At 41.1% G+C, this 53,277-nt stretch overlaps 4 protein-coding genes and 1 pseudogene across 7 annotated transcripts; 1 reads left to right on the top strand and 4 right to left on the bottom strand.

Annotated features, from left to right (window-relative positions):
- Positions 1-5,013: 5,013 nt before the first annotated feature.
- LOC118106106 (hexokinase HKDC1) lies at positions 5,014-15,452 on the bottom strand. Of its 4 annotated transcripts, none has more exons than XM_035154371.2 (21): positions 15,172-15,452; positions 13,644-13,812; positions 13,368-13,525; positions 13,059-13,193; positions 12,861-12,956; positions 12,443-12,542; positions 11,402-11,585; positions 11,138-11,293; positions 10,816-11,049; positions 9,938-10,079; positions 9,696-9,852; positions 9,093-9,241; positions 8,690-8,809; positions 8,164-8,259; positions 7,761-7,860; positions 7,185-7,258; positions 6,896-7,062; positions 6,477-6,632; positions 6,299-6,386; positions 5,585-5,730; positions 5,014-5,497 (listed from the first exon to the last, which is right to left on the bottom strand). In XM_035154371.2, exons 1-21 carry the CDS (start codon positions 15,232-15,234, stop codon positions 5,362-5,364), a joined length of 2,826 nt encoding a protein of 941 aa, XP_035010262.2. In that variant the 5' UTR covers positions 15,235-15,452; the 3' UTR covers positions 5,014-5,361. The 4 variants fall into 4 exon arrangements, with proteins under 4 accessions (XP_035010262.2, XP_035010271.2, XP_035010280.2 ...); XM_035154380.2 differs by having other exon boundaries at positions 6,896-7,059; XM_035154389.2 differs by having other exon boundaries at positions 13,071-13,193.
- Positions 15,453-16,245: 793 nt separating this feature from the next.
- supv3l1 (SUV3-like helicase) lies at positions 16,246-23,764 on the bottom strand. Its single transcript, XM_035155343.2, has 16 exons — positions 23,359-23,764; positions 23,172-23,249; positions 22,658-22,765; positions 22,447-22,561; positions 22,100-22,268; positions 21,700-21,811; positions 21,286-21,363; positions 20,629-20,720; positions 20,362-20,542; positions 20,030-20,123; positions 19,376-19,495; positions 19,163-19,262; positions 18,999-19,079; positions 18,304-18,480; positions 17,950-18,098; positions 16,246-17,581 (listed from the first exon to the last, which is right to left on the bottom strand). The coding sequence occupies exons 1-16, from the start codon at positions 23,612-23,614 to the stop codon at positions 17,164-17,166; spliced, it is 2,328 nt and encodes a 775-aa protein (XP_035011234.1). The 5' UTR covers positions 23,615-23,764; the 3' UTR covers positions 16,246-17,163.
- Positions 23,765-27,341: 3,577 nt separating this feature from the next.
- Positions 27,342-34,847, bottom strand: vps26a (VPS26, retromer complex component A). Its single transcript, XM_035155355.2, has 9 exons — positions 34,726-34,847; positions 33,341-33,490; positions 31,819-31,894; positions 31,168-31,324; positions 30,437-30,601; positions 30,241-30,347; positions 29,989-30,090; positions 29,717-29,826; positions 27,342-29,615 (listed from the first exon to the last, which is right to left on the bottom strand). The coding sequence occupies exons 1-9, from the start codon at positions 34,726-34,728 to the stop codon at positions 29,499-29,501; spliced, it is 987 nt and encodes a 328-aa protein (XP_035011246.1). The 5' UTR covers positions 34,729-34,847; the 3' UTR covers positions 27,342-29,498.
- Positions 34,848-35,921: 1,074 nt separating this feature from the next.
- Positions 35,922-38,438, top strand: LOC118109115 (annotated as a pseudogene).
- A 6,657-nt stretch (positions 38,439-45,095) lies between these two features.
- srgn (serglycin) lies at positions 45,096-52,534 on the bottom strand. The gene is made up of 4 exons (XM_035161487.2): positions 52,300-52,534; positions 50,306-50,447; positions 45,945-46,129; positions 45,096-45,852 (listed from the first exon to the last, which is right to left on the bottom strand). Exons 1-4 carry the CDS (start codon positions 52,352-52,354, stop codon positions 45,746-45,748), a joined length of 489 nt encoding a protein of 162 aa, XP_035017378.1. The 5' UTR covers positions 52,355-52,534; the 3' UTR covers positions 45,096-45,745.
- Between the last annotated feature and the right edge of the window lie 743 nt (positions 52,535-53,277).

Below are 53,277 nucleotides of genomic sequence, written 5' to 3'. Positions count from 1 at the left end.
AAAACTAGGGCTGCGATCAGCACTGTGTGGGCCAGAGCACTTGTGATCTCGGGACCTGAGGCTCCACGTTGCGTGTGTTTTGTGCATCACTGGGTTTACTGCTCGTGTGGTGTCATCTAAGCCCCGACATTCATATTCGACTTGAAACGGCATCATTTACACCGTGTTTTAAGCCTAAAAGTCCACCAGAAGTGGCTAAGCCAGCTGACGGCCCCTGAATAAACCTCATCGGAAAATATCAGCGGAAATTTAGGCTTTAAAACACAGTGTAAATGACACTTTTCCGAGTCGAATATGAATGTTGGGGCTTGCGGATACTTCACTACGGAACACATCCATTTCACACAGCTGCTTTTGCACATCTGATGCATGAAAGTCTTATTTAACAATCAATTACTAGTGAGAAATAGAAATATGTGCAATACTAACTAGCTGTTAGCTAGCTAGCTTCTTTTCTGGTTAGCTAACCATAGCTATATTAACTCAATAAAACTTGAAATATAACAGTATATACTTAATAGACTGATTTATATGCATTTGAAAATATGCTTTTGATTTTCTTTATCCAGGGTGTTAGTATGGCTGGTCACAATCATTTCTGATTTACGGCTGATGAGAAAAATGAGGAAGCACTTCTTGGTCCTGAGTCTGAAATCTCTGATGCTGAGGACCTAGACTATGTTCTACAGGATCAAGCTGCATTGTGGGTGCGTCTGGGAATCCTGCCCTCCTTAATGAAGAAGGCTCGTTTGATGACATATAAGACTCATCTTCTGTCATCAGCCTTCTCCTAAATGAAGAAGGAAGAATAAGCCATGCATGAAATAAAACAGGACCCATGTTGTGCATTAAAACGCAGCAATTCTGTCTGGTTTAACCAATTTCCACGAAATTCGGTTAAACCAGTGTATCATCACTTGGCCGCAAAAAAAAGTCCCGCCACCAATTTGATTAACGCAACAGGAAGTCAGCCATTTTTTGCTTGACGATATCAGAGTGAAGTGCATAAATCAAAAATTGCAAAAATTGAGTCTGGATGAGTTAAAAGCATCGATGACCATTTTCTTGGGTCCTTGCAGCCTGTTTGGAGTTTTTGTGCAAACTGTGTCCAAATGTCAGAAAGGGTTTATCCACACCTAAACCTATGCACAAAGGCAAACAAAAGGTTCCCCCCTGCAAATTGGCTATGTAAGCCACCCAGAACTTGACACATCTCATCTTGTGATAAATTGCTTTGGTGGATGAGAGCCCAAACAACTGCTTTACTTGACTTAAAAGTACAGATGAGTGCGGATGGTTGGACTTTGTCTTATTTTCCTGTATTCCAACAGAGAAGAATGCACCTGCCTCTCCTAAAATTCCTTCCGCCTTCTTTTCCATAACTGAAGTGGGCAAAAAGCCTCTCACTCTGTCCAGGGTCAGCCTATCCGACGGCTGCTTCTGTCTGCGCTGTCCTGTCAGCCAGGCATTACATCATCATCACAACAACAACAGCTGTCTGTTGTCTGGACTCTCTAAAGAACAACTGCATACACAGAGGAACTGTTGTCCTCCATATACCACTTAAAGAATAACTAACTGTGGAGTTAGGCCTATACAGTGAAAACATCATCATGTCCTGCTGTACAATGTCTGATTACTCACTAGAGCACACACATTTTCTAGGGCAGCAATTTCCTTTGTTCCCTGGATGCCACTTGGCATCCTCCCTGCCAACCTGCCTGGACATGTATGTTGGAAGTAAACAGTAGTGAGAGTGGAATGGAAGAAAGTCTATAGAGGCTGAAGTCAGTAGAGCCTCCTCTACAATTCATTTGTCTATATGAGAAAAAAATACTGTATTTTGACGTGTATCAATGGTAATTTGACAAATATAAGTCCATGAAGTGTACTTTTAATAATTGTATACTTAATCTATTCGTAATTCTTAAATACTACTCTGCAGGCCAGTTCTCTTCATAACATTAATTATACTAGTCACAGGGTTTTCGGCTGTTTGTATATACACAATTTACATATTGACTTACAAATACCATCAAGATAACTTGCAAACTTGTGTTGGCATCAAATGTTAGCATGTTTCTCACTGTAAAGATCACATTAATTTGTTAGCCACTTGGCTAAATGCTGACAGCAGGCATCATTTTATGTTCTTCCATACTTACACTTGGCTACAGAGTGGAAGGGGAGGGACCACCATCAAACTAATGACGAAGAAGAAGAATCAATACTTGTTTTTGTTAAAGTAAAAAACATGCCAGAGCATCCAGTTTGCAGGGATTTACTCACAGTGATGAAAAAGGTCAAGCAGTGTAACAGCTGGAAAACATGCAGCTGAACTGGAGTTGCATGGAAATGCTCCTGGATAAATTGAACGCTCTGTGTCGGAGGGTGTGTTTTCAACCTGCAGCTTTCACAAGATCGCACTCTGGCAGAGATAATGTAACACAGGTAAGTTCTGTAGTGAGTGAGCTAATAGCAAAACTGAAACCTCATTCAGAGGGATAAGTAATATGAAACACTATGCATTTTCCTACCATGCAAGAACAAAAGCCTTGCTAAGGTGTCAGCACATGAAAAGTAAATAAATGGAGCAGATCATATTTGCTGTGTAGTATATTGTGGAACCAGCTGATGTGTCAGGAAACGTACAACAAAGCAAAGCAACAACGAGCTCAAAGCATCGTACAACAACCTCCCTTTCTTCAATCTCTATGAACTCCATGCAATCCTGAGGATTCTCTAATTCTGAGGAGACTCTCACTCAAGTTTGCGTCTGATAAGTACAACTCACCTGCTGTAACAAATTTTGAGTGTGTTCAGTGTATTATCAGTGTTGACTCAAGCCTGTCCGACTCAAACCCAGAGAACAAGCTAGTAACATCGTCATCAACACCATCAGCTACCAGATGTTCAGAAGAGGAGAAGCAGAACCATCGCATTAGAGAGATTAGTGATATATGTGTTCAATAATTAATGAAGGCCCAAAAAATTCAAATGGTCCTCGGTAGGAAAAGGGTTCTCCACCCTCTGAATAATTCAGTTACCTGCATTGATAGAAGTTTCGCATGATCCACAGGACACGGCTCGCAACAGTCGTCACCGCAGGGATGTTTTGAGGCTTCGCGTTGCTTCATTCTCCGACGGTCCACTCCACACACACGTTCAAATTCCAGCTTCAAACTTTCATTCATTGTTTCTACGAAGAGTAGTTACCGTGTATATAAAATTGAAAGCCTGTGCTCTCTGGACAGTGTATTTAAAAAACATAGAACACAATCTTAAAAGAGCCAGAGCTGAAGAACCAGCGTCTCAACTGGTGACCATTTATGTGTTTGTGTGTCAAGGCTCTTATTGTTGTCACAGGGGAGACAAAGACACACACACACACACAAAGAGAGTGAATATACAGTGCAACACACACACCTTGCTCCCTGAAGAATGACCTTTCAGGGAAAATCGTGAGAGGTATTTCCAACAAGTTTATTCCAACTAAAATGAAAGAAAAACGTGTAAGGTTGGGAAGAGGAAGTTGATACAGGATGAACGAATGGACCAAACAAGAGGAAATGGGAAGTGCCCTGTTAGAGAAAGTGAGAGGAAAAGACCGGCTCTGTATCAGTCACTTCACTGAGTTCGCAGACCAGCTGTGTTTGTGTCGCTGCATCGAAGCTGCAGCGATAGTGCATGTGTAGTTCAACTGTGAAGCTACTGTAGGTCACCACTAGGACAGGGTGGGATTATTGCTCTGTGTGTGTGTGTGAGAGAGAGAGAGAGAGAGAGAGAGAGACTTGGCCCTCATCTGGTAGCAGTCTAATTTGTTAATACCTGACAGATTAGCTTCTGTTTCACTCCTGTTAGCACGCACCCTTTCTCCATACACCTCCTTCCTTTCTTTAATCCTTTCTAATTTGTTTCCTAATTCCTTCAGTCAGTTTGCATTTCATTCGTCATTATTTCTTTCATTCCTTGCACTCTGCTGCTTTCTGCCAACCTGCCTTCATCTTCTACACATCATGTAATCTCTCATGAATAGATTATCAGATTAACGGACCATTGCACCGCAATAGTGTCAGATCAGTAGTTGGCAATTGTAATGTACATTTTAAACAAAAAATGTTGTACCAAAAACATTTTAAAAATCATCGAAACATCATATTCACAAAGACATATTAAATTAAATTGAACACTCTTCACAGAAAATGTGTTAAAGTTAGGTAACAGTTTCTGTCTGTAAATTTCTCCATGTTTCTGCCTGTACTCTTATTTCAGCGTGTGCCGTGCAGACTGACAGATAAAGACACCGGCAGGCGGGCAGGGATCCAGCCAGACAGATCAACCACATGGGCAGAATGACCAGAATGGCACTGACAGAAAGACTGAGAGCGAAGAGATAGACAGAGAGACTGATAGAGAGACAGACAGCGAGACTGATAGAGAGACTGATAGAGAGACAGACAGAGAGACTGATAGAGAGACTGATAGAGAGACAGACAGAGAGACTGATAGAGAGACTGATAGAGAGACAGACAGCGAGACAGACAGAAGGACAGACAGGCGATCACAAGGACATAGAGTCCGTCCAGAAGCACTGAACAGAGCAACAGTTGTTTTGTCTTTTTGGGAACTATGGTCAGCAGCATTCTTATCCTCCCTCTGCCCTTCATCAATACTGAATTACTGCTGACTAACACACACACACACACACACACAATCAAATCGCTCATAGATATTACTGCATTGTAGTTGAACATAAAGACAAACTGTTATTTTATGGACACAAAAAGACGGACAATAAAATTATCCAGTGAATGGAAACACAGTGCAGTGAGTGAAAAGTACAAGAGAAATAATTCTAATCTTCATCATATCATAGCTACAGTATATAGATATCAGAGGGCAGGAGTGTAATCAGTGCAGGGCTAACATTAACATCTGACATTCTCCCACGGCTGACTTGTTAATGATTGGAAAGTGAAAGGGTTTGATTTAAAGCCTCAAGAACTAGAGAAATAAAAGGAAGTGTCATGTTTATTTGTTATGTCAGTCACACATTGTGTGTGGCGCATCTTAAATACAGAGCCAATAACAAGGGGAGGACTTTCTAAAGGGACAAATCTTGTCTTTAAACATATAGAAGCAGGTTTACAAGCTTTATTGTGATTTTGTTGAAATCCATCAATTGGAATCTGGTTCACTAAACATTAGCAGAGACAATGATTTAATCCCTGGCTGTCGGGTCTAAAGTGGTGGCTGGTGAATCCAACATATGACATTCTGAAGTTCTCCCACATTCACATTCACACAATTCAAATAGCAAGAGACAAAAGAGCAAAACAAAAAGGAGCAAGTCATGTCAAGTCACATCTCCTCCTTCTGTCTGGTCACAGCGGTGATGAGGGCCGCACCCTTCCCTCGGCCTTCCTCAGATTGGACAAAAGTCACGTGACACTGTGGAGCCAAAACTCTGGCCGTCTCCTGGAGGACTTCAGAGAAACTAGAAACAACAGCGGCAATTCATCAGAACCAGATAAGGTGGTTGTTGAGATTGATTACAACAAGGATAAACAAAAGACTAACTTACTGTGGGTGTAGTTTGTAGAGTGTCCCAGCCACCCCTACGGTGATGTTGAGATGGTCCAGTCCTCGGTTCTCCCTGATCTTCTCCACAAGGGCCGCCATTCCTGCCCCGCACAGCTGAGCTGCTCGACGAGACACTGCTCCACACACCTAACAATGACAAACCATGAGCATTATTACGCACACCCACAGTTTACTGCACCAGACAGTTTCACAGCTGATTAATGGGGGACATGGTTTTGTCGTCCGCATTAGTAATGGCCTCATTTGTTGTTTTAAGGATTCTCCAATGTGCATGTGGGCTCACAAGTCTTAGCGAGGGAGTTAAAAGCTAGCGTTGGTAATCCAGGAAAAAGTCAGCAAGAACAGGCTACATTTTAAAAAATAGCGACCGATACATCCCACCCCCCCATCGGCCCTCTTGTCAGAGCTACGCCACCAAAAGACATGAGCATGCACTGCCTGACAACCGCTAGAGGCCGACTATAGCCTCTGCCTTAGCGGCATACGTCGCTCCGACTTGGGAAGACGTGAATTCGGTCCAAATGAAATGATCAGTTGTGTTTATTACAGTCCTGCGAGGGCCACAGACATTTCTGACATCTGATTGTGTGAGGGTGATAGAGAGGAAAGATTGACCACTTTTAACAGGATGACTTTAAAAAAGTCCATGAACTCTGAGAACTGGTCCAAAGGCCCATCATTTCCTGTCTCCTACCTCTTTTATGATGATGCTGTCGTCACAGGTGCTGTCGAGCCTGATGCCCTGGAGAATAGATCTGACCTGCAGTAGAGCCATACGATCACTAGGGGGAGAAAAGACACATCGCACCGACATATAAATTCAAGTGTGCTTGCAGTTTGAATATCGAATTAGGTGACAGGCGTTTCCCTACCTCTCTATTTGTGACAGGTATTTGGTTTGGAATATTCCAGGTGTTTTTAAAGCGTCGGTGACGTTTCCTCTGAACAACAAACCTCGGCTGGTTAAATCCAGTAATGTCTGACGGACAACTTCACCCAGATACATCCCACCGGCCAGTTTTTCAAACCTGAACCGAAACACACACAAAGAATTTGTTAAAACAGTGACATCTGCACGACCACCCCCATGTTACAGGTTTTTATAAAATATGAAGCCTTAACACAACCGAGTGATTAATGCAAAAAGTGAGAGAAAGTCCACATACACACATGTAAAAATCTTGTCACACTCACAAACATGAAGCTGAATCACTATGTGCTAAATGAACATATATAATATGTGGATTCTGGTCAGGCACGGAGCATTGAAGGTCAGCATAGAGTTTCTAACCTTTGATTTCCAGGGTTAAGCGAGTTCAGGTCGACCTCAGCGTCGTAAGGTGTGATGAGCTCATCCAGAGAGCCGTGATCACCCAGACCTCCCCACTCTGTGTTTATACACATCGTCTGTATCCTTGCATCCCCCGCCTTTCTCTCTCCATCCGACCCATCGTCCTGCTGAATGCGAGCACCAGTGAGGAGGTGAGGTACAACGTTATCCTCCAATCAACCTCAGCACAAAACCTGAACACTGTCAGCTGTTAATGAGAGTTATCCCCCTCTGCTTCAGGCCTCCTCACCATTTGTCTTTTCTTTTGTTCAGTCGTCTTGATGTTCTTCAGTTCCTCCATGTAACAAACATTAGTGCCATTCCCTGTGAGAAAGAATCATACGGTTCATTTATTATAGCAGACAGAGTATTAGGGCCACTCATTAGATTAGATTAGAAAATATTTAAGATTATGAGAATAAAGTTGTAATATAACAAGAATAAATTCATTTTAGGCTACGTTTCATCTTACAGGGGGAATATCAGAAGATCATCGGCCGTTATAATCCATCGTAAATGTAAAATATTAGATTTACACACATGTTACAAAAGGAATTCAAAACCAGTATTTTCTCTCTAACTCACTGAGTTGTGCATGGAAACAAAACAAAAAGCAAGCATTATTAGTGTGAGGACTCTTATTGCTGAATGCTCAAATGGCTACAATCACAAAAATCACCATCATACATACCATCATGACCTTAAGTGCTACCTTAAACATACCCTTAAACTCAGTCTAAGCCTTATTCTGAGAGCAAAGAATGTGTCAAGCAGCAGGCTGCACAAGAAGGACCAGAAAAAAAGGTCCTCAATTCAGACCACATACCAGCAATCAGTCCAATTTCACACTGAGGCTCTTCATAGGCGCAGCTCATCATGGTCGCGACGGTGTCGTTGGCTACAGCTGCTATGTCCAACTCAAACTCCTGAACAAGCACATACATGTTATTTGTAAGCCACATCACATACATGTTATACATGTTATAAGCCACATCACATACATGTTATCTACATTAGTTTTAAAGCACAAGCACGTGGCACATCACTCATGCAAGAGTGTGTTAAAGACACATCTCATTATTTGTCCTCATAATTAATTAAACAGAAAAACTGTTCAGTGCACCCACAGGTTCACTGTAACTGTTAAAAATATGTAACAATAAGACGGAGCACTGCACTGTTCTGTCACCTCATCTGACAAACCCTGATTGTGATGACAAAAAACTCACGTTGCGTCTCTTGATGGCGTCCCGCAGCATGTCCACAACATCGTGTCCTTCACAGTCTGTGGCCTTGAAGCCTTTGGTCCAGCTCACCAGTGTGCCCTGCAGAAAGGTTGGGAAAGGACACAAATGCAAAAAGTGACTTTTCTCAATTTGGTAATTGTTATATATCTGCTTTAAGAGTTTTATCGACTCACTCAAAGCTCTTTACAGTACAAGTCACATTCACCCACTCACACAAACATATATGCTGCACATAGAGTATATGTTCACACACTGCGTCACTGCCTCAGGTGCAATTCGGGGTTCAGTATCTTGCCCAAGGACACTTCAGAAAGCAGAATGGAGGAGCTAGGGATCGAGCCCCCAACACTGTGGTTAGAGGGCGATCTGCTCTATGTGTTTCGCTGTAGCCTATATTTAAGATGCATTTGAAAAGCTTCTAATTTAATAATTGATAGCTACTTCAACCTCTAACAAATGAACCAAACATGAGCAAACTCAAGCCCAAGATCCAGACTTTAACACTCACCGCGTCAATGGCCGTCTGCTCGCAGGGGAAAGAGAAGGTGAAGCCCGCAGGAAGACGAGCGTTTTTTATCCCCATGTAGTCCAGGAAGTCACTGACACACTCCGCAAGATGATCAAACAACTGGGGGCAGACAGAGAAGAAGAGAGAAGGAAAACGTATGGATGAAAACTGTGTATTTGACTTTCAGTACTGTTCTTTTAGGCAAATTAAATCCACCCGCAATTTCTCTCAGGGTTATTTCAACAACCCTGCATGGAATCTGCTTGTTTGATCAGTAATGATAATACTCAATAACTGCTCATCAGTTATTCACTAAAACAAGTTTCATGTAGTCTCTATGTTGGCTGCCTCTGCTGATCTTTCAGTCTGTCTCACTCCAACATGTCGACAGTCTGTGTCTTACCTCCTCTCCAGTTCCCTGCATCTTCTCCAGTGGTATGGTATAAATCTTGTGGTAGACCTGAGAGCTCGGTTGCAGACCTTTTTTAAAGTTCACCAGCATCACTTTGAAGTTGGTGCCTCCCAGATCCAGGGCGAGATATTTCCCATGCTCTTCAGGAGAAAACACAGAGAGTTAGTCTGCTGATTTTAGAGTCTGTGACATTTGGCCTGAAACTCTGCTACTTCCTACCTTTGTTTTCCCACCATTTCTGTGTCACCTGTATATACTTAGTAGATACATTTTCAGAGTATAAATAGCCTTATTTCCCTCTTTTAGTTTGCAGATTGTTGAGTTGAGTTGGTTACGTGCGTCTTATTTGGATTACTTGGTTTTTTTGCACCTGTTGTCTGTTTGTTTAGTATGTTGGATTTCTGTCTGCTCCAGATTCACCTTTCTGGACTCATCCGTCCTTCCATCCTTGCATGTGTCCCTTTCGCTGTGTTTCTGCCGTTGCAACCAATTAAGCTAAATATACAGTATATTCACCTTAACATGGGCAATTAAAAAAAGCAATAGGCCACTTGTTACTGCTCTTGTTGAAGATTAAAGAGACATCATCCTGACCTGTGCCATCGGGTGGGCGGGACACAAAGGAAGGCAGCATCTTGATTTCAGAGGGGCCTTCTCCCCTGAGCCCTGCCTCCAGCCCCGCCCTCATCCTGGCCTTCACCAGCTGGAGCTGCTCGGAGCTCAGCCTGAAGAGAGACAGTGTCTCATCCACCTGGAACACAAGTAGAGACGCTGTGTGTCAGATGTCTTTTTATGCATGGCGATTAGACAGGTGAAGAAACACCCAGGACCCTGACCTTTCTCTTCTGCGACGCCAGGCGTTGAGCGACTGCTGTTACCAGAGCAGCTCCTTTACTGCTGCCACTGTCTGACAGGACAAATCTGACCTGGTACTCAGGAAGCAGCCGCTGCACCACTTTATGAAGACGTTTGGGATACCTGGAACACAAGGAGTCAAACTCTCAGGACCTCTATTGGTAACCTGCTGCAACTACATATTGTGATTTGCCAATGTAGAGGTCTGGCACACAATAGTAAGTGGATTTAAAAGATAATAATATATATGTATAATGGTTTAAATATCATCATATAACAATGTGACCCGTTTAAGATTTTTACAATGAGACTAGCAAATGGAGAATAAAGCTGATATCTATGAGTTTGTGAAATGTCATACAGCTAGATTGGATTTAAGGGGCCTGTTGGGGCTTTGCAGAGGGACTGATGTCAAATGTAAAATATCTCTTATATTAGGATTAATAAAAATATCTTCCAGAGCGCTGGTCAATCTAAATTTAGTCTGGATGTCCTGTCACCTCTGTCGAACAGTAACAGATTTATACTCTGATCTCGATCTGTGTGGGTGGCACAGGAATTTGGTCTAAACTTGTTATTTGGGATTTTAAAAAATGAGCTTTCTAAGGGATAAAGGCCTTATCTACAGCAGAACCTTTAACTTGTACCAGTTTTATATGATAATATGAACAATGGCCCAGTGAACCAACATGTACACTTCCAGGACCTTGAAAGTGAGTTAAATGGAAGTCAGTGATTTCATTATCATTTCATTATTCATACACACGTCTTTCCTACTGCGACATGGATAAATGTCTTTCATCAGACATTTGATGTGCACCATTGAGCCATGAGTATGACTTTCAATGTTATAACCTACTGTGGGTGGGTCTTGTACAATGTTCCGTCCACACCCACAGTGATCCTGAACGTCCTCAATTTCCGGTTTTGCTTGATTCGAGTCAAGATGGCAGCCAGTCCTGCAGCCACCAGGTTTGAGGACCTGAAGGACACGATGGTGCTGACATGTTGAACAGCGATGCAGTCGTCGAGTGAAGGGGTCAAGTCCAGGTCCGTGAGGATGAGTCTGGTGTTCTCCACACCATGTTTATACCTGAGAAAGATGAGAGAGAGATGGAGCTTTATAACATCTCACTGTTCTCAGGCAGACGCAGCGTGACACTAAGTTAGAAGAGACTTACTCCTCCATGGCTGCCACGTGTGCAATAGTCACTTTTCCTTTGGTCCTCAGAGTGTTGGACACATGTCCAGCAAACAGCAGTCCCAGTGTAGCCATCTTTAACACAACCAGCCTCACCAACTCACCCAGATACATCCCACTCACCATCTTCTCAAAGCTGCAATCAGGATTTACAGTCGTGTGTTAACAGAGAAATAAAGGGCTTGGAAAATCATATTGTGTCACTCATGCTCTGCAGGTACAATTATTGCATCACTTTCCTTACATCTGTTTCCCAGGGTTGTTGGAGGCTGCGTCCACCTCTCTGTCAAACTCAGTGACGTAATCGCTCAGAGCCCCGTCGTCCCCGAACGCCCCCCACTCAGTGTTCACACACATCCTGCCCTCGTCTCCCTCCACCAGGTCAATGTGACGCAGCTCCTCCATGTAGCACGCATTGGTGCCTGTACCTAAACACACAATCACACAGCAAATGCACACAATTATGATTATTAGTTTAATTTGAATCATTAAAATGAACTCGCAGTGGCTACAATAATTCACTTCTATCTTAAATAGAGTGGATGTCTACCCTGAAACTAAAAAGTCCATAACTAACCTAATGCAAGTTTAGTTTAGCCCTATCCTAATTCTAAACCTAAGTCTAGATCACTTCGTAAAAATGTTTGCAAAGAAGTATAGTCAAAATGCACACAACACGTGCACACACACAGCACACATGCAATATAACAGTGAACCACTAGAGGGAGGAGTATATTAACCAAAAGTGGAACATTATCTTTCATTTCATCATGTGATGCCAGAATATGTTGATTTTCCAATAAAAGTGAATTAAAACATATAACATAAGGAAGGTGTCAGATCATTTTATTTCAGATTTTCAGTATTAAATCTGTGGCAAGTTCTAACCAGCACACAATTTGTTTTGCGTGTATGGTAAAATACTGGAGATTTCACCTCTTTTGGACCATTTGAGAAATTTAGAGGAGAAAAAATATTTGGTGGAGCTGCAAACTTGGACATCGTCATCCATATTTAGATTATTGTAGTCGTATGAAATGGAAGCTGTATATTTTAACTATACAGTGTGATAATTTGCAAAAGCTACTAACTCTTTGTTCAGCTCAACTTCTTCATGGTTTGTTTTGGAACTAAATTAAACCGCATCATCCCTTTCAAATTAAGATTTGAAGTTGTGTAAAAGTATAAATTTGAAATATTCGAGGAAAGTACATCATGTTCCTGAAAACTGTAATCAACTACAGGAGAGTGAATCCACATAACCAATCAGTACTAATGTACTCACCAATGATGAGTCCTACTTCACAGTACTTGTCTTCAAAACCACAGGTCATCATGGTGGCTACGGTGTCGTTCACCATAGCTAACACCTCTGTATTCATCCCCTGCAGAGTGAGTTACAGAGTGATGCACCTTCACAGTACAGATTGTTTTCACAGGATTCATGTCGTCGAATCACAACAGTGCATATGCGCATATAATGAGGTGAGTATAACACTTAACTCTCAGTAAACAAAAGCCCATACAGTCCTGGACTCAGTCTCTCATTGGTGGCTTTAGTTTAGATGATGTCAGCAACGAGTCGCATCCCAAATACAGCAGAATCACTACAAGTTTCTTTGAATAGAAGTATCGGCTAAAATAAGCTAAAATAAGTCATGTCTCTGTCTGCCTGTCTCATGATAATGAAGAATAGCTCATACCCCAGTCCTGCCAATGGCGTCTCTGAGGGCCTGGACCACGTCCTTCCCCTGAAGGCCCCGAGCCCGGAAGTTCTTACTCCAGCTTAACAAAGATCCCTAGGGGGGTTTTCAGAATATAAATCAAAAAAAGTCAGTGCCATGTTTACACACAGAGAGGTTTATACTGCAGGTACAGGTTGTGAATAACAAATGAGTGACCTGATCGGTCACCTGATCGAGGCTGGACAGTTCGCAGGGGAAAGAGAAAGTGAAGGCCAGAGGATGTTTCATCTCCAAACTGATGTTCTTCTCATGTAGGAAGTCTTTTAGAGACTCTGACACATGATCCAGTAACTGAACACAGAGTCAGAGAGAACACAGAGAAACAAAGTCAAGCAAAAGATGGAAAGTTTCAAACACCCCCTTACCTATCTCTACCAAAATTGCCCTTTGTCTTTTCAGTTCCCTGTTGAATTCCTCATTCCCCTGCTTTCTTAATGTTCATGTTTCCTGTCTTCACCTACTCACCTCTGCTCCTCTCCCCACAAGCAGCTCCTGTGGTATTGGGTAACTCCTCTCCTCCATCTCCACTCCTCCTCTCCTGATCCCCATTCCCTCTCTCACATTAACTCGGAGCACTTTAAACTCGGAGCCTCCGAGATCCAGCACCAGAAACTGTCCTCTTTCTGCACGAGTGAAGGAGAGAGACCAAAACATTTCACATTTATACTGTAGGTGTGCATTGTGTGTACATTGTTCAACGCAGGGGCCTGAAAAAGTGTGAAGATCCCTAATGTGAGTCACCTGATCCATCAGGAGTGGAGCGGACATGTGTCGGCAGCATCTTTATGGCGGCAGCTGCGTTGCTCTCTGCTGAAAGCCCCTTCTTCATCTCAGCCTGGAAACGGGCCGAGATGTCTCTTAGCTGGTCGTCATGGAGACACATTGTGTGCAGGAAGCTGTCCACCTTAAACTTTTTTTTAAGGAGAGACAGAGCAAACAGAAACAAGGATGAATCTGACTGATGTATTCTGACTTAACTTGAATGAGACGGAGGGAGAAGGAGAGAGATCTCATCCATCTCTTCTTTTAATCTCCTCTTCTCACATCTCCTCCTTCCTTGTTACTCTGCCCTTCTCGTAGTTCAAGAACCTTGAGCTTAGTTATGCTGCTTTTCTAATTGTGATTTATTGTATTTTTTTATCATTTCAGATTTTTGGTCTTTTATTATTTTATATTTTGTATATTTTATCGTTCTTGTTAATTCTTGTAGGAACCTTTCCTCGTTATTTCTTATTTCATGTGCCTCTACATGCTTTTATTTAATTTATTCATTATATATATAATTTTAAAAAACTTTCATTTGTGAAGCACTTTGAGCTGAATTTTAAGGTGCTATATGAATACATAAATTATTATTATTATTATTATTATTATTATTATTATTATTAGTAGTAGTAGTAGTGGTTTAAAATGCTTTTAAATGTGTAGTAGGATTCTGCGTAACTTTTTATTATAACTACAAAATAATAAGTTATAAGGCAAATCCGACTGCTATTCTTCATAAATTCAAAAAATAATAATAATACAGGCACAATTTCTTCCCACACTCAGTCCGTGCTGTGTGCTCAGCCAAACCATCACCATGGCAACGCGTTCACGGGACAAGGTCCTTCTGGCACCATGGCTTCCTGTCACTATGTGTTTGTGTGTGCGTCAGTGAGTCAATATTTTGCCCCTGTGAGTGTGAGTTGATCTCATTTGCACTAACAGAGGAGTTAAGTGTGTTAATCATTCATCAGGAAAACACAGGCGGACACAGTAACTACGTTACAGCACCTTGATCATCTCAGCACTGCCTTATCTTTCTGATTTTGTGAACGTGTTTGTGCACATTAACAAACAATACAGTTGAAGAAAACTTTGGAATTGAATTTGCATGCTCAGGATTTGCATTTAAAACGTCTTTAAGTTATTTTTGTCAGCTGGAAAAGAGCAACAATTGAAATCAGAGAGGGAGTTCATACTTTTACACGTAACAGGGAAACAGCTGCTCGGATCAGGATATTACAAGGTAGTCATTTTGTAAATGACATGAACAGAAGAAGTAAAATAAACAAGAAATTATCCGAACATGACCAGATCTGACTGATCCAGTAAATTATTACCAGCTCTTTAATGTGCAACAAGTTATTTTTAACCGAACGTCTGGAGGCTGGAGTTCTCTCTGCATGTTTCCTCTGTGGCCCTCACTCTCTTATTTAAATATCACAACAATCAGCCTCATGAAACCTCATCTGTTGCAAACGACATACTGAAAGACGTCTCTTACCTTCTTTGTGGGTTCCTCCTGGGTTTTGGAGAAGAGGAAGGAAAAAAGCTGAAGAGTAAACATGTTGTAAAGACACAGCACCACAAAAACACCTTCCACCTGGTTTGTCTATCAGTGTGTGTCTCTGTGTCAGTGCATGATGCAGAGCGTAAACAGATCCATATAAGTTATGAAAAGCGTGTTCAGATATTAAGATGCAGAAAGTCTTTGTTCCCTCGGGTCTCTCACTCTGATTGTTTCATTTTGTCCTGAGTGAAAACAGAGAGCAGCCTCCGCACTATCTCAATGATTAACAAGCCAAACCCCTTTCTCCCACCACCTCCTCCTCTCTCTAAGACTTCAGCCCTGTCTTCTTTATGGTGTCTCTGGCGACCTGATAGGCTTTTGCTGAATCATAACATCTCCAAAATATGAGCAAATCTCTGATGCATGGGTTTCACAACAAGTTGTGGAAATGAGGGAGTGACATGTTTAACCTCTTGTGATTTTCTGTATCTGTAGCTCGGCCTCATGACTCTTTGAAAGACAAAATCTATTAACTTATTCACACTGAATTAAAGCAAAGTAACATGTCTGTGAATTACCTCAGACAGGAAGGTGGTGTTTTCACCCCCTTTGTTTGTCAGCAAGATAATACAAAAAAATACTTGACTGCTTTCTATGAAGCTTGGTAGAGGGATGTCATACGGCTCAGGAAAGAACCCATTCAATTTTGGTGTGTATCCGGATCAGTGGGCAGATCCAGGATTGTATTTAAGAGGACTTAGCGGAGGTATGCTCTCTACTCTCTTCTATAGCTTCAACCTGGATCTCTTCTTCTTTTGGTTTACAGTCCGTCCAGACTGGATTTTATTCCCACACTAAATGAACTTATCTTTCCTCTTTTGTTTACTCCTGTTTATGATGGGTTAGTGCAGATATGTATCTTTCAAGCTTGTAGGTGCTTCATGTTCAGTTGAAGTCACAATAGTTTTGATTGAATTATATTAACTGCCATTCATTAAGGCGACCTAAGCAGAGATTACACATTACTTCAGTTAGATTTTCAACTGTGGCTCATAAAATCAAGAAACATTAAAAAACTTTTTTTTTTATTGGCTAATGTCATCACCTTAAATTTACAAACAAGAAAAATATGGCATCTCATCTGTAAATAGACAGTTACAGGGTTGCGCTCACTCTTACCTACTGCAACTGTTGACTGGACGCTCAGAGGAAATGTGATTTCATTAGAGTAGCAGAAAGTGAATTCTTCAGGTGAACCCACAACAAGTTGGTTATACTGCATTTGTTGAGTTGACAGCATGAACAGTAAACTAACTCCAGAACTGCATAACACAAAGTGCATTTTAAAAATGCTCCCAAAATAGCATTTATGACAGTGTGAGTTTTACTGAATCCTTACTGTGATAAACAATGTTCCTTGCCAGTTTGAAGTGTGGCCCAGTTGTAACTGACATTGAACTTGGTATCTCCAACAATGACCCAAGACAATGGGTGGATTTATAAACCCGAACCAAGTCAGTTCAGTACATTTTGATGTTGGTCCTGTTTGACACTTAAATTTGTTTCCAAGGTGATTCTGTGAGTTATCTTCTGCTTCTACAGACAAACAGAGAATCTCCCACCTGGTACCTGAACCTTCACAAGAACCAGGAACAAAGCAGGTTGTTCACAGGATCCTGAACTAGAGACGTTCACTATCACTAGTTAGAGTTTGGACATTGGTAAAAAAAAATAGAGAGTGAGCTTTTAGAGCAGTGAAAATGAGATTTCATGTCTACCTTGATGTCAAAGTACTATGGTGTAAATGTCAGACTATAAAACACCACTGTTGTGTTACAGCTCAGGCTAAAAGCTTTTTATAATCCCTCACAGATTCACATTAACTGTCATGATTCATTTCAAACCACCACATACGATTCAAGGTTTGCATCAGTGGGATCTGTGGCAACAGGAGAGACTCTGTGCAGCCATCAAGACGAAACCTCTTCATTTCTTCCGCCGTTTTTTCCCTTTGTTGTTATTGTCTGTATCGAGGACCTGCTGGTTGGTGGAATCCTCCTTCTGATCTTTGGAAAACTCTCTCTGCAGCTGCCGCAGTAAATCAGGCGTCAGCAGCCCGTCTCTCACCAGGCGATTAGCCAGAGAACTGTCTGTCATCTGTCCTGAGTCTCTCTGTCCCCTCGGACCTCTGCTGTTGGTCAAATACTGACCGTCTGCAGCTCCACTGCTCCCACTCCATTGTCCACTCCTGCTGCTCTGTGTCCGCACTGGGTTAGTGACGGTTGTGTCAGTGGCTCTGATGAGACGAGTGATATTTTGGACGCCCTGTTGGATGATGTCGTCAAGCTCCCGCTGGATTTCTCGAATCAAGGCAGTGTCAGGAAACATGTCCATGAAACGGTAGCTGCAGACAGAGAGAGACATCAACAGCCACAAGGATTAGAGCGGCAAGCAGTCTTTAATAGAGCTCGATCGATATTGATTAGCATTTTTGTTTTAAATAAATTATTCCCAAGATGTCATTATGAACGCCTTATGACAAAGAAATGCAATTGATATTTTAAAGTTTAAACATTAACTTTATCATAAATAACTATATATAAAAAGAAAACACAAATGCAATCAAATATGTAGAACTGGAAATAAGAAAATAACATTTACATAAAATGTAAACATATATACATCCAGGAATCTTTGCATAACGATGGTAACTAACGGACAAACAAAGAGGAGAAAACAAAACCTCCTTGGCAGAGGTACAGATAACGTTACCTCAACCAGAGGTAAAGATCCAGCACATCATGAACAGCTTCCAAGTGAACCAGGTCTTTAATGTTTTTGGGTTGAGCCAGAGGCCAGCTGACATGTCGACAGACCCAGTCAAAGGTCAGAGGCTCATCTCGACTGAACTGACGAGCAAACTGAAAGAAGAGGAAGAGAACAAGCCTGTGAGTGCTGGGCAGCACGCAAAGCTCAACATGCTGACCCCAATAAACCCAGTAACTGCATTATTTATTGTTAATTCCACCTCAGCATTGAGACTTCTCATCAGCCACGCCTTCCTTTCTGCTCTCTTTTCAATGACCTTATTAATCTCACCCCTTGTTCACTCCCACTCCTCCTTACCTTTAGGAAGGAGGTGCATACGAAAGTTTGTTTCTTGTTGATGGGAGCAGTACAGAAGACGTAGCGTGACCTCAGGTTGAGTGGGATATGCTGAATCATATCAGCCAGAAACTTGAAGTCGTCAATGTTGCAGACAAAATACAGACCATCCACCTGAGAGAGGCTGACAAATATGTCCTGGGGAAGAGACACGGAGAGAGGAGTCACTCAGTTTGTCAGGAGTTAGGTCGAACGAGTGAGATCGGCCTCAATTACAGTGCTAAATCAGCGAAGGACTATTTTAAAGCCCAGAAATTAAGCTAAAAGGAAGAAAGCTACTTTAAGGGAACTTGAGTTGTATTGTATTCCCAACATCAAAAATGAACCTTCTAAGTCAATATATACACTAATAAAAACACAAGTGAACCCTTCACTGGTAAAGTTACATGGTTATTTCTCAATGATAATATCTGTCTCTGCGCAGGCAGCCGGTGTTGAGACAGGCGGGGCTAAGGAGCTTGGTGGTCCTGAGGCGCTCGAATCGCTCTGTGTGTGAGACAACTGGGGCTGAAGCAGCCGTGTCTCAGAACATGGAGGGGCAGGACTTTTCTGAATGGTAGGCGTCATCTACCATTTTTGAAAAGAGGGTGTTAACCTTTTGAAATACATATAAATGTCAAGATGTAGAAATGTGAACATGAAAAGACTGTACTCACCACAAGGTTGGATAATGTAGCATCAGGTAGATGATAAGCAAACATCTCTATCTGCTCTGCTGTGGGATGTAGACCTGCAGTCTGAGACAAGAGAGGAGAGATTAACATCCAGTGCTGCTGCTGCGCAGCGCGTGAGGAGAGTGAGAGTGAGAGTGTGTATTCACCTCTATGGGTTCCACTGCGTGACTGAGTATTTCCTTCAGCACAGGCAGATCATCCCTGTGCATGGTGGTAACTTCTCCCTCTTTAAACTTGGAGGAGAACCTGTGAGAGGACACGGAGGAGACGGGTTTAAAAACGTGTTCTTGAGTGTTGTACCTTCACTCTCGCCTCTAATCCTCCATGATGAGGATACCCTGAGCAGAAATGAGACCGACCTCCCTGCACGGCCGGCGATCTGCAGAGCCTGTGATGTGCTGATGGTCTCCATGTGTTTCTCCCCCTTCTCATTGACATTGGGCTTCACCAGACTGTTGAAGATGATGCGTTTGATACTCCTGGAGAAAAAAGAACATGCAGAGAAATGATGTGAGCTTCTACATAAAAATCTGACCATTACACTGTCCTGTATCTTATTACCTCCCCCATGAGGTTACGTTTTCACACCTGTGCGTTGGATTGACAACTGACCAATTTATACTGAATTCAACATGGAGGCAGCTATAACGTCGCCATAGGATGGAACTTACAGAATTAAGCTTGATTTCACAAGACACTGATAAGAAAATTCAGAATCACACAAAAAATAAATCTGTGAGGTCATGTAAAGGCTTTTATGTCAGTACTTCCCCCCCAAGGAGGTTATGTTTTCTCCCCTGTCTGTTGGTTTGTTTGATTAAAAGCAAGGTTACGCAAACTCTTCTGGAAGGATTACCACACATCTTGGACATGGCAAGATAGAGCGTTTTTCAACATTTTCCAAGATTTTCCAGGAAATTACTCATGGATCTTGATTAAAAAATATATATATATATATCAGGCAGATGTAGGGAGCTGATATCTGTGAGTGTTGGTGCAGCTTCTGTACTTACAGGTTGAGGCCCATTCCAATGGCATCTGTGGCGACCATGATCTTGCAGCGATCATCCGGATCATTGAACTTCTTGGCCTGTGACAGCTTGGTGGCTGTTAATCACAGAAACAACTAGGTTTGATTTTTTTTAAGAACTGATGCTCTGTTGTAGTAAACAAGTTGAACCCAGGAAGATACTGGTGGTTTTTCTGGTGGACACTGCTCCCACATTCACAAAAGGTGGGGATGAACATATCTTCTCATATTTCTAGCCCACTTTTAATCAGGAAGAGAACTGAGCACCAAGATGTGACAAGTTTCCTTCTTATCAAAAACCATTGGCTCACTCACTTGGAGGTAAACTCCCATAAATGACAGCACACTCCAGTCCTCTGATCTCGATCTGCCTGCTGATGGAGTAGATGTCATTTTTACTGAAGCAGACGATACAATCTCCTTCTCTCAAGTTGTCCAAGGACTCCACAGCCTGATCCAGGATTGAGAATGGAGTCAAACGCTTGTAGGTGTGCACCTTAAGAGGAATGAAGGGACAGAAAAAGTGATGAGGAAAGTGAATCAACCACAACCTTCCTGATGCGCTTCATGCGGCAGCCTCACCTCCACCTCCTCTCCAGTGGTGTACATCAGTTCTCTAATAAATTCAATAGCTGCAGGTTCTCCACACACATGGATCTCCTCTGCACAGAGGCCTGCATAAACACACAGAAAACGATAACTGTGGAGGTTGGAAACATCATCATTTGAAAGAAAAGATTTAACTAAAACAAAGCAAAAGATAATAAACTTTCATATTTATTGTTTGACTATTGCAGCACATGTTTTTTAGAAAATGCTTATTAGTTTAGCTTTGGGACAAATTAATCAGGAGGGCAAAGACAATGCCACAGATCTTCACGTGAGAAGTTGAGCCTTCAACGTATGTGTGAGGACAGATGAGCTTTTCTGGTTAAACATGTATCGATGCATAATTTTAGACACATGATGTAACGGATGGCGTGTCATTTTGCATTTTTTGTGCGAGTAGCTTGATTTTCACCCGTTTGTTGGTAGATTTTGTTTGTTTGTTTGTAAACAAGATTACACAAAAACAACTGAACAGATTACCACAAAACTCGGGGGAAGAATGTAGTGTACGTCAGAGTAGAACCTATTTAACATTTTTATTTTGTATTCAAAATACTTTCTATAACATTGCATGGGCGTTTTTCTACATTTTCACAGTTTGTATGTCTAATTTGAGTGTGTGTTACAAACCCATTAGTGCTCTGGTCCAGGCCCATCCTCTGGAAAGATCTCTGATCATCTGAATCTCATCAATTACAGCCACTTCATCTACAAAGGAAAAAACAAAAACAATCCTGTGGTAAATATTACAGATGATGTTATTCAACCAAACTGTAGAAGAACTGTGTTAGTGACTTGATGTATAACTTAAAAAACAAACATATGAATCATTGTATTTCTTCAATCACAAAAATGGCCACATCACAGTAACTTTAGATTTCTAGAACTAAATTTAAATAATAATCAAGGTTTAAACATGATTACACACGGTTTTGATTAGAGGCAACACAATCTAATGAAATACAATTCAATGTCCTACAGAGCAGTTTAGTTTACTTTTTGTATTGACGCTACTTATTGATGCTATGTGTTGTGTTTACTCACAAGGTGTATTGACATTGCACATCTCAATGGTGCAGGCCACGTGACCAGAAGCTCGACCCTCCAAGTCCATGAACGTCCGCTCCTCTCCTGTAACCAAGTCACATGGTACACCCTGGTACACACACACACACACACACACACACACACACACACACACACACACACACACACACACACACACACACACACACACACACACACACACACACACACACACACACACACACACACACACACACACACACACACACACACACACACACACACACACACACACACACACACAGAAGATATAAAAGATGGCACCATTAGAATACGCACAGAGATGGACGATAGCAAAGACACAACAGACGAAGTGAGACATTACAACAGGAATATTAAGTGAACAGAGTATACGAACAGCGTTATTGGTCTTCTCAAAGATCTCGTGGGCCAGTAGTTTCAGGGGGCCACAGTAGACTCCAGACTTAGCAGCCAGGTAGCGCTGGATGGCGTGATAGGTTTTACCACTGTTAGTGGGACCAGCATGGAAAATCACTTTCCTCTGGATGGCACGAGCCTCAGGGTACCTGACAAACAAGCCAACAGAAAGATACTATGACCACTAGAGCAAGTTATAACACATGCATACAGATAGTGAAACCTAGAAGCTTTTTGATGGAGGTAAAAGCGTGGTAGCTGAGGGTTAAATCCGATATGATATGAGATGCATTAACAGCAGCTACACTCCTGGTCTATAGTACACACCAGTTAGCAGGGACCCGGAGGTCAGAGATCTTTCTCAGGTCCTCCATACAGTCCAGCATGGGGAAGATTTGCTTGGAGTGACGCATGAAGTAGGGGTAGATGTCATCTATGTGACCTTGAGAGCAGCAGAAATGAAAAATGAATGGCATCATAACTTGAATTAATTACCACTCATGCCAACAACTGGAGGCTTTAGCAGAATTTAACAAACCTGCTCCACAGCAGATGTCACTGAGGATGATGTGCAGATCAGCGGGGAGAGCTGATCCTTCCAGGACATGCTTCCTGAAGCTGATGAAGGCCTGGTGGAACAGACGAGCTACACACACAAAATACGTAAGTGTGTGTGAACATCACACAATGCATGCTTGTTCTATTTGAACAATCCGGTGTACCCTGCTAATAAATAGTAATGTCTGGTTGATGACAACCATTATCTTTTAATCCGCCCAACGAGGCTGAATTCACTTATTCCTTGTTCTCAGCCCGTGTGTAGATGTGAGAATATTTTACCTTGTGAATTATATCATGAATTCTTAATATGTGCTAAGCATGGTAGCATTAGTTACATTTCTTTGAGTTAGACATTTAATGCTGTCATGACTGTGGCAATATATAATGATGCAGCACTTTTAAACCCTGTGGTCTGACACACACACACACACACACACTGTAATGAAAAAAGTGGCATGATCAACAGCTGAGACGAGATGTGATTTCCTCACCATCCAGGCCATGATCTGCTGCCAGCTTCTGCATCTCCTTCCTCTTATAAAACCGGTTCATAACTTTCAGCAGTTCTTCTGAATCACAGACACAAAGATTGATACGTCAATAGAGACACAACACAAGCAGGTCTGGTTTTGTGTCGCAGACCTGGCGACCCGGAGGTCCAGATCTGAAGGTACTGACCTTTAGCGAGCGGCTGGGTGAGCTCTGCCCCAACACTCCCGTCCACCGAGAAGTCCGTCTTCAGGGAGACGGGGACGAACAGAGAGGTGTCCGGGGCTTTGGGCGGAGAGCTGCTGGATGAGACGTTTCTGGCCCGCTGATGTTTGTGTAACCACCCAGACACATGACAGCTGCCTCCAGCGGTGAAACGGGCAGCCCGGCTGTTAGCGTGGAGCTGCAGCCGAGAAAACAACCACACACACCGGTTTACTGACATGGTTCCGCCCCCGGTGTCGACACAGTCTGTGGGCAACCTCCAGACTCTTCTTACTGTCGCTCCATACTGTTCAGCCGGTCTCAATATGAGCGATAATAAACCAGAGGACGGTCAACACATTTCTTCTTCCGGATAACACAACGTGGGACAGGACCACTCGCTGCGTAGCTGGCCGCAAATCTGCCTGAAATAAAACAAAGCAGAAAGTAATTGGAATTGTGAAATTATAATAATTATTTAAACTTTAAGGAAAGCTGCTCATTTGAACTAGCAAATTTATATTATATTAATTGATGTGACATATAATGAATATGTTTGTAACATATTACAAACAGGCAAATACAATGACATCTCTATGGTTGAGCCCGAAGATCGTATGTAGTAAAATTATGATTGCCTCTAAAATATGTTGCTCTATGTGTAGTGGCCAAAAGTTTGGGGTGACAGCTAAAAGCCAATCAGGTTCACCACATATATCCAGAATAAACAAATAGACCATTTATTCAATTCTGACACATGATTTAAAAATACTGATCAAACAGCACAGGATCGTGCGCAAAGTATGGAGTACTGGCAGGTACTTGATATAAATAACAGATTAAAAAGAGAGAAGTTAAAAGCTCAAGACCCAATTTAACAAAGTTAAATTATCATGCGTAAAACGAGCCCAGGAGACTTTAAGAATCCTGATTATCACTGCAAGCAATATTATACCATGAAGTAACAAAAGAGGGTCTCTAGCCCATAACTCATCAATATTCAAGCCATTACACCAGGATTGCACAGTACCCATCGACCATATTGCACGTTACCCATAGAACCAAGAACAAAATAAAATAAAACAAAGAAACCGGAAATCAAACAAATTTATCAGAAAGAAAACTAATTCTAAATGAGATTTTATTATTTTGGTAGAAGAGCACTGCCGATAGAGATATACACTTTATTTTTCTTTATTTTTATTAATCAATCAATCAATCACATTTTATCCTCAGGATATCTTCATAACCATTCATGTATATTCCCATTCATAGGCATTGATTCAGCAGCAGGTCACCACTGTTGAAAGGCAGACCTGCATTAATGAGAGGCAGGTCACTGTCATGAGAGGCGGTGGACTAGTGGCAGAAAATAACAGACATCAGACTGGAAGGTCGCTGGTTTGAGGCCACGGACTGACAAAAACATACCTGGATATGGACAACACCTGGATCTGTTCAAGTCCAAAAAAGGACTCTCCCTACCCCACTGTATAAGTGCCCCTGAGCAAGGCACCTTACTCCCCCAACATCTGCTCCCTGCTCCCTGGACGCTGTCCATGGCTGCCTACTGCTCTGTGTGTTCATTGTGTGTGTTCACACGGATGGGTCAAAAGCAGAGGACAAATTTCCCCCATTTGCATGTAGTGTGTGCATGTGTGTGGGACCAATAAAGGAATCTTGAATCCGGGAGCAGCAGCTGAATGTGCAGGTCACTGGCGCAGGGAGCTGATATTTTACAACCTAGAAACGAGTGAAGTGATGTGATAACACAAAATGCTCAGGCTCTCGAGGTACGGGAAGGATACGTGGATGTTGTTTATATACATTATCCTCAGGATATCTTCATAACCATTCCATTCTTGTTTAGATGACACTCATCTCAATTTGAAGTTGATCTGATGAAAGCCCTGGGACAAGTTTGTCAAAGTAAAAATGTGAAAAATGGCCACTAAATGCAAAATGGCGGGCTTCCTGTTGCTTTTTTCAAAGTGCACCTCTAGACTTTTTTGTTTGTCTGGTCATGATACACCTGTGTATCGAATTTTGTGAAGATCAGCCAATCGGGGCGCGGGGGGCGCTGTTGAGCCATTTTGCCACGCCCATTTAAAATTACTCCAGAATACGTAAATTTTCACCACTTTCTAATTTTCTAAACTTTGGTAAGAATTTGAGCATGTTAAAGCCCTCAAAAAGCCAATTCATTTGCCTGAAAAAAAAAAAAATCCTTACAATTTCAATAGGGCCTCCCACTGTCTCCTACTGTTCGGTGCTCGGGCCCTAACAAGGCCAAATAATCTAAATGAAATCCTAATGTGGGAAAAAACAGTGACCGTGAATATCCTGCCTGAAGGCAGCCCTATGAAACAGACATGTCTTATTGGGTCACACAATTATTAAACAAGGTTATCAAAATGTTTCTAAACATTAAAAAAGATAAAACACATCATTATGCCATACCTTTAATTCATTACAATACAGCAGAGACCCACGCCGTCCTTATTGTCTTGACGACAAGTACTAAAGCAGGAAAAGAGAATAACACTCAATGTCACAGACATACAATAGTATAGACTCTGGATATGTCCGGCGCATTACTTACAATTATCGTTCCACCTAGTTTGTGTATACACGCTGACTGGAGGAGATTACAGCGTGCAGGTATGGCGACGCTGATAGTCTCACACCCACACACACCCCCATTTGATACAGATGTATATCATGAAATGTCAGTGTGGATACCAAAGTGATATCGTGGTCAGAAGAATGGGACGAATGGACATATGGACAAACCCAAAAACATGATGCTTATGACAGCATTACATAGACTTTTTCTGAGCACCTCCACCTCTGAGTGACTTCCAGTGTCCCTCGTCTGCACTGAAGAATCACAGAATCACACCAAGAAGAAGACCAGACAGTGAGGGGGAGGAGAGCAAGCAGAGCGGATATGAACTCTCGAACATTAAAAGCTAGACTCAGCCAAAGATAAGAGAATGAGGTGGTTTCTCCCACAACTGAAACCATCCCCTCCCTTCCCTTGCCTATAACCTTTATCCACCTCCCAGTCCCAACCCTCACCCCTAAACAAACCCTTCACCCACACCTCCAGCCCCTACTCCTCCTTGTGCATGTTACACAATTATATATACAATGTAAATAATGTATATTATTTGAATTCTACTACTAATAATAATCATCCACATAATAATAGATATAATTCTGCATAACTTTGTCCTGTCTGTGTCGGTCTGAATATAGGGATTCATGGCTCTGATTGATTTATTACAGTCAAGAGCAAGTTATTGTTTTCACCCCTTTGTGTGTGTATGTCAATGAGTGTCCTCACTAAGATAGAAGTACAAACATGTGTGTGTGTATGTGTGTATATATATACACATATATACATATATATACACACACACACATACACACATACATATATATATATATATATATATATATACATACATATATATATACACATAAATATAAGGCTTTAAAGTTAGTTACACACATGGATAAAAAAAGCTGTGGAGCAGTGGGGCAGCAACGCAAAAGGCTAAAAAAGAAACTGCAAACTGCAGAGATATTGATCTTTGGGAAAACCAAACCATTAATCTTACATTTTTTCCAAAAGTCATCCCACGAGCAAAGAACACGGCGAGGGTGACGATGCTAGCCTTGAATGCGATGAGGACAGTAACCCAGCAGTAGCCTATTACTCCACAATATGTGAAGTCATCTTCTCTGCAGTGTACTCTGATCATCAATACTGACTGAACAGCTGTGCTGCAGTGCAGCCTTTAGGAGAATTCCACAAATGAATTTTATAATATAAAATATAAAGGATCCGGTCACTGTGAGGAAAACTGATATCCAACAACATACAATGAGATATACTCGTTAACAATAAAGATTGAACACAAAAATATTTCTTCTTTAAAAAAAATGTGGTGCACAAGATAATCAGTATAAATTTGCTTTATTCACTGTTTTTTTAAAGCTATATATTTGGGTTCGGTGTATACACACACACACACACACACACACACACACACACAGTCTCTCTCTCACTCCCACACACACATTGACAGCATGATTCGACATCGTGTAAAGATACATGCAGTAGATAAGACAGGGCCAGAGAGTTTTGGCTTTTAAAGAACACCAAACAAACCCTACCTGCACCGTGTTCAGAAAGACAGAAAACATATCTGATAAATCTGACAGGCAGAGATACAAAGCAATAACTGAAAATAAATTACAGTGTTCCCAGACAAAGGAACATCAAACTACAAAGGTCAACACTCGCGTGAAGGAACCGAAGAAAAACTGAGTTGTAGCTCTGAGTGTTTATGGGAGCATGAGTTGCACGTCAAAAAAAAATAAAAGCAACAACATATTGTACTAGTAAATTCAGTTTAAATAAGTAGTGATATATAAATGACAGTATATTTTCCATTACAGACAGGAGAGCTCTGTGGTGAAGTTTTCCTTGAGTGATGTTTCATTTCAGCTTCCATGCCCCTTTATACAGAGTTAAGCATCCAAAGGGAAACATGCAAAACTGGCCACAGATCAGAGCGTACGGGCAAATAGACCCCACACCCTGGACTGGTTACACCACCAAACCATGTGCGTGTAGGAGTGTGTCTTTAAAGCTGGACCTAAACTGCCGGTCTGAGCATCACAGTGGAACATAATTGGATTTTACAGTATATTGATGCTGCACGCCTTCCAGTGCTTACAACAGCAGGCATGAGTCATATATTACATTAGTTTTCTAGGTCTACCAAACCAGCTTAAAAAAAGAAAGTACACCTTGTAAAAAATAAGGTGAAAGTGACAAGAGTGGAACTTCCGTCTGCTGATCGTGGCGAGCATCATTTCATCGCTCCATTGAAAATGTGAATCGTTAATCGTGCGGTGAAGACAGAATTTCAGTTTTCAGGCAACTTCATCACCTTTCAAATTTTTTTAAGCTTTACATTTCAGAAATGGAAGACAATGCATTTCTTTCATCTATTAATGTGAACTGACACCACCAAGTAACAAATAAATATATTTTCTGTTCAGTCATATGGACACAATGAGAACACACATCTCTCTCTCTCTCCCCGATTAGTTGCAGCTCGATATAATAGTAATTTACTCTCATAATTTTATGAAATGAATGACACTGAATTCATAATGTCCGCATTGAGTCAAAACCTTTTCTGTATGAAACCAAAGTGGATTTGAAAATTGAAAATTAAGTTGAGATTTGAATTGAAACGAGCAGTTTGCAGACTGTTGCATCATACTTAAATAAAACTTAGCAGCAACGTAAGGATGAGCGAGAGAGCACAGTGGTGTCATTATTTAAACTCATGTATTGTGTATAAATATAGAGCTCATGTGCCGACTCAGGCCGTCATGTTGTGTATTCAAGCTGATCCCCATGACTTGTGCACTTAATCACTTGGTAGCCCATATAGATAAAAAAAAAAAACACATCATTTTGTTGAGGGTTGGGAGGGAGGATACCGGAGAACCTCCTGGATAAGTGCCGTCCAAACATGCAGCCGAAAGAAGCTCCTGTTGCAGAAGAAAGCCATAAATGGTGTGGTGGTCGTGTGTAGATATCACATCTCTTCTGTCTTTTCTCCAGTTTCATTCAGCAAACGGAAACTCTATGGCTTCACCTGTGTGTGTGTGTGTGTGTGTGTGTGTGTGTGTGTGTGTGTGTGTGGTGTGTGTGTGTTTGTGTGTGTTGTGTGTGTGTGTGTTTGAGCATGTGCGTTTTCAGTCCGAGACGCCTGGATCAAACAGGCTGCCTCACTGTTCCTTTTCATGGGTTGGTTAGATTTGCACTCTTGCCTTGATATTGAGCATTCAGCAGACTTGTGCATCTGTATGCGAGTGTTTTCAGTCCTGGGGGAGACAGTGGTGGTGGCAGGACAGCTCACATCAGAAGCTGTGAGGTGGTTTAAGGGGGGATATCTGAAAGTATGTTATGTGTATTCATGGATACAGACATTTCTCAGTCCCAGGAGATATTGGGGCAGCTCTCACACCTCTGGCTGTTCAGCAGTGAAGAGTTGGGGTGCGTCGGTGTGTATTCTTAGTTCATGATATCGCGCTCACATCTCTGGCTGCTCTGCATTAACCGGCTGGGTTCGGGGCTCGGGCGACTCATAGCGCTGATGGAAGTTTCTTTTCCTCATCTTCTCTGGGGCTTTTCTCCACAAAACGATCTCCTGCACAAGAAGGCACAGGAATAAATGCAGGGAAAAGTACAGTTAATAAGATAATAGCTCACTGATGAAGAGCACCACAGCTGTGTGAACGAGTGGGTTACCTGTTGTTTAAAGTATCTTCTATCCTCTTCGTCCACCAGCACCAGATTAAGGAAGTAGCGCACAGAGAACTTCTTGTTGACGTCCCTCATGGTGGCTGTCAAGTCATAACCTGTAAGGAAGCAGAAGATGTGATAGGCTGTCACTCAAACAAAAATTTGAATTGTAATATGCCGTTTTAAATGTTTTAAAAAGGGAGACGCTATGAGGGAAACGGACACCCTGAGGACATGAGGTTGCATTATGTCAGCGGCTGTGAGTGAAGAGCTCTTACCTGCCAGGAACAGTCTGATGGGGATTGATTCCCCTTTAACTGGAGCTCCATCCATGATTTCATACTTTGCAACAGTCTCCGTCTCGGTCGTAGTACTGGGACCTAAAAAGAATATGACCAACACAATTCATTAAACCCACCACAGCATTTAAGAAACAGAAAAGGCTCAAATGTGATGAACTTTGAAGTAAGCACAGAGTGATGCTACTCAAGTTTAGCTTATCTTTACAAAAGGCTATCGTGGACTCTTACCAATGCCTGTCATCTCCTTCTTGATGAGCTGCAGCTCCATGTGTTGGATCTTGATCCTGACCAGCAGGAAGTAGATCTTCCCAACAATCACGTCCTTGAGGTGGTATCTTGTAAAGAGACACATGAAAGAAGCTGCTCAAACTGATGACTTGAGGTTTTCACTTCAATAGAGAAGTTAAAGCAAAATGAATCTCACTTGGATTTATTGTACTCGAACTCGATGTGAAGACAGTCTTCAATGCCGACCTCCATCTTGATTGAGTTGTTGACATCTGGGTACGTGGCTAACTGGTGGACAATTAACTCGTATTCCTTCACTAAGTCAGACAGACGACGAACTATTGTCACCCTGAGGAAATACCTGCGAGAAGAGCACACAGACACCGCGAGCTTTAAGACCAACACAGTGATGATCATGGTGTCCTGCTACGATAATAATCCATTGCATCAACAACATCAAAAAAAGACATGATATTGAGCGGTGTACCCTTTTAGGTATTTCTTCTCCCTCATACATACACACCTGACTCACAGAATCCAGAATATTAGATTGTTTATTTGTTATGGCTGCATTTCCTGTAATTGAAATGAAAGTAATGCTGTATTGTTATAATAATTATATTCCCAGCACTTCTGATATATTTATCAATACCAGCAATATGTTTATTGATCCCTGCTGTAAAGTTCCCTCATTGTCGCCCCCTGGAGGGATAGCAGTACAAGATGAGCCAGAGAAAGGCAGCCCTGCAGACTGTTTACTTCTATAAGATTGAACATTGATACTCAACAACAAAGTTCATTGCCTGTCCAGAAAAATTGGTCAGAATGAAACACGTGTTCACAGTCACAGATATAATAATACATCCATGTGATTGATAATATATCAGAAGCTGCAGCTTTCCTCATGTCAAACTGTTATGATTGTACCTTAGCCGGACATTCGCTCCCGTGTAGGACTCGTAGGGCTTCTCCACCTGCATGAACTCAAAGTCGTAGCTTCTGTTCTGAGCGAGTTCTCCGGGCAGCGCTAACTCTTTCACCAGGTCCACAAATTCATGGGTGTTGCTCTTATCAGAGAAGAGCTCTGAAATACAGCAGAGTGGAGTTTGAGTCTTTGGGTTGTTTCAAAGCAAAACAGTATAAACATGTCTGCAACTGACACTTCAAAAGTTTTCATAGCTTTAAAAGCACACAGCTCTCGTCCCACAACAGCTAATGGGGGAGGGATTGAGGAGAGTTCAGCTCTGCTATAGAAAGGCTGCACATGATGACCACATGCTCTGGTAAACCTTTTAGCCACGTGAGTAAATCCTAATGTTGAAAAGCAGTTTTACAACTACAAAGCATAAGCATTTGAAAATGTTTAAGAAGCAAACTGATTAAGAAATTAAGGGGTTTTAATGTTAATCAGAATATATCTATCTGACTGCCCTACAAAGATTAAAGCAAGAAAAAAGGTGAGGTTAGTTTGTCATAATTATAAATAGCAGCTGTCTCTTCAACACCTCTTAGAAGAGACATGAAAGTAAAGTGACAACAGAGAGATAATGATGAATGCATCACTTTTATCATGCTCACCTATCTGTCCGACAAACTCGATGCGGATGCCCTGGTGCTCGAGTCGCTTTCCTCCCTGCCTCACATTTAGATTCACCTGTCAAGGAATCATTTCATGAGCTCAAGTATGAACCAAAAAGAATGTTGTCATCTTGAAATTTGACAATATTACCAATTTAAAAACACATTTTAAAATGAAATAGAAAAGACAGTACATCCCCTCTTTATAGAACACAAATCCCCCCCCCCATAAAAGAAAGAGCTATCCATTGTTATGACATAACATACTGCTGGTGCTGTATTTACACACATTTTTGAGAATAAAGTGTTTGGAGTGCTGGTCCAAACAGGTTGAGAAAAGGAAATATTCAATGACAGAGGGCAAACAGCCAATCAGGGAGAAGTGACAAGCAATATTGAATAGACTCCAATATTACATCTGTGGAACTTAAAGGTAATTGCTTCTCCTGAATTCAGAGCAGGTCTTGCAAACACATCCGAACAACCTAAATTTCCCATAGGACTCATTCAAAAGCTGCTTTCAGACATGCACTAGACTCAGCAGTTCCTTCGTATGTTCTCTGGAGGAGGTGCAGGTGTGAACGCAAATGTCGGAGTGAGACACGCCGCAGTTTCTGTTGACTTTATCCGCCTGACCTGCTGCACTCGCTGCTCCAGGTCTCGCCTGAATAACGCGGAGGATTTGATGCCGTTGTGAGCGCTTCTGTGCAGAAAACTTTCCGCTGGGTTGTGCATGTGTGAAAGACAAACTGCAGGTAAACTCTGTAGCCAATTCTCCGGATTTTACCCGAGGTCATGTCTGAAAATGGCTGAAGAGAGGATCCCACCACAGACAGAGAAGCTCAGTATCTGTTGACTGAGGCTACGTTGACAGATACGTTTTCATTTTGAAATATGATCTCTGACGATCATTTTAGCTCTGTATCAGAAATAATCTTTATCCAAGGTCAGGTACACGCAGTCATTTGTTATTCATGTTGCCTTCCCCACTGTTATTTGATACTGATGCAATTCTGAAAAAGGTCCCTTGATAGTTTGTGAGTGTGATGAACCAAGGAAAGATGTTGCAGCTGTAAGACCCAGTCAGGGAGTGAACGCAAGTATTTGCATCATCCTCCAGTTTCTGCCAGATTAAAAGGCAGCCTGAGAGTTCTCAAAATAAAACAAGACCAGCACCGCTTTCAAAATGCTACTTTTTAGTGCGACTCAGGCCACAACTTTCTGTGCGAACCTGATGAAGCCCAGGGAGAAAACAAACTGACCCCGACAGACATTCTATTTTATGTGTCTGAACCAAACCCGAGCCAGACGATGTAACTGGTTACAGGCACACGCAGTGTAAAAAAAGAAGTTGATAGACCAGCCAACAAAACCGAACCTGACCTGAGCCAGGCTTTGTTTAAAGCCTCCAATGGGTCCTGACGGGATGAGTTCTGTTAACTAATACATAAGACAGCATATTTGTAGGATCCCTTTCTTAACATCTGTAGTCTGCTTTGTAAATCATGTAAACTCAGTTTACCTTCCCAGACACAGACTCTCCATCGTAGAACAGGTAGTGTTTCTCCACTTTCCCATCTTCTGTCTTCAACTCAGCAGTCTTTCTGTTCTCAGCATCGTTCAGCAGCACATCTATCTCACACACCGGCCCAAACAAACCTCCCAGGAAACTCTGGAAAAAGAAAATGCATCACAGACAACAAAGTTAACTTGTTATGTGGCTGTTTGAATAATAAGTTGACCAAGCCTAAAATCACAGTTAATACAAAAAACACATTAACCCCGCCCCCAAAGAAAACAGAAAAGCACATTTTTAAGCAGAGTGATAGATGCCAATGACCACCTTTAAGGTTTATAACATTTATACTTGTTGGAGATGCTTTACATTTCATATCATAAGGGATCTAGGACAACTGAAACGTAATCAAACAAAATAAATATAAACATATCAAATTCAAAGACATGTCTGGATAATCAAGGATCACAATGGCATGTGGCTATCTTGATCCAAGAGGCTGCCACATCACACGTATCTATTATTATCTGAAGGAGTTTGTTGACACACTTGTCTGAGGACAGTGATGACTTGAATGCCACTGAAGGGTGTGGCCACCACAGCCTGAGGTTGAAACTGACCTCGCTCCCTGCCAGGAGTCAGAAAGAGAACATCAACTATTAACCACACTAACTCAATAACCCACCACAGCTGCACAGCCACACCATGTTCCTCTGAGCTGGCACAGAGTCGCAAACACTTCAACATGCTGCAGCAGCTAATGAGGAGGAAGTGGCCCTGATCACCCAGACGTCAGGAGAGACCAGCACCCGGGTGGACACGTGGGAAATGTTTGAATTCATCACATCCCATGACAGGAAATTAATAGAATAGACTCTGGGTAGGACGCTACAAAAGAAAACAACTTACAGAGCTACACAATGACACTGCATACAAGTCAGCGTATTTTGAATTATTAACTAAGTAAATCAATCGACTTGCACATCCTTCAGACATATGTCATAAAGCTCGAAACAACTTCTCCACACGGAGACAACCAGAAACGTTGGCTAACAGCCTCATTGACTGGAGCTCTGGAGCATCTCTAAAAACACACACGTTTGTATCATAAACACACACAAGCTGCATTGACCTCCGTTATCCGTCCCTTTTAACCAGCACAGTGTTGTTATGAACCAGCTGCTCACCAGTCACAACACCACAGAGACACACAGGGAGCAGGGGCCTCCTGACTCCCCCGAGCCAGCTAGCTTCGCTGTTAGCTTGAAATAAACCAGTTAGCTGCCGGTCAGTAGAAACCGGGAGCTCAGCTCAATGTCGGTCTTTAACAAACAAACCCCCGGGTTCAGTCCTGCGGTGTCCGAGCAGCTGCTGTCCGGGTTTACACTCACCATGTCGGCCGTCTGGACAGTGGAAGCTAACAGCTAACAGCTAATAGCCTCGCTCCGTGCTGTGAGTGAACATGAACCAGGAGGTGGAACCGAGGCTCCGCGTCATGTGACCCGGGTCATGTGCGTGATGGAGAGGTGGGGACCATATGACAATACTCCTTATCTATACTCCTTATCTATACTCATTGTTAATAATCCTGATTAATACTCCTTATTAACACCCCCGATTAATACTCCTTATTATTCCCCGTATTAATACTCCTTGTTGACACTCCTTATCAATACTCACTGTTGATAATCCTGATTAATACTCCTTATTATTACTCGTTATTAACACTTCTTATCAATGCTTATCGTTAATAATCCAGATTAATACTCCTTATCATTCCCCTTATTAATACTTCTTATTAACACTCCTTATCAATACTCTTTGTTTATACTCCTGATTAATACTCCTTATTAACATTCCTTATTAATACTCCTTATTAACACTCCATATCAATAGTCATTGTTAATAATCCTTTACCCCTTATAAATATTAATAATACCTTTGTATATATAGACATAAGGACATATTGTGATGAGCAGATGACACAAATGTGCAAAAAATTATGATGACTTTGATGTTTATAAATTGTCTCTTTCTCACATTTCTTGTATGGGGGCAGATTGTAAAGCTGGAAATAAGAATAATATTTAATCTTGTTTAGCTCCAAAAGATTTTTTAAAAGTTACCTCATGTCTGATAAATGTTATTCAATATTAATAATAACTAGGGCTACGTTGTAGCACTAACGGGCCCGAGCACAGGCATTTTGAAGCCTGTTGCGGTTAGTGGAGAGAGCGATCAATAGGGCCTCCCACCGTTCGGTGCTCGGGCCCTAATTAGTTGCTTTTAATTGATAAGTGGTTTTATATCATTATAGACGGTAAGATAGATGAAATATTGCTGCCAATTCAGATGTAAATTAAACCCTCTATAATTACGATAATTGCTCCTATATATATGTTGATATGTATGTATATATGTGCTTTTTTCAAAGTTATAGATCGTGTGTGTGTGTTTTTGTGTTATAGATTCTGTCAGTACATTTCCATAGATATGTTCCCTGCACTAATAGTTTGTTTTAATGGTGTAGTTCATTTGTGCATCGCTCCAGAGAACGAAGTTGCCCTGTGAACTTCAGGAAGCCATAATGAAATGGGAGAAGTTAAAGCCTCCGGAGCCAGATGATCCCATGTGCTGCTGCGAGTGTGATATCTACCAGTACGGATGCTGCTGTGACTGTGAAGATCTGGACGAGGCCTTTAACAGGTTAGAAGAAGTATGACCTTTAATGAGACACAAAAGGGTCACAAGGTGATTTACAGACATCAAATACAATTTAGATGCAATTCTCAATATCATATTTTAGCCATAATTGTTCCAAAAGCTAAAAAAAGTACTTGTTCGAATAAAACCATGGAAATAACCATGCATGGTGATTATGACAGATGAGTGACAGCATCAGTTGCAGCAGGTCAGTTTACAGCACCACAGGAAACATTGCACATGGGAGATTTTTTGTGAACAAGCTCAGCTAAAATATCCTTTGGGATAATGGGGGTCACATATCTCTGACTCGGTTATTTTGGGCATCAAGGACTCAAAGGTTTTGGAATCCCTGCTTTAGTACAATAAACTTCAGGCCGAGTGAAGAAATGTCCCAGGGCCCCAGATCCTTCTGAGACTTCATGACTTCATGTTGCAATGTATTTAATCATAAATTCATTTTATTTTATCCATTTATTTATCTTTTTACAGTTTATTTAAAACCAAACACGTGTGACATCACACCAAAGCACAATATTAAAATTACAGGGTCTGACCCTTCTAATAAGAAAACAACACGTGATTTTTCCTCATATCATCTTATTAGTTTGATCAATGAAAGTGTATTAGCATCATTCCTAATTAAGTTTTTTTATTTTCAAGTGTTTGTAACTCTGCCTGAATGTGTGCGCTGCAGGTGGCTGAGACACACAAACCCCCTCACAGCGGATGTCACTCTCCTGTTCTCGGGGCCCTGATTGACAACCTGGAGATCTCCATGGTCCCGGCCCTGGTGCTGCTGCCTCTGCTGCTCCGGGCCGCAGCGCTGCACTACCTGCTGGGCATCATCATCCTGACAGCTCTGCCCAGCCTGGTCCTCTGGTACTACTACGTCACGCACCGCAAGAGGAGACGCACCCTCTTCTTCCTCACTCTGGCGCTGTTCTCTCTGGCCTACATGTATTACCTCTTCATCACAGAGATTCTACCGCGTGGGGACGTCAGCCATCTGCAGCTGTGCACTGTGACTGCTGGGATGATCCTCATCATCGGATCGCTCATTCACACCAAGAGAGGCCCAGGGTTTCACACCACCTCCTATCACAGCCAGAGTGAGGAGGTTAACAAGGACTCTACACATCTTAATGGATCCATCCAATCAGCGGCCTCCTCCTCCTCTCCTCCTGCCCTGACAGAAAAGTGGAGCAGATGCTCTGTGTGCAAAACAATGCCACCCCCGCGGGCCGGACACTGTCGAACCTGTGGATCCTGTGTCAAGCGTCTGGACCACCACTGTGTCTGGTGGGTTGGATTTGATATTATAACATCTTTATACTTCTTTGAATTGTACATTCACACCACATCATGAAAGTGAATATTGAATTATGACAGATTAGATAACTGCCCTGTAATTACACAACAACGTTCATGTCTTAAGCAAAGACTCCTACTGTACCCACTGGTTTCCTCAGGGCCGTGCACAGACATTTTGGGGAGCGGGGGCTCAAGTGAAAAACTCTTTGCATCCAAAAATTGATTTTTAAATGGAAACTGCTCCCAGCAAAAATGTCTTGAAATGTAAACTTGAACTAGAAAACTGGTAAACTGGGATCTGTCTCAGGCCAACCAGGAAGACAGGGTGTCTATTTGTTTGTGAGCTTTATCAGACACTTTCCTGAACTGCACACTGCCAAGAACATTAAAGATGATGATGTCAGTTTTATAAATGTCTTTATACCTCATGCACAGTTTCTGAATTGTTTCATTGTCTGCAATAGACTTACAACCTCAAAGACAAAAGAATAAAATGTATATATGATGTTAATCTTCCTGTTTATTATTCACATTTACTATATAGATAGAAACTCCAGAACCAACCATGATATACTGTGAGTATACTGAATTTATTACCACCAAACTAGAATAACCCACATGATAGTCTGACCAGGAAACATTCAATAGTCTTTCAAATGTAAACTTCAAATACTACATCTACTGAGTTATTTTAAATACAGCAGGTATATGGAGCCAACATATCCAGGTCAGCTTGGGTCTCACAGATCTTTGTCTTGTGGGTCTGTGTTGTGTTTGTGTGTTTGTGTGTTTGTGTTGAGGTGTTGCAGGATAAACAGCTGTGTCGGACAGGCAAACCACCGCAGTTTCCTGCTGACCCTCTTGGTGTTCGTGCTGACCTCTCTGTATGGGATCAGTTTGGTGCTTTGCAGCATCTGTCCCTCGGCAGTATGTCATGACGGCTCTCTTCTACTGCCCCGGTGTCTACAGCCAGTCCAGGTACAGCACTCTATACATCATAAATACATGTTTATGTATCATATCTTCTGTCTCATCCCAACAACTACATCAGAAGTCCACATTGAAAAAGTTCACCAAATTAATATAAACACAAAAATTGACTTTACTTGTTGCTATTAGATAATAGGTATGATATGATATTAGTAGAATTTGTAAGGACATATATTCTACTGCCTCATCTTTGATACATTGATGTATTAGAGTCATCAGTATTTGATTGTGGGAAACAGTTAAAAGAAGATTCTATCTGGACATTTTTGACTACTTATTTAAATGTTGTCCATGTTTTGAGGCAATTTAATTTGAAACAAGTCAGAGCCTTTGGAACGGCTGTCAAAAAATACAATTAACTCAAAATATATATTTTCAACTTGTGTCTTTGTTAAAATACTGTCAAGTCAAGTAACTTTTAGTTACGTTACATTACATTACGTTACGTTACGTTTCCCTTTTAGTTACTTTTGTACCTTTCGTTACTTGTCGTTACTTTGTAACTTTTCGTTACTTTTAGTTACTTTGTAACTTTTCATTACTTTTCGTTACTTTGTTACTTTTAGTTACTTTTCGTTACTTTCGTTCCTTTTCGTTACTTTCGTACTTTTAGTTACTTTCGTTCTTTTAGTTACTTTTTAGTTACTGTCGTATTTGTAGTTACTTTCGTACTTTTAGTTACTTTTGAGTTACTTTCGTACTTTTTAGTTACTTTTGTACTTTTAGTTACTTTTTAGTTACTTTCGTACTTTTAGTTACTTTTTAGTTACTTTTGTACTTTTAGTTACTTTTTAGTTACTTTTGTACTTTTAGTTACTTTTGTACTTTTAGTTACTTTTTAGTTACTTTCGTACTTTTAGTTACTTTTTAGTTACTTTGGTACTTTTAGTTACTTTTGTACTTTTAGTTACTTTTTAGTTACTTTTGTACTTTTAGTTACTTTTTAGTTACTTTTGTACTTTTAGTTACTTTTGTACTTTTAGTTACTTTCGTACTTTTAGTTACTTTTTAGTTACTTTGGTACTTTTAGTTACTTTTTAGTTACTTTTGTACTTTTAGTTACTTTTAGTTACTTTTGTACTTTTAGTTACTTTTTAGTTACTTTGTACTTTAGTTTTTTGTACTTTTAGTTACTTTTAGTTACTTTTAGTTACTTTCGTACTTTTAGTTACTTTTTAGTTACTTTGGTACTTTTAGTTACTTTTTAGTTACTTTGTACTTTTAGTTACTTTTTAGTTACTTTCGTACTTTTAGTTACTTTTTAGTTACTTTGGTACTTTTAGTTACTTTGGTACTTTTAGTTACTTTTTAGTTACTTTTGTACTTTTAGTTACTTTTTAGTTACTTTGTATTTTTAGTTACTTTCGTACTTTTAGTTACTTTCGTACTTAGTTACTTTTTAGTTACTTTGGTACTTTTAGTTACTTTTTAGTTACTTTTGTACTTTTAGTTACTTTTTAGTTACTTTTGTACTTTTAGTTACTTTTTAGTTACTTTGGTACTTTTAGTTACTTTTGTACTTTTAGTTACTCTTTAGTTACTTTTTAGTTACTTTCGTACTAATCAAACTTTGACGCCACGCCACGGTCACACCGTGTGACGAAAAATCGATCTTTGAGTTAGTTTTTATCTCCATCTTGTTGTGATGACATGCATCTCCATATGAAGTTGATCTGATGAAAGCCCTACGACAAGTTCGTCAAAGTAAAAATGTGGAAAATGGCCAATATGGCCACTAAATTCAAAATGGCGGGCTTCCTGTTGCTTTTTTCCAATTGCACCTCTGACCATTTTTGTTTGTCTTGTCATGATACACCTGGGCTACGATTTTTGTGAAGATCGGTGAAAGCTAACTGAGGGTCTTTTCCTTAGATGGCGCTGTTGAGCCATTTTTCCACGCCCATTTCAAATTACTCCAGCATACAATTACTTTTGGGGTTTTGAATTCCTGCAAACTTTGGTAACAATTTGAGCATGTCTAGGCCCTAAAAAGCCCCAGAAGGAAATACAAATCCTTCGAAATACAATAGGGCCTCCCACCGGAGGTGCCTAGCCCTAACTAGACATACTCAAAAGATCATGAAACTTTGCAGGAAATTCAAGACCTACGGATATTTTATTCAATGTTGTTTTATGTAGCCAACTGTTCCTTTGATGTCACATTTGAAACCCTCATGCCTGTGTTCTAGTTAGGGTCCCAACCGAACAGTAGGAGACAGTGAGGCCCTATTGAACACAGGCATGAGGGCCTGTATTGTGTAGCCAACTGTTTCTTTGATGTCACGTATGAAACCCTCTTTAAATCCTATTTATTGAACTCTGGAGGAGAAATTTGTCAGTTGAGTTTGAGACGGCGACAGGATAACAGCTCCAACCTGACCCTTCATATTCAACACTGCTACCAGTCCAAGACAGGGAGAAGACAACAGCTCCAAGAAACATCAAGACTATTAGAAGACAACGGATCATTTTTCTCCACAACACTTACCCTGTACCTGTGTTCAGCCAAGATGAAGAAGGGACACAATTAAAAAAGCGGTAAGATTTTCTAATCAGGAGACACTTTTAGTGTTACACATATTCAGACCACCTTACATTTTATTTCATTATTTCATGTTTTGTCTGTGAATTTTCAATAAACCCGTCACATCAGTCACCTGACATTCAGTCTGAACTGACAGTTGCGGTCTGTGTGTTACAATACTTTCCATGAAATGAGTCTCTGTGGATATTATGCAGCTTCTGTTTAGGATAATTCACTTTCACTTTAGTGTTGAGATACTGTACTTAAGAGAAATGCAGAAACTGCATTTAAATTAACTCGTAACAATTTCATGTGATGATCAATGTTTTAAGAGAGATAATGAATGGATGGATGAGAAATCGTCTGAATTGATGAAAGTGATGTAACTGTTAAAGTTACATTCAGCAGTGTGGATCATTAGAGATGAAGATGAAAGACCTCTTGTCTTTTTCTGTGTATCCAAACTTATGATGGGACTGTGTATTTACCTGTTATATGTATGTTTGTGTCTTTCAGTCCGTTGTACATCATGTGGAATCTCCCACCAAAACAATTGAGTTCCTCCATGGAGAGATCAAGGAAATGGAATTTGAGGGAATGGAGCTAGCTCAGGAAAATGCGGCACTGAAGTGCATGATGTCCACAAATGATGCTAGGTGGAAGAGGGACAAACAGGCCATGCAGGATCAGATTGATTCCGCCAAACAGGGGCAGGCCTTTGACTCTGGAAGGGCCATGCAGACAGAGTTGGAGGACGAGCTCAAGGAGTTGAAGCTGGTGTTGAAGGACAAAGAAAAGTACATCTATAAATTGAGTTCTCGTCCTAGAAACGATCAGATCGAGAGGGTGAAAAGGGAGCTGAGCGACAAGTGCAACCAGGTCAAGGCGATGGAGCTTTCCTTTGACAAGAAGATGAAGCACATCATCTCTGAGAAAGATGCAGTGATAAGTGATCTAGAGAGGCAGCTGACTGCTCAAAACTCAGCTCTGGCCAAAGAGAATACAGCTCTGAAGAAGCAGGCTGCCGAAAACACTGCTGTGGCTGCAGAAAACGCTGCTCTGGCTGCAGTGAAAGGTGCTCTAGAGAGGCAGCTGACTGCTGAAAACTCAGCTCTGGCCAAAGAGAATACAGCTCTGAAGAAGCAGGCTGCCGAAAACACTGCTGTGGCTGCAGAGAACGCTGCTCTGGCTGCAGTGAAAGGTGATCTAGAGAGGCAGCTGACTGCTGAAAACTCAGCTCTGGCCAAAGAGAATACAGCTCTGAAGAAGCAGGCTGCCGAAAACACTGCTGTGGCTGCAGAGAACGCTGCTCTGGCTGCAGTGAAAGGTGCTCTAGAGAGGCAGCTGACTGCTGAAAACTCAGCTCTGGACAAAGAAAACACTGCACTGAAGAAGCTGGCTGCTGAGAACGTAGCTATAAAGGAGCATGAGGCCCTGATACTGAAGAACATTGAGCTTCAGGTACGTTAAATCAGATCATTTTAGATTTGAATTATATGGATTGTAAGTTTGTTTCATGTTTAGACTTTGAGGAAGAAAGTGTTGACACTTATGTTGTCTCTGTCTTTTCAGGAACTCACCTTTGAGACCGACTCGGACAAGGTGAAGGTCAAAAAGGAGAAAAAGGAGAAGAAAGAGAAGAAGAAGCAGGAAAAGAAAGAGCAACTGGAGAGAGAGAAGGAGAGCAAAGAACTGAAGAAGAGGGAGAAGAAAGAGAAGAAGAAGCAGGAAAAGAAAGAGCAACTGGAGAGAGAGAAGGAGAAGAAGGAGAGCAAAGAACTGAAGAAGAGGGAGAAGAAGGAGAAGAAAGAGAAGAATAAGCAGGAAAAGAAAGAGCAATTGGAGAGAAAGAAGAAGGAGAAGAATGAGAAGGAGGAGGGGAAAGGGAGAGTGAGTTGGAAGATATTCCCCTGCTGGAAATAAATGATTGTTTTATGTTGACTACTTTGTTTTCATAATCGTTGGAAGCAGTAATTGAAATGCAATGAATCGCCCGTCCCTTTTAACAGCTGGGGCCAAAGCCAAGGACGACTCAACTGATCAACTGAAACAGCCTACTTTAATCTATTAAAACTATTACATTCAAAATAGAGGGGTAAAAGTAACTAAAAAGTAACTAAAAAGTACGAAAGTAACTAAAAAGTAACTAAAAGTACGAAAGTAAGTAAAAGTAAGTAAAAAGTAACGAAAGTAACGAAAAGGAACGAAAGTAACGAAAAGTAACTAAAAGTACGAAAGTAACGAAAAGTAACTAAAAGTAACGAAAAGTTACAAAGTAACGACAAGTAACGAAAAGTAACTAACAGTAACGAAAATGGCATGACGTAGGTGGCGCTATGACCCTGAACTAATATTAATATATGGATGTGTTCAGATCAGGATTGTGATCATAGGTCAGTAGTTCGGAGCCGGTTGGATAATGCAGAGTGGATTTACAAAGTACTTCCTGTTTCATGGCGAATCAGTAGGTGGCGCTATGACACTGAGGAAATATTGACACATAGAGCTGTTCAGGCTTGGTCTCTGATCATGAGACATCAGTTTGGCGGTGATAGGACAATGCACACTGGAGTTATGACAACATCGTCTCCTTTGGCGAAGGATGAACCTTCGCCGCACCTCAATGTTTACACGGTTTGAGTAAATGTCACAATTCTGACCATGATCCAATGACTTGACTGAGCTCTTTTGTATATTGTAAAGCAGCCAGGAGCAGTTCATCAAAGTAAAAACATGTCACTTCCTGTAGCCAGCAGGTGGCGCTGTGATTTTAAGTCAAGATTTCTGTGTAGATGTCATCAGGCCGGGACTCTTGTCTTACATGTCTAGTTTGGAACTCGATTGGAACAAATATGTCAGAGATACAGAACCTCATGTTTTGATGGCATGTAATCAAACTTTGATGCCACGCCACGGTCACACCGTGTGACGAAAAATCGATCTTTGAGTTAGTTTTTATCTCCATCTTGTTTAAATGACACTCATCTCAATATGAAGTTGATCTGATGAAAGCCCTGGGACAAGTACATCAAAGTAAAAATGTGGAAAATGGCCAATATGGCCACTAAAGTCAAAATGGCGGGCTTCCTGTTGCTTTTTTCCAATTGCACCTCTGACCATTTTTGTTTGTCTTGTCATGATACACCTGGGTTACGATTTTTGTGAAGATCGGTGAAAGCTAACTGAGGGTCTTTTCCTTAGATGGCGCTGTTGAGCCATTTTTCCACGCCCATTTCAAATTACTCCAGCATACAATTACTTTTTGGGGTTTTGAATTCCCTGCAAACTTTGGTAACAATTTGAGCGTCTAGGCCCTGAAAAACCCCCAAAAGGGAAAGACAAATCCTTCGAAATACAATAGGGCCTCCCACCGGAGGTGCTCGGGCCCTAACTAGGCCCACTGATATTTATATTCAACATTTAGATTTGATATTTCCATTTCGATTTTACAATTGGATTTGAATTTATCATTTAGATTTAACATTTAAACGTAGATTTTACATTTGGGTTTAATATTTAGTTTTGAATTTAATATTTTATTCACCATTGACATTATCTTTTATAGTTTTATGAACATTTTTAAATATTACAAAGTCCCCAAATATTTATGTAAATCTGGTCAAAATTACTTTCAAAATACCAACCACTTTTTAAAAACCTAAATATGGTGACATGTTGCTGTTATTCCTGGTATTTACTGACCAGTACATATTTATATTAACAATTACGATATAATCCTATTTGTGATTAGCTAATTTTGGAATAAGATGGGCCTGCCAACATATCAGTCAGGTTTGCCATTTGGTCATTTTAGTATTAGTATTTTAGTCATGTCTCCGCCAAGGCCCAACAGTCCCCTTAAATTCAATCAAGCTGCCACAAATTGCACACGCTCATATCAGTTCTCTAAATATGTCTTTTGATCAAGGTCCATTAATTATTCACTGGGAAAACTGTGGGAAAATGTTGAAAAGGGCCCTGTCTCACAATGGTGAAGAAAGTTTTATCAGCAATATATCACAATTTATACACAAGTATATGATTAAACACAGATTGATAAAGTCAAAATACTTTGAATTTGAGCCACTTTTTTTCTATGAAGAGACAACAGGATATACAGTATCCAAACACATTCTCTCATGTTGATAGGAGGAGCATCGTCTCATTAAATCCTTGTTTAACAGCTGATAACTGAGTTAGGATACAATAGACTGAAAACAGTACAGAATAGAGTTGTTGTAAATCCTTTATTAATAGAAGAATTTCAAATGCATATCAGACAACACAGAGCGTGTTGGAATGCATACATGTGCATAATACATATTTTGAATATGTTCCAGGTCACAGTGGTTAAGATTGCGTAAATTCATCCCTGAGGGGTTTGGGTTTGCACAATTATCTCGTTCAACTTTGCAGACCAGGAGTTCCCAGGAAAAACTACAAAACAGGTAAGTGTCACAACATTTGACACAAATGGGATGAAATAATATAAATAGTTCTTTTAACCATATTTGCATAGACTAAAGTCGTCGACTAAGGTGCCATCTTATTGCACTGGTATTACAATTGTTTGATATCATATTTAAAAATGTATATTAAAAAGCAATTTCCAACTTACACATCTTTCACAAGAAAGCACAAACATTGGCCACTGCCAATAGATGGCAGATACATTGCTGAGGAGAATAATTACCATCAACAGTACTGAGAATGAAAAGAGATCATCAGTCTAAATCAGCCTCTGAGCAACAGAGGCTGAGTTTCTCCACCACCAGGTGGCGATGCAATATTCACTTTGGGATTTGAATGGATAAGATGGAAATGAAATAGACACTATCCTTGTGTTTATGTGTGTGCCTGTGAGAGGGTGGGTGTCCAGCCTACAGCTGCAGAAGGTGGTCGTCTCTCAGCTCCTGCTCTGCTGGTTTTGCTCCACCAACCACAGACCTGCTGGGCCCCAACCATCTCATGCCCCTCTTATCTCCACCTGCAAACAGCCACATAAGGACAGATCAGACATCGGGAAGCAGAAAACATGGAGACCTGGAGATGGGGGAGGAAGTAGAAAACCAACATTACCTTTGTAAAGGTCCATGTCGCTCCCGGACTCTCCAGAGCCTGTCTCACTTTCAGCAGTCCCAAACGCCCGGTCAGCTATGAACGGCCACTCAGATGCAGAGCCTTCATAACCTGCAGAACCTTCTTCAGGCTGAGGTGGCTGCCCACTGATCACTGGCAGTTCATACTCCACAGAGGCTGCCTCTCTGGAAAAAGAATGAAAGTCGAATATTGAGAAATGTTGATGGAGTTTAGTAGGTTGTAGATGTCGGTGTGACATGACTCGAACAGAGTGAATACCTCTGCCAGGGCCCTAAAGCCCCTTTACGAAACCAAATTTAAATGAATTCATTTTTATTTGGATCTGCACCAAAATGCACCCACTCATAAACATGTCAGATTTTTTTCATCAAGATCCATGAATTATTCTCGGAGAAATCAACGAAAATGTTGAAAAACACCCAATCTCACAGTGTTGACTAAAGTGACAAAAAATACTGGATCTGCCCCGAATCTGGATCCGCACCAAAATGTAATGACCCGCACCACATCCTCTCACCAAGCTTCGTGGTAATCCGTCCAGTCGTTCATGCTTACAAACAAACCAACCAACCAACAAACCAAGGGGTGAAATTACAACCTCCTTAACTTCAGATCACAAATTACATCTAAAGTGTATTTATGAGCCATATGAGGTGGATGACAGAGGTATTTACTCTGTCATCTGCGAACCAAACAATTTACTGAATGCTACTAAACTAAATTCAATGACATGGTGGTGTGAAGCTTATTATCATTTTAACATTACATAGCAAACAGGCCCAGAGGAAAATAGTCAAAGAAGAACACCAGTGTAAAGGCTGTTTGGAGAGAGTGAGTGAATGAACCTGGAAATAAAATGAAAGTTGTTCTTATGGAATGTCTGTTTTGTTACTCGGCCTCTTATCTGGCCTCCTGCATCATTCTGAGCTTGTTTAAAAACATCATCAGCAGCAGCCCTCCTCCCTTTTTGCAGCTCGCCTTCGACAGGAAGCAGGAGGGAAGTGTTGAGAGGAAGTGGGCTGTGACGCCTGGTGGTCCGCTGCTTCTGGTCTATTGTTTTGTGTTTGTAGTTATGTGTCACACAGGTCTGATACTCGTGTAAGAGGGGAACATGTAGCTGAGGGATTCAACTGGAAACCACAATTACTACAACCCCTTAAAAGGAGAGTCTGTCTAGAAAGCTAAATATTATGAATGACTCGTAAATGGTGGTCTTTAACAGCAGGAGATCCACCAGGCTTCTACTTTCATATTAGAACAATCAGCAGTCGCACATCAGGAGGATTGAGAGCTGCGGTTATGTTGAAATGTTCTTGATGAACCAACAAACATGTTAAAAGTGAAACACAGTAGGTAACAGGAGGGTCACAGTTTGGAAGGTCTAATCAGGAAGAAGGAGAGAAAAGACCCACGGTATAGATATGGAGGATCATGGGTGCAAAGAGCCTTTAAACCAGTGACATCATCCTCCTAATAATGTCTTTATTGTTATTTCCTTATACCTCTACCTGCTCCTCGACCTCCTTATCTGAATGTGAAGAAAACCTAAAAACTCACAAGAGTAGTAAATAAAATTCTCTCCTTCTTTGGACTAACAGCTTCAACATGAGTCGAGTAACTGTAAAAAACATGAACGCAGCAACACCCAACACTGTGTTAAACCCCACCCTCAAATGTGTTATTGTGACTGTCCACTGTGCTGGGGGATGACGTTTGACACTTTACATCCATTTGCTGAAGGGAGAGAGTTTCTCTGTCTTCACCTTAAACAAGCTCAAGACGTGTGTCATGTGGCAGCACCACTGAGACTGGACTGTACAATAAAGTAGAAGAATCTCGATATTAAAATTTTGAAATATTTTTTTGGCATACTCAAAGGAGCGTGGTCTTAGATGAGGATAAAGGTGTAAACTTGAATTCAAGTTTTTTAAGTAGTATTGTGGTGTAATTGCAGTTGTCAACTTTTTGTGAGAAAACCATATTTGTAATTTAGTATTTTTATGTGGACTAAAACACGGCCTTGGTAAAGGTGTGCGCTCTACTAACTGCCATTACACATGTGGAGAGTATATAATGGTAGAGGTCCTTAAACCCACTCGAATCACACTGTGTGATTTCAACATCTAACATGAACTGAGGTTGTGTAAAATATGATTTTCTCTTTACTGAAATAACCCAGAGTCATTAACCTTCATTAAATGTGTGATAAGAGGAACTATAAAAGAGGAAACTGAGGGCTAAGAGTAAGACTGTGATACAGACTTTGTCAGCAGACACATGTGAACATCTTTTACACATACCATATGTGCCACACACACACACACACACACACACACACACACACACACACACACACACACACACACACACACACACACACACACACACACACATATGCATTTCTTTACTGGCTCATTAAGTCCAGCAGGTCTCTCTTTTGAAGGTTTCGAGTTAAACTAAATGGAAAAATATGGACTGAGAGTCTGAATTCCTCTTGGGTTCAAACTATATTTCCTTTCCTTCTCAGCTCTGGCCTCTAGGTGGAGCTGGTCATGGGCAAACACAAAAAGACATTGAAGAAACATACGATACTTAACCATTTAAGGCAGAGACATGAAAGTATGTACATGTCCTGAAAAAATGATAATGGTGAATTAATTATGAGTAACAATTTGTGACAATCCACTAATGTTGACAGATGCATAGCACTGAAGAAGAAAGGAGCTCAGTCAAATGCAATCTATTTTTTTCTGCAACAAATACACGTTAGTGTTCACGTTTTGAATGTAACTCACAGATAGGTGAGTCCACAGCAGATAGCAATAGAAGAAATTATCCATGCACTGCTAAGCTGATGAATACATGGTATCTGCTTTGTATTCAACAAGTACCCTGAACTGAATATACTCCCTCTTTATTTGTGTTTTTACTTCACAGAGCTCAAGTATGCTTCCAGAAACCCTGAGATAACCAGTCCTTATCACACACACACACACACACACACACACACACACACACACACACACACACACACACACACACACACACACTAGCATCATGAGGAAATGGATGTGTGTTAATATGTTGATATTCATGAACAAATGTAACTGTTCATTTTAGTCTTGCTATTTATTGTTTGTTTTTACACATTTTCAGGACATTCATATAGAAATACATGCAGGAGTCTGCTTTAAATGATCTAGATTAATCTTAAATGACTACATAATAAAACTACAATATCACTCAGTGGAGTGCATACCGCCGCCAAGGCCAAGCAGTCCCCTTATGAAACCACACTTAAATTCACTAGATCCACATTTTTATTTGGATCTGCACCAAATCCCTGTCCCTGTCTGATTTCTCACCAAGATCCATTAATTATTCTCTGAGAAAACAGTGAAAAGGTCAACAAGGGCCTCATAGTGTTAAGGAAAATCCTGGATCCGCACCAGAATGTAATGGGTTCCTTCCTGACCCATACCACATCCCTCCACCAAGTTTAATGGAAATCTTTTCTGTTGTTTTTGTGTAACGTTGCGTACAAACAAACAAACCAACCGGCAGACAATCAGGGTGAGGACATAAACTCCTTAGTGGAGATTAAAATCTGAGTATTTTCCGTTTTTAGCATATGACACTTTTAATTTCTTACTACATCTTTTCATGAGATGCAAATAGGCTATACAGAAATCGACCTTAAATAACCTGGATTAGGTTTAAATAAGTACATAATAAAACCATCACGATAAAACAATCTGGATAATATCGTCGGTTTGTCATTGTCATTCAAAACTACAGGGAAATGAAACACAACTGTCCACAGAGCAACTCCTTCTGCTTTAAACTTCACAAACTTCTACGTCTGGGCTCTGGACGAATGCAAACCCGACCATGAACTCCTCAGGTCTTTGTTGTTCCAGCTCTAACCTCCCTGCTCTCTCTGCTGTCCACTCTGTCTCTCTCCCTCCACGTCGTCCTCTATTTTGGCTTTTCTTGGCCACCTACCTCACACTTACACACCCTCTCAAACACACAACACACGGAAAATACACACAGACGTACATCCAGATAGATAGTGTGTCGCTCGAGTTGTGTTAACCAGAGTAAGCGATCCAAAGCGGAATCAGCATTTCTATATTTAAAGTCTGCATTTATCTGACAGCAGTAGAGCAGAGAGGGTTGTTTTGGTTTTTTCGCAGACTCATTTCAACATAGGAGCGAACTCCCTGCTACCAAGAAGCTCTCACCTTTCCCTGAGCAATTCACTGAGCAAATAAGACCCCCCACATCCCCAGCTTGCTAAGTCTTTTAAGAGATGCACACAACACATGAATACTCACAGGTACTGTGCGGCTGCAGGGGACAGTTTGTCCGGCAGGCCTGCCCTCCATGGCCTCACTGGAGTCTGTTGGGTCACACAGTTTGCCTGGTTGCCATCAGGGTTACATTTCAAAAACTTATAGACGTAGCTCCTCGGTGCTCCTATAGAGAGAGAGAGAGAGAGATAGAAAAGTCAATGATCGTTAATTTATGCTTCTTCTTTTTTTTTCTCACTGCAGTCAGAGTGCTCTTGGGCCACATCCTGATCCTCATCTGGATCAGTTCAGCAACCTTTAGGGTTTACTAATTCCGTGTTCGGGGTGTTTCTGGAGATTACCACATTATTCGGCAACATTGTGGTCTGATGGGCTCATGAGCAGTTTATTCTGTTTGAATAGGAAGTAACGCTTTTTTCTCAACACATCACTGCAAGCTGATCGTAGAGATACTATGTAGCTTAAGTATTCGGAGTTATTTTCCACTAGCCTCCTGTGAAACTAGCTGACAGCAGTGTTTTGTTGCTACAACAAGCAAGATAATGTTATCGCTTTAGCCGCTGTTTTGTGTAACATAAAAGTTCACTTTAAAACATTAAGGAATAAAGTTTTTATGGCTCGTGGAAAATCTTTTACACAAATTAAGCATTTTTAAATGTGGTAAAAGTGGGTGTGTGACATTTCTACTTGACAAAGTTAATCTATGACTTTCTGTGATGGAGGCTATTCATCAAAAACAGTAGGACTAGGGCTGCTCTAAAAAATAATAACAATAATATCAAAATATAATTTTCATCAAGAGCAATACAACAAAAATTAAATGTATATCTGTAGAGTTCCCATGTATCATGTAAGCACAGTGAGGATATCACATCATTGATCCTCCTCAGATTTGTAAAATGTTTTGCTGTTTATCATTGTGTTTGTCATTCTCTGCTCATAAAGAAGAGTTTAAAACCACAGCCTTCACTCAGGAGTTAATACCAGTCTTTAAACCAAATGATACTGTGACATTTATCATGATAATTATCAATATTGACAGATGTGAAAAATGTTATGTTGATATCATTTTTGTCCATTTCGCCCGGACCTAATTTGGCCTAATATGGACTGATGGTAATGTTAAGATGTCCTGTGCCCTTAGGCATCAAGCTTTCAGGTGTGCATTGCTATTTGACAAGTCGCCTGATCCAATTTGACGAAGAGGAAAGAGGAAAATAACACATCTGTCTTTTGTCATGTCTTTAAAGAGAGATATGAAACTGCTTTAGTCTAAACATGACAGTCTATAAAGCTTTTCTGTTCTCGACTAAAATGACATCCGCCACATGAGAAATAAAGCAGTAAAAATGAACGGTAATAACAGGATGGTGTTTAATCATTCAACATTTTTAGGCCTAATAAAGTAAAACTACGTCACAAAGTGGCCTTGTCCCTTTTAATCACAGGAATTCCCCACAGCATTTCCATCCTCTATTAAAAAAAACACACTGAGCTATTTGTGTCATGATGACCGTCCAAAAAAAAAACCCTTTACATGTAAAACAAGCAATATCGAAACTTCACCCGGAAACTGAAAGGCCTTTGCTCTTTTGATAAAAAAAGAAGTGAAGCAGAAAGTTCTAGAGCACCAGATCTCATCACAGCAACATGATAAGTGAGCTGAGTGATTTCAGATGTCACGTAGGTGGAGATATTTGCTGTAGATAGATGTTTAGATACATATCATCCAGCTGACGTCCACAGATGAGGAGTGGGAGTCAGTTGCTGTGAGTAATCCCGTTGTGCTGATACAGGCAGTCAAATACCGGAGGAGAGGAACTACCCCTCATTTGACTTGTCAGTCAGAAAGGCACTGATGGAGCCTGAAGGTTGCGGCTCTGCTATTGTTAAGTGTTGGAATGTAGTTCACACATTGACTGGACTTGTTTCCTCTGCAGCTGCTCGAAATAAGAACAAGTCCACTGCCCCTCTTATACTGTAGAACCCAATCTAATGATAATGGATCGCAGACTTACCTTCCCCGTTGTGTAAGGCGAGGCAGGAGACAATCAGGAGCAGAAGCACTTTCATCCTCAGGAACTTTCTTTTCAACGCAACAAGAGGGAACTGTAATGAAAACGGCTGGTGGATGAGAAGCGTGTTAACGTGTTGAAGGACAAAGTGTCTCTGAAGTCTGACTCCCCCCTGACAGACAGAGCTCAGCCCTCTCTGTGCGTCATGGTTTCCTCCAGTTCTTCTTCTGGGGCGCGCAGGCTCCACATCCTCCCCGAGTGGAAACTTTCTGCATTAACCGCCTCCGAGTATCAGTGATCAGGTCTGAGTTTGCGTAACAGCGCCTTCACTGTGGCTGAGGAAATACCAGCAGCCAACTCTCAGCCAACTCTCCCTCTGTGTTTCTGCTGGAGACTTAATTAGCTGCGCGCATTTTTTATATCGACAGATAAGAAACAGCCCAGATTCTGGTGCGTGCGTGTGTGCGTGTGTGTGTGTGTGTGTGTCTCTGTGTGTGTTACGTTACCTCTTTCAGACCTTTTCCATTATAAACTGTGGTGGTCCTGGAGTACCGAGACGAATAACAACAACAAATTAGTATAATAATAATAATAATAATAATAATAATAATAATAATAATATATGTTGCTTCTATCATTAATAACATCTTTACACTCTTATTGTTTTCATTATAACTAGTCAGAGCTGAAACCTGATGCACAAGTGTTCCTGGTCTCTCTCTCCTCTCTCCCCCCCTCTCTTCCCCCTCACCCCTATCTCTCTCTCTCTTCTCTCCCCTCTTTTCCACCCATCTCTCCGCTCCTCCCCATTTTTCCCCTGCTCATCCCAACCGGTCGAGGCAGATGGTCACCCACATTGAGTCTGGTTCTGCCAGAGGCTTCTTCCAGAGTTTATTCTCTCCACAGTCTCCAAAGTGTTTGTTGGGTTTCTCTATACATTTTAAGGTCTTGACCTTCTATGTAAAGTGCCTTGAGAGAATG

This window comes from Hippoglossus stenolepis, chromosome 1, assembly GCF_022539355.2.
Source record: "Hippoglossus stenolepis isolate QCI-W04-F060 chromosome 1, HSTE1.2, whole genome shotgun sequence".
NCBI lineage: Eukaryota > Metazoa > Chordata > Actinopteri > Pleuronectiformes > Pleuronectidae > Hippoglossus > Hippoglossus stenolepis.
The sequence above is the reverse complement of the archived record's forward strand: the minus strand, read 5'-3'. Positions and strand labels throughout refer to the sequence as shown.

Coding starts and splice junctions, on each gene's coding strand:
- LOC118106106 (XM_035154371.2), bottom strand. CDS start 15,234: ATGTTTACTCTTCAGCTTTTTTCCTTCCTCTTCTCCAAAACCCAGGAG. Junction 12,543..12,860: donor ACGCCATTGGCAGGACTGGG/GTATGAGCTATT, acceptor CTCACTCTGCAG/GGGATGAATACAGAGGTGTT. Junction 7,063..7,184: donor AACAAAAGAAAAGACAAATG/GTGAGGAGGCCT, acceptor GCTCGCATTCAG/CAGGACGATGGGTCGGATGG.
- supv3l1 (XM_035155343.2), bottom strand. CDS start 23,614: ATGTCAGTAAACCGGTGTGTGTGGTTGTTTTCTCGGCTGCAGCTCCAC. Junction 22,766..23,171: donor AGCAGATCATGGCCTGGATG/GTGAGGAAATCA, acceptor TTGTGTGTGTAG/CTCGTCTGTTCCACCAGGCC. Junction 19,080..19,162: donor ACGCAGTGGAACCCATAGAG/GTGAATACACAC, acceptor CTCTTGTCTCAG/ACTGCAGGTCTACATCCCAC.
- vps26a (XM_035155355.2), bottom strand. Junction 31,895..33,340: donor GAGAGTCTGTGTCTGGGAAG/GTAAACTGAGTT, acceptor ATTCCTTGACAG/GTGAATCTAAATGTGAGGCA. Junction 30,348..30,436: donor TTCGAGTACAATAAATCCAA/GTGAGATTCATT, acceptor TCTCTTTACAAG/ATACCACCTCAAGGACGTGA.
- srgn (XM_035161487.2), bottom strand. CDS start 52,354: ATGAAAGTGCTTCTGCTCCTGATTGTCTCCTGCCTCGCCTTACACAAC. Junction 46,130..50,305: donor CCTGCAGCCGCACAGTACCT/GTGAGTATTCAT, acceptor TTCTTTTTCCAG/AGAGGCAGCCTCTGTGGAGT. Junction 45,853..45,944: donor CGACATGGACCTTTACAAAG/GTAATGTTGGTT, acceptor GGCTGTTTGCAG/GTGGAGATAAGAGGGGCATG.